This window comes from Tyto alba, unplaced genomic scaffold (assembly GCF_018691265.1).
Source record: "Tyto alba isolate M040663 unplaced genomic scaffold, T.alba_DEE_v4.0 Super-Scaffold_17, whole genome shotgun sequence".
Classification (NCBI taxonomy): Eukaryota; Metazoa; Chordata; class Aves; order Strigiformes; family Tytonidae; genus Tyto; species Tyto alba.
This window is the reverse complement of record NW_024881279.1, coordinates 12979815-13040762: the sequence shown is the minus strand read 5'-3', so window position 1 is coordinate 13040762 and position 60948 is coordinate 12979815. Positions and strand designations below refer to the sequence as shown.

At 47.3% G+C, this 60948-nt stretch overlaps 1 protein-coding gene across 2 annotated transcripts; it reads right to left on the bottom strand.

The window, feature by feature from the left end:
• Positions 1-830: 830 nt before the first annotated feature.
• Positions 831-36522, bottom strand: NEURL1B (neuralized E3 ubiquitin protein ligase 1B). Of its 2 annotated transcripts, XM_042790439.1 has the most exons (5): positions 36407-36522; positions 10068-10628; positions 6571-7278; positions 5499-5624; positions 831-4677 (listed from the first exon to the last, which is right to left on the bottom strand). In XM_042790439.1, the coding sequence occupies exons 1-5, from the start codon at positions 36435-36437 to the stop codon at positions 4433-4435; spliced, it is 1671 nt and encodes a 556-aa protein (XP_042646373.1). In that variant the 5' UTR covers positions 36438-36522; the 3' UTR covers positions 831-4432. The 2 variants fall into 2 exon arrangements, with proteins under 2 accessions (XP_042646373.1, XP_009968032.2); XM_009969730.3 differs by lacking the exon at positions 36407-36522 and having other exon boundaries at positions 10068-10731.
• Between the last annotated feature and the right edge of the window lie 24426 nt (positions 36523-60948).

The following is a 60948-nucleotide window of genomic DNA, read 5'->3' as shown; positions in this document are numbered from 1 at the left end:
TTCACCACCTGCGGCTCACAAGGGTTTAACTATGGCTGTGCTCTTGCCAGGGCAGAGTTATAAATGAATTCTTCCACTCTCCTTTAAACCACATCTGAGGCTGCTTGACTGGTATCTGGCTTCAGTGGGCCACATTTTGGGGTATAAACAGTTTACAGAGCAGCCTTCTGTTGGCTTCTGCGTGTGAAATAATGAGCCAGGCATTGCTACAAAACAAAAAATAATTTAAAAAAAAAAAAAAAAAAAGGAAAAGGATAAAATAAAAAAAAGAAAAAAAAAAAAGAAAAAGCAGCCCTCCTTCCTGGGTCTACATCACCACCTCCCTGGGCCAGCCAGCATGGTCCCCAGGCTGCCCCAGCCCCAGCGCAGGCACAGGAGCGGGACCAGGCTGTCAGCTGCCTTGCTTGATACAATGCAGGTTGGATGAAAAATCTGGGGCGCTTGGAGAGGGCATCTGCCACAGAACACCTCCCCACACCTCTGTAGCCCTAAAATACACCCCACTTCTACTGCAGTGGCCAGCCAAAGTTACAGGGGTTTCCAAGGTTAAATGAGCCAGGAATTCCCCCCTACCCTGCCTTGCTCATCAGGGGACTGAGCAGCCACAAGTGACATCCCAGGAATAAAGCAAAGCTCATGCAAGGTATTTAAGGTGCCTAAGTGTTTTGTTTTGTTTTGTTTTGTTTTGTTTTGTTTTGTTTTGTTTTGAATCAGAGGCGCCTGAGCGGAACAGAGGTGCCCTGCCTCTATGTTTTAGTATTGCCACATCTTGGAAATAAAGGATTTGCTCAGCCTACAGGTCAAACGCTTTTAAACCTCCGGGAGCACTCTTTACAAGCCAAAGTTTTATTTGTTTAATAAACAAGTAAAATTATATTAATGTAAAACAGGTAAATGGACAAAAGTAAAACACACAGCACTGAACACAACGCTATAGAGCACTGACATGTAGAAGTGCAGTTCCCTCCCTCGTGCGATGCCCACCCCCCCCACCCCAGTCCCCCATAAGATTTGCTTGAAAAGCCTAATACAGAGGTCCAAAATCTGATTCAGCTTGAACATGATGTACAGGTCACAGTATTGAATCATAAAGGTAACGATAAGAGAATTAACTGTCTCAGAAAGGGGAGAAGGTAAAAGAGTTCCCCTATCTCTTCTTTTTCTTTCTTTCTTCCTTTTTTTAAATTTCAAAACAAACAGGTTAGGAGGAGAGGGGGGAAAATCCATTGAAATAAACACTTTTCCACTCCAATATATATATATATAAAAAAAGCAGGATTCTCAGTGAACACAAAAAATCTATAAAACTACCATTGATCTGTGTCGTTTTCTCCCCCATTTTTTTTTCTTTTTAAAAGTTGCTTTAAAAAGGATAAAAAGTGCACAGACACCCTTATAAGGCACAAACAGATCTTCTGTACAAATCATAGATCATTGGACTGTTTAAAAAAAATAGCAATACGAGTACTAACAATTATCTGTAAGAGGCTACCTTTTCCTGGAAATCTTTTTTTTTTTTTTAAGAGGCCTATTTTGGAAAATTCCTGTTGCTCTAGGATAAGCAGGGTGACACGTCCACTGCTCTCACGTCCCGCTCCCTGCACAGCTGCACTCTGGCCCCTAACTGAGCTGGCTCCCTTGCTGGCCCTGCTGGATGCTGCCCTGCTGGAAACAGATCTCAGCTGCTACAGCAAAAATTCAACCTGTGCAATGGGTGCTGAACAGCTCGGACACAGCCTGGGGTGGACTTGGTATTTCTCCTTGCTGGCTTAAAAAAAAAAAAAAAGAAGAGAGCTACACAGAAAAAAAAAAAAAAAAAAAAAAACAAACCACCCCAGGCATCCAATTAGCCCTGCTCACTGAGGTCCTGAAGTGTCAGCCAAGCAAATGGGCTCTGCTCGTGCACATGGCTGTGCGCAGTCACCAAAAGGGACCAGACACCCCTGAAACCAGGACAGCAGCCCCAGGGATGGCTGCTGGCATTTGCTAGCCTGGTCCTGATCCAACCTAGTGTCGCTCACTGTGGATTCAGACAACTTTCCTTGAACTCCTCATCACGCAAAGGCTTCCCGCTGCAGCCCATACACCAGGCAGGCACTAACCCACCTGGCCTTTCATCCTGCGCTCACACACTTTGCTGTCACCGTGCTCTTAGTGCTGTGCCCTCCGACCGCAGCCGGACACTGACCTGCAAACGCAGGACCGGGGAGGTCTCCGTGAAGGCAATGCCCACGGTCCCTGGGCGGAGGGCAGCCTGGAGGCCTGGGCAAGGCTCCCTGCTGGAAAGCTGCCCTTGCTGCCTCCTTTTGCAAAGGTGTAAGCGAACTCGTGCCGCAGTGGCAGTGCCGGTGGCTCTGCTGAGGGCTGAGCACGCTCGGCAGTGGCACAGCCGGAGGCATGAGCCAAGTTTCCAAAAAGGGCTCTGCAAAGCCGGCAGGCTCTCCTGACGATGCAGCAGGGCAGTGGGTGAGAGATCTCACTCTACAGCAGTCTCTCGTCTATACACTTAATTAAAATGTTAATTTGCTCGTCAAGAAAAAAAAAAAAGTTTTGTCCATGCCCTGTGAGCAGCGGCACCGCGAGAGGTGGCAGCACACCCGCCGCTACCCCGCACCTCGGAGCAGAGTGAATGGCGAGGCAAAGCGACAGACACCAGCAACGTCAGGCTGCCCCTCTGTGCCCAGAAGCCCTGAAACAGGGGTTGCTATTAGTTTTTTGGACAGAAATGTGGTAATTGCACCTTTCTGAAAAGAGAGAGACATTCTTACCCACTTGGTGGCACATGGTCTCCAAGATAGAATGACATCAGCCCCTCTCTCACCCTCCTATCCGCATCCTCTCTCTCCCTCTCTTTGCAAACCTGGACCAGCTGGAAACCAGCCAGGCTCAGGCTGAAGGCCTGGACAGGAGCCATGCAAGTGGGCAGAGGACGGAGAATAGAGGGAAGCTCCTGCAGGAGCAGCAGGGAGGAGGACACTGAGCTCCTCGCACCAGCCCCAGTGCTGCATGCTCAGATGCTGCCCAGCTCATCCAGGTTGCTGCTGCTTGCAGCTGTCTATTATCACAGCTGAAACCCATTTACATTTTAAAGCCCAACATCTAATAACAGCCTCAGAGCCTCTTTCTTTCCTCCTCCATTGTAAAGCCAAGTAAGATAGATCCCTGTTTACTTCAACAAGTTCTCATCTACTGTTGGGACCCAGTGTCCAGACAGCTGGGAGCTGTGCTGGGAAACCTGGAAAGGCAGGAGAAAGAGCAGGTAAAATCAGCACATATACAGTCCCCAGAAAAAAGGTGAGCCTGCTGGGACTGGATCAGAAATAAGTTTCTCACCACAGGCTCCAAAAAGTCCCTGTGCTGGGGTGGGAGGAGGGCTGAGCGCTGGCGCGGCGCTGGCTGCAGGGGAAGGGCTCGGGGAGGCGAGCCAGGCAGGACGGGATGAGGCGGCAGCTGTGCCGCCCGCGAAGAGGAGCGGAGCAGAGCAGAATGCAGGCGTCTGTGCCTGGAGGTGACAAACACCACCCTTGCAGACAGTGGCAGCCCCGTGCTTTTTCTAAGCCAGGACTGCAGCGTGCCCACCTAAACGCCCCTCTCATCCACAGGCTGCAATTTATGGCTTCAGCAGCCAGACACAGGGGCAGTGCCTGAACAGCCCACTGCTGCTGCCTGCAGCTCCATCGCTGCTGCTGCAGCACTTGGGGTTGGATGGGGCTCTCAGCAGGCTTGTGCTCCTCACTGCTACCCCATGGCTGCTCCCTGGGCCTCAGCCTCCCCGGCCAAAAGTCCCTGCTCTGCCACAGAAAGCAAAAGCTGCTTTATGTAAGTCCAGACCAGCTTCTCCATGTGCCCCAGAAGCCTGTTCAGGGGAGCAAAACCCTAATAAGTGAGAATCTGGCTGTGCTACTACTTTGGCCTTAGCTAGTTCCCCTTACATGGATGCACGTGACATTTCTAGTTCAGTTTTGTCTACTTTGAATCCTCCCGCTGGGCCTTGTCCTAATTTTGTTCCACCACAGCACAAGCACCCGGCAGCAGCCCAGAGCTGTTGGGGTTTTGGGGCTGGGGAGACTAGTGGCACCCGGCACTGACCAAGTGGCAACCTCCCCTACCTGACCCGCACCACAGCAAGCCTCCTCCAGAGAAGGAGGAGGAAAAAAAGAGCCTTTGCACGGGAAATTTCTCATTTGCAACTGGGTCGGGTCCAGACCACGATTCCCTGGATTTGCCCATGGGCACACGGAAGCCGTGCCTTTGGGCCCTACATGATCCTCAGCTCAATTTTATCCCTGAATTGTGCCCTACCAGTCAAATAAGGAAACACAGATAACGAGCCACTTGATAACGACTGACCAGCACGATAACCCATAAGCAGGGACGGAAAGGCATGGTTACTGCTAGCGGCGTTCCCCCTTCCTACAGCCCGAGCCGGGCGCTAAGGGCGGTATATTTTAATAACATCTTTGATGACCCGTCGGCAGATTGGGCAGCAGGCGTTGAGCTGCTTCTTCAGCTTAAGACCGCAGGTGTTGCAGAGGCACATGTGTCCGCAGGTGTAGATCACCGTGTCCACCTCGTTGTCAAAGCAGACGGTGCATTCCCCATTCTTGCTGCTTGATGGCTCCGGCGGGGGGAAGACAGGAGAGATGGGGGGGCTCAGGGGGGAGCTGGGAGCAGTCACTGCAAAGGAGGAGGAAGGAACAAGGTCATTTAGTCACCTGGAGGGTGCAGACCTGACAATGTACAACACGCACACCCTCGAGTCAAATTTTTTTAAGGCTCTTCCTTAGTCATTGCCTGGTTCGTTTGGCCAAATAAACACCAGTGTATTCTAACTGGTAGCACTGATACAGCTTCGGGCAGAGCCTGCCACCCCTCTTCTACAGACAGGGCAAAGCACGGCTTGCCTGGGCTTCCCCAAGCAGGGCTGTGATTTTGCACACCCCTTTCATGGTGTGGGTGTGCAGAGCCCCGCGCTCCCCGAAGCAGCTGTGCGCCACGCAGGGTGCTCCTGCGTCTCACCAGCCGTGCTGGGCAGCTGTGGGACAGTGCAACGGCAGTGCGTGCCAGGGATGGTACGGGGCAGAGCACCCAGGGCGGTCTGCCTGAGCCCCAAGCACCAGCGCGTGAGCGTTTACACAGACATCCCTCCAGCAGGAGAGCCTCGGCAGTGCGGAACGCAGCAGTCTGGGTGGGCAGTGTAAGACCCCCAGACATGATACCGCACCCGCTCTGTTGCAGCACTGCTGCTGCAGCAAGGGCAGCCCCGCACGGACCACTTTCACCAGACAGACTGACAAACTGAAGCGACACGGCCCTTCTTCAGGCTGTGAAAAGCTCCCCACTGCTTTGTGTTTTCTTCCAGTTACTTCTGTTGGCCTCTCAGGAGATGTAGCTTCTCCCCCCGAACCCTGCCCTGCTGTCTTGCATCATCTACCAGCCCCGACTCCTGTCTCGGCGATGCCGGCACAGCCGGGTGCCGAGGGCCAGGCTCTCCTTACCAAGCGATGACTCTGAAGCAGATGACGACCTGTTGACGCTGAAGGCCATGTCCGAGTCGCTGTCGTACTGCGAACCGCCGGGGGATCCTGAGGGAGAGACGGTCACTGGGCTGGACTGCACAGTGCCTGCAAACAGAGGAGAGAGCTGAGCCTGCCACGGGGCTGACAGACACCCGAGCCCCAGCTAAACGCCCCCCACCCCACGTGAGCAGGGTGCTTTAGGAGAAAGTCCAGGTGCTGAGTTAATAGCTGCCCCTTAGTAACAATACAGGTGCATGATTTTGGATGTGATGTCCAGGGCCTGGACCTTGCCCTGCCACTGCAAAATTTCTGTTCAGTGCTTCAGTGAAACAAGCACCAGATATCCGACAGCCATCCTCCGGGGTTCAAAGTCACATCCCCACGGTCCCAATCTCTCCAGCAGCAACAGCCTCATGCTATCACTGTCTCACTGTCGGGTCGGGGCAACTGGGAAAGGGCATTGCTTTAAATGAGAAAAACCTGCTTTACGAAGTCATTAACATCTGCTTTTCTGACGGAATCCTAAATGAGAGGAAAGGAAAAGCACTGTAACTGGTCACCAGCAATAGATCAAATATGACATCTGATACCTGAGCTGTGGCAGTGCTTGGGGAGTGACTGCTGTCCATCAGCAACACATGTGCTTAAACCAGAGCTGTGCTCACAAAACTCATTGCCCTTACCAAGGCAGGAGTTTCATACCTGTTGGCTGGAATAGTGGGCTTATAAAGAATCCCTTTGCAAAACAAACCATCCGAAACCCAGCTGTCCCCGCCACAGACATGCCTGCCTCCCTACCTGCTGCTTATTTTATCTCTCAAGTCTCATAATTTTCTGGGGGACTTATAAAGGCTGCATGCATCTATGTGACAACTACCATGCCTCACTCACTCTTGTTTGCAAACCTAGGTGAGATCAGGAGCTGCTTACTCACATCAGTGACCACCTGCTAAAGGCAACACTGTGAATGCAAATTCATAGCTCCCGTTCTGACCCAGGAAAAGTCACCAGTCAGGTGCTCCCCATTATCATTTCTTTTGGCTGCACTTACCCAATATTTTGAGCTGGTTGATTACACCGTGGATTGTAAAAAACACCCAGAGAGACTGTGAGGTGTCCACGCACATTAGCATTCCTCGGCTGGCTCCGTTCACCCCGTGGTGCACTTCTCCATTCGGCAAGACCATGAAACTGAGAATGTCGCCGCTGTTGAGGACTGGGAATGCTCGGTAGACCACCCAGTACTCCTTGCGATCCAAGAGAAAGTCTGGATCTGCTGGGAGCTCATTTGTCCGTAAAGTACTTGGATCACAAGAAGTGATGCCAAATGAAAGGGCCCCATAGTATGGCAACCCAAGATGTCCTACTTCCACAAAGAGGCTTTCACCGATGTGCAAAGGCCGGTCAGAAAACACCAAAGTCCTATTGCTTTCTTGCCAGTTGGTGCACGCAACCATACGGTCCTGAGAAAAGGTGATGTCAGGTCCACGGGTGGGGTGGAATCGCAGGTCTGTGTCCAGGAAGGCTGGGACGCCCTGGGCACGCTGCCGCCGATTTGGGCAACAGGGGATGATGTGGTTGTCTGTCGCAAGTCCTGGTACCCGACTTAGGTTTAGGTTTGCAATTTTGGCCACCACTTGGTTATTCTCCAGTTCGTTGTTATTGAAGTTGGCTGAATCATGGTTGCTCTGCGGAAGGCAAGTGCTGAGACGGGCAGTGCTGAGACGAGCTGTGGTCATGGTCTCTGCAAACATGCTATCTGTGAGATAAACCCAGTGATAAGGGACATTAGAGTCAAGATACAATTGCCTACTTTGATGCTTAAAATTGTTATTTTTTCAACCTACGGATTATCTGAATTCTGTTCCCCTGAATGGAAAAACAATGGAAAAATTAGCCAGAGGTCAATCACTAATAAACAGCTAGTAGTGGAGAGTCGCATGTGGAGCAGGCAGCAGGCAGAGAAATAGCTGCTTGTTGGCACTAGCTGAGGAAAAACAAGTGTTATGAGGTACCCATGTAATCTGGAAGCTCCTTGCACTGGTGAAATGGGAAAGGCCGTAAACCAGCATGGTCCTACAGCTTTCTCAGTAGAAGGGTCTAATAGCTTTGAGGTTGCTCTCTAGAAGAAGGAAACTTCTCAGTATCTTGTTGTCCAAAGGTCTTGTGCAAGCCAAATCCACAACACAGTGATGGACAAAAGAGCACAAGCATGAATATTCTTTTCACACTCCTTGCAATAGCTTTACAACTGTGAGGTGTCGAGGCATAGGCGTGTCCAAGAGAGGTATTTTACAAGAAGATTTCAAGACTTATATCTTGGGAGTGTTCACACCACTGCAGAGATTTTTAATCAAGAGCTTGTCACAAAAGCTACTTGCTGCAGGTGTTACAAAGAAGATTTTTACAGTACAGAGTTATTTTCCCTTTTCACAGCAAAGGGATTCTGATTCTTAATCTACTTCCCAGATTTTCACCTCAGCCATGCCAGGCGGGGGGGCAGTTCAGGAGTGCTCTCCCTTCTACCTCCAGCATTGCCCATGGTGGCTTGGACACTTCACTCTGAAGGTAAGGTATTAACCAGCTGAGCAAAGTCAAAGCACATGGAAGTTAAGAGTGTGCATGAATGAAGCAGGCTTCTGGTCTTCCCAAAGATGGAGAGGAGAGAAGCATCCCAGCACCAACACTGCCTGCTCCTTGGAGGAGAAAATCACCAGGCTTTTCCCAAAGAAGGAAAGACACCCAAATCCATCCAGCAGCAGCAAAGCAGAGGCTGCCTTTGCTCAGAAGCCCATGCAGGAGAGGCCACTGGTGTAGGCTGAAGGATGGACCAGCTGCTTCTCACAAGCACAGGGTAGCTGGTGAGAAATGCTCCCACAGAGGAGTAAGACACATCCAAGCTTCGTGATGCTGACGCATGCATTTTGTGCATCTGTATTTGAGCTATATTTCATAGCTTTCTTGAGTTGCAAAACATTGGGAGGAAGAGATAGGGAGACAAATGTGTCCGCTATGACACCACCACATCTGGGTGGGTCCCCTGGTGCCCCAGCTGGCTGAGCATCACCCTGATTCCTGGGACAGTTTGTGCAGCTTGGTACTTTGATCAAAAAAAGAAAATCAGAGTACACGTGCCCTCCGGCCAAGTCTTTCACTCTACACACTTGGATGCTGCAGGCAGGACTGAGGTGTGGGGGGCAGATATAAGCTTCATTTTATTTTTATAACTATAATCTGATGAGGAAGAAGGACTGCTCTGGTGAAGCAGCTGCACTGGCCAATACAGAAAACGCTCCTTCACCTCTGCGATGGGCACCAGAGGCTGGAGTGCGTCGTAACTGCAATTACGGAACAAGCTACTGGTAAGGTTTAATTACGTATTTGAGGCAGAGCAGGCAGGGCAAAGTGTTATTTATGTGTAGCCTTCTCGCCTGTAAAATAATTGGTATCATTTGGAAGAATATGAGATGAAGCTGCCTACCCAATGGACTAACCATTTCACAGCTTATCACTGTGTCTGCTTGGTGTGAGGATGAAGGCACCATACCCTCGAGCAGGTGCAGCTTAGTTTGGCAGTAAAAACTAAATCAGCTCCTAGGAGCCTCTGTGAAAGGGCAACACTCTTGTATTTTAAAAAGATTCCCTGTGGTGTAGACCAGTTCAAAACACTCCATCTAACACTGAATTCATTTGAAATTTCAATGCCGTAAAAGTCACGAAAGGAAAGTCCTTCCATGGCAATCGGCTCGGTTTGCTAATGGGAACAAATTCATCCCCTCTTGCAGCCCTCCCCAAGGATGATGCTTGTAAATCAGCCAGGCACCACCTGCATGCAGCGATCTGCTTAGGGGTGAGGGGAGATGTGGCACACGGTGGCAGGGAGCCCGAAGCACACAGGAGCTCGCACTACATTTTCTCATCGCTCTTCAGCTGGCTGGCTGCATCCCGTGCTGCAGCCAGTGCTTTGCAGACATACAGTGATGCCCATGTGTAAGGGAAGGATGGATAAATCGGGTTACGTCTGCAAACACTGCCTGCTAAACTGCCAGCCTAGGTGGGGACCAAGGCCAAGAGTTGAGAGAAAGGCTGGGGAAGGGCGCCAGGAAACTCTTGGGGAATGGGTGGTAGTTTTCCAGTGAACTGGTAGTAACTGGAAGCTGGGAAAGAACATGAGAATCCAGAACTGGTCATCTTTGTCTCCTCAGTCCCTGGGACCTTATGTAAAGCAGCACCATATTTTTCCATGCCATAGGAGCACATGTAGCTCAGAAAAAGCTGGATAAAATTACATGCGAAGATTTCAATTTATTCTTTCACATGGCTGCTATAATGTACAGCCTTAGGACTTTCCATCACTGACATCTCTGAAATATATTGCTTTCTGGATCCCCACTGCTGACAAAAGAAGAATGGTTAATTATTTCAGGTACAAAGCCAACAGTAAATTAGTTTTCTTAAGTGTTCCATAGAAATGACCAGCCAGATAGATCATGGCTCTATGGAAAGATCAATCAGAAGAGCAAGCCACAGGCCAAAACACACACCTACCTAGTATTTGCACTTCATGGGTAATTCCATAGACGTCTATGAGTGCCCAGAGAGGACCGGAAACTTTAATACCACAGTGAAACAATATCGGCTCCTCATCATTAATACTGTAGAAGACTCTCCCATGACGGTCAACCCAGAAGGCCAAGATATTGTCTCTCACAGCAAACCTCTCTGGCAAAGCTTTGGCCCAGTATCCAGGTCGGGTCACTAGGTCCGGACAGGCGTACTTTGGTATCTCGTCAGAGCTCATCTGCGATGGGTCATGAATGGTGAAGCCGAAGCGCAGGGCCCCGCTCCAGCCATGGTGCACAGCCACCAGCTTCAGCCTGACCTTCTCATAGAGGTGGATGGGCCGGTTGGTGAAGGTGACCCCATTGCAGAAACTGTTCCTCCGAGTGGCCCTGCGGGAGTGAGCATCCAGACGCACGTTCTTGCCTTTGGCTTGGGAGTGGAAACGTGGCGGCTCCGTGATAGTGAGGACCGAGCGTCTCTCATGGCTGCTGTTGGGCAAACTGTAGTAGGGGCGGCTGGAGACGGAGCGGGTCTGGTGGCTTGTGTCTGCAAAAGGAGAAACCAGCGGCTCTGTCAGAGGTGCTTGACCTGAGCCACGTGTTAGCTCAGCCTGGGCAACTGCAACTGACTTGCCACATGTGCTTTGCATTCCTTGCTGACAACCACACTATTTAATCTTAAAATGTTGTGCATGGCCACAATCTGCTCTTTGTTACACCAATTTAGCCCTCAGCTTTATGCAAATATAAGGCAAATGTGGCTCATGGGGCAAAGGTTAAGCAACTTCCCTTCTACGCCCTGCAAAGCTGGATGAAAACTAACATCCTTTTGTTCCCATCAGATGCATCCTATTGCACTCGGAAAGGCCCAACACTTGTGACTGTGGCTCCAAGTTTCCTATTTACATATCATGTGCTGTTACATCACCAGCTGGTGGCCAGAGTCACACCATCTCCGAGAATCGTGGCTGTTAAGATCAGAAGTGCCCAAGATGAACGCGGATGTAGGATATTGATTTTTGTGGGACATGCAGCCACTGACTTCTCTGTCCCTTAATTTTGTAATGATGAACGGAAGCTTTTGAATAACACGAACAAACCCAAGACATTTAGCAGCTGGAGCACTACCTCTGCATCACTGTACTGTTCTTCCAAAAATTCCAACCCAGCCCCTGGTTCACCTGTCAGATGCAACTGGCACACTAAGGAACATTACATCCCACAAAGCCTTGCCTTTACACAGAACCTCCCATTTGAGCTGAAAGGACTTTATAAATGATGATTGTTTTCAGCTTCACAGCACCACAGATGGCACAGAAATCCTGCCATCCTCATTTTACAGATGGGAGAAGGAGAATTTATGGGTGAGATCTTGCAGAATTTAAAGTCAATAGCAATTTCAAGACCAATTTAAAGAAAAGCAGATTTGAGGCCTAAAGTGAAGTTTATACAAGCGTGAAGCAGAAATGAAAAAAGCTCAACTTTTAATCTTAAATCTTAGCTATAAGTCCCCTGAGGCAGAGACAATCTCTTTTGCATATCCCTCAACACACGGGATCTTGCTCCAGGACCAGGGCTCCCATGACCACCACCACAGTGTTCCAGGCGCTTTGATCTCCCCATTTCCCACCCACTCCACCTCTTCTCCTCTTTGCACCTGCCTTTGTAGATTTTTAAAGCAAAAACGGAAAGCATCCTTGGTGCTCAAAGTCCTCCTGTTAAATATAAACTGCATCAGACACACACATTTATTTTGAAATATTTTGCCAAGTTTGAAGCTTTAGAAGCTGCCTGCCTGGCCCTTCCTTCAAACTGCTTCCTCCCTGTGTGCAACCCCTGGCTTTTCTTTGTGACAAGGGAAGGATTTTTTGACTCTTTCCTCTCTTTGAAAGAAACGCCAGAAGGTGCTGGGAGCTCAGCTGGGAAAGACGGCAGGAGAGCTGCAGTTGTGACACCTCTTTTTGCAAGCAAAACCATACCAGGTAGGGCAGCGAGATGCTGGGACTTGCATTTGTGTCTGCAGTAATAAAGGCTCTAAGGAACTGCTGCCTTTGCAAATGAGAGAAGAGGGGTTGCTGGCAAGATCTGAACACAGGATTATCCCTTGAAATCAGGCATCTGCAACAAGAGTCAAAGGCAAAAAGCTCCTGTTTGCATCAAGACAAAAAGGTCAGTCCTAAATTATGATAGGCAAATGCAGTGGCTAAACAAAAGATCTTTTGCATCTCTTCATTTGTACTGCACATGACAATTGCTGCGTAGCACAAGGTAATGGCTAATCCCTTTGTACACTAATGTAAATAAAAGCATCCTTGCTCGTACACCAGTGGGGAGGGGATTTGCCATTTCCATGCCAAGGCCATGAAGGCAGAGTCCTGGGGGAGATAGGGAGCAAAAAAGCCCCCCCTGGGTATTAAATCTCCTTGGGGAACCTCCACTCGCAGCAGAGTCATGGGCCAGGCTTCCCCCGGGGTTTTCCCAGTGCAGGAGGGGCTTTCCTGGATCTGAGGGGTCAGCCTCGGTCATGCTTGCAAGAGGTATGGGTATTTTTCTTCAGTTTTCCCAGGAGAAATCTCATTTCCTGCCTCCTGAAGAGCTAAAATGCAGAAGATGGCTGCTCTCGGCACAGACCCATCGGTGGCTCATGTGGGTGCTGCTCCATGTGTCTGCCTGCAAATGTTCCCAACAAATGATGCTGCTGCAGAGGAAATATGGTTTGGGGTTTCCTTTAGCAGAGAGAGGCATGGTGGCATGAACCCAGCCACCACGTAGAGCTGGGTGAGTGACCCCAAGCAGAGAGGGGTGAATCCTCCCCCTGGCCACGTTTTCCCACAGCAGCTCCCCATTTTTCATCTGGATTCACAGTCTTTGTGCTGTTCAACTGGGGCATGGTTTAAGCAAAGCCATGGATGGGTGCTGCCAGGACAGTCTCCGAGGGGCTCCTGCAGGGACCTGGTGGGCTCAGCGCTGCTCTTTCATTTCACACCCCACCCTGCTGGGCAACAGCCTCCCCGTATAGAGAAGTCGTCATTTTATAATCAATTGAGCTGCAATTTATTCTAAAATAGATAAAAACAACTCCCCTGTGAAAACAAGTGCCCTGGACTCAATGTCCCTGTGTTAGCCAGGAGGAGGAAGGAGGGAAGAGGGCTTTTGTTCTTCTTTCTGCTATCACAAGAATCCCCTTCTTTCCACCCCCTGTGCAGCACCAGCCTTCCTCCCACATTGACCTGCTGGAAAAAAGACACACGTAAAGACAGAGCATGGCAGGACACGCTCCCTGCATGCTCCCAGGCAGGTACTTCTCACACTGCTTTTGGAAAGCGTGGAGCACCAAGGCAGGAGTGACACTGACAGCAGCAAGACTGATGGAAGAATGATGACATGGGCACCGACTTCAAAAGCAGCTTTGGGTCCACCCCGCCTGAGAGGAACTTGGGGCCAGGGTTTGGCGCTTTTTTGTTTTGTTTTTTTAAAAACAGGAAAGCATATTGTGGCTAAACAATAGGAAAATCTTCAGAAGGAAATGAACGGATAATTTATTTATAACGCCGTTCCCCCCTTGCATGAACACCTGCCGGTTGCCACCAAGAATAAAGCCTGACATAACCCAAGGCAGGGGAGGCAGAGCTTTCCCACTGAAATACGTCTGAAGCTGAGTTTGGGCATGTGCTTTACCCATTATGTACTGACGGGGACTAAGTGAGCTCAACAGGATGTTTGTGCCTTTGAATTAACTGTACTAATTTGTGGCTCAGCTTCCATAGTTTGGATCACATTTCAGTCCGTCTGCTATGTCTCCAAACCCTCCTCTCTCCTGTCTGTGCTTTCCTCCCAAAAAGACCATCAGTGGGATAATGACAGCCAAGCTCGTGGCAGAAATGCCACCCTACCCAAGGGTGCCTGATGCCGTGACAGGCAGCTAAGAGCTACGCCAACTCCTTTTTTCATCTATGAGATTCCTACAACGCTTTGTGCAAGTAATTTCTTCTTTTTATGCTTCACTTCCCTGCCTAAGAGAGAGTAATAGTATTACTCCACCTCGCAGGAAGCTAGAAGGATTAAAAAACATAAGGTTCTCAAATACTTGAATCTCTGAGCCCTGTAAGCATGTCAGCAGGCTGGATAGATCATCAGAGGGGACACAAACCCACTTGAGTCCCCCTGGGAGATGTCCTGAGAGCCCATCCAGCATTTTGCTTCTTTTCATTCCAGAGTTTTCCAGTTCTCATCCCTACTCTCACCAACTACAAACATGATGCTCACAGTGTAAGTCCCTCAAATGCATGAGCAGGGCTTTAGCAAATATGAAGTAAGCCAGGAAAAGGGAAGAAAAAGTTGAACTGAAGGATTAAGAATGGTGTAAGGCTCCTCACTGAAACCTGCAAAAGAAACCTTTTTGGCAAGGCAGCATTTCCATCCACATCCTTATGGTGTCACATGGGTGGCACTGAAACAGATTTGGTTTATGGGTGCCCATGCTCTCAACTGCAAGTAGCTATCGCACATCTGAAACTTCACCTGCTTTCCAAAAGGCCAGCACATTTATTTCTTAGGTTATGCTGACCTTTTAAGAGGTATTTTAACAAACATGCACTTTGCATTTCAAAAGATACAGCAGGCAGACCCTGGACAAATTCCACATATTTATCATGGTTCCAGTTCTAAAAATAAACATTTTTTTTCACCCATTTGTTCGCAGCATAGGGTTTGCTGTTGCACTGTAATCCCACTGACAGCAGCAGACAAAATTCGGAACAAGAGCCCTCTCCAAGGCTGCTGCTCTCCGGGGTGTGGGACGGAGGAGGCTGCTTAGCTGGGGAGTTGACCTTAAGCCAGATTGATCCTGTCTTCACTTGCCCTGACAAGCCAGGCAGGAATAATACCACCAAAAGCCCTAAAATGGGGGAGAAGAGAATAATGTTCGAGGAGACCAGAGCTACAGCAGAGAGCTACGGCAAGGACAGCTTGACAGTCGGAGGAGGAGAACACTGCCTTCCCGATGCGCCACGGGTAAATCCATGGTCTGTATTAACTCTACAACCGCTGTATCAAAAGACATTCCCTGGGTCCCACTGCCCTCTCCTGAGGACGCCCTCCAAGTCAATCCATGACAAAAGATGCAGAGGATCACAAGGTAGAGCAAATTACGGGGCAGCCAGGTGCCAAACAAGGATGCATACTGGATAAAGCAAGGATGTCAAGGGAACAGAAATTACTGGGACCACTACCCTGTGAGTCAACAGCTCACAGGAGGCAGAGCTCATCAGCATGCAGCTGGAGTGTGGTCTCCCCATGTTGTTCAGAGAAAAGGCTGAAAGGTAGCCGCCTGAAATCTATGAATACTCACTGCTCAGGCAAAAGGGAATCCACCCAACACACCCGTGTCTTATCTTTATGGCTGCTGCTTTATCTGTAACATTAGAACTTTTTCCTATTACAGTAGATAGATAGGTTGCTGCTGCTGCTCCAACAACCCTGTTGAACATTAAACAATGCGTCTGGAGAGAGGGGGCAGGTGGCTTTTGCTCTGAAACAGGAAAATCCCAACAGGTGGGGACAATGAGGCCAAGTTCACTGCACAATCGCAAGCTTCTAGAAACAGCTCTTGTGGACCAAAAGTCGATGGTGGTGCAGCCCAGCAAAAGCATGGTGCTCACCCCACCGCATCCTTACTGCTGGAGATGATGCAGCCACCCGCGGGCACGCGGGCTGGAGCCTTGCCGGGGGCTGGAAGAAGCAGACTAGGCTGTTACTGCAGATAACAAACGTTAACAGTAACACGAAACAGGATTCTGCTCCGACTCGATCTTATCTTCTGAGAACAAGAGATAAAAATCTGTTCGCATATAAATTTAGTGCACTGCCTAGACTTTTTTTTTTTTAATGCAGAAAATGTGTTGGGGAGCTCTGCGGGAAGCACTGGTGTCGCCTATTCCACGCTCACCAGTGTGAATTTGTAAAGTTAGGCTACCAAATCCACTATAAGGCTGCTACAAAAAAATGGCCTGATTTCCAAACACCCTGCTGGTTCAAACACTGGAAAACTCAACAACTAATAAATATCCCCCATCTAAATTCCTGTGGTTTACATGACCAGTCCAGAGCCCTGCTTTGATGTAACGGTCTCCCTGCCCAGTCCTCTAACCCGAGACAAATTTCCAGGGAGTGAAAAACCCCACATGGTTCACTTGCCACAGAGTGATAATAAAATTGAGGCATTAAGGGGAGACTGAAGAGCATGTAGTGAATTGCAGGAAATGTGACATTTCTGAAGAGACTAATTTGGGAAGGAGGAGAGGAGGAAAGACAGAAGTTGTTTTCTCTTTAAAAGAAGGTGTGTTATGGCACTGAGGTAACTCTCGATGCAAATATCTAATGGACATATAACATTTTCCATTGCAAAACAGGCCAGAAAAATCCCTGGCAGAGAACAGGGATTGACTTTAGCTCACAAAATCAAATTGTGCCTGTCTCCATGAGGATTTTCAAGCAAGAAAACCCTCTTGCTTCTGTGGCTAATGCTTGAAACCAAACATTTTATGGGGGATTAAAAAAAAAAATGCTAAAATCCATGTTTTTCTAGGCAGAGGTTAATGACACATTTATTCTGGTCTTCTAGGCGTTCCTCCATGAAAGCAGAGAGGTATTTGCCAACAGCATTAGGCAAAATCCTTTTGTTCTGATCCTTTTTCTCAAACCAGGAAACAACAGCAATTCCAGCAGGACCTTGCAGTACTCTCCAGGCTGCTCCATCCCCTGTCTCCCACCATGTCCTCAGGAAACAAGCTCCTGCATCGCTGCTCTTTCAAATTAAGCCATTTCCTTGCATTGGGGAGCTCATGCGAATGCAAAGTTCAACCACATAATTTAAAAGAATGGTTGCCTTGACAGGAAAGCCAACACCAGGCCTTAGCTCTCCTGGTTAACCAAACATCACATCATGACACCAGTATCAGAGCCAAAAGACGGCAAGTGCAGCTGAAACACCAATGTCTCTCTCCAAGATCCACCAGCTGGCTTGAAGCAGAAAATAAACCATGACAGAAGGCCTGTTCCAAGCATGAAAAGTGCTGAGAGCAAATCTTCCATGATCTAGAAGTGATCACAGAGCCCCAAAGACTGGGGAGAGCTAGTGCTCTCCCAGATCAGACAGGAGTACTCTCCCAACCTGCTTCCAGACCTTCTGCTTGACTTTGCTTATTTGGTGGTAAAGGAAATCAAACTTGACACAGTCAGTGCATGACTTTGAGGGTGTGGAATTTTCAGAACAAAGTGGGGAGTCATGAGCTAAACCAACATGGTCTTGTGGATCAGGGTGTAGAAGCAGGGTCTGCTATCAAAAAGCCTACTGCTGGGTCCGCAAGTATAGGTAAATCCACCTACACTCACCTCTGTCTTCCTGTTCCCCCGTCTCTCTCCTGTTGTGCCTCTCACTGCATGCATACATGAATTTTGCTGCAAAGTTGGCCCTATCTTTATTACAGGCTTTTAGTTCTCCTGCATATAAATAGCACTAAGAATACACAGAAGCCAGCGATTAAGCATAGAAAAAAAATCTCCTCTCCCCCGTATTATTAGCGAATCTGGGTCAATGAGTCTGCAACTCTAGTCACAAATTCTTAGACTTGGTTAATGAGAGACAGAGCAAGAGCAAGCAAGACAGGGATAGAGTAAAGGCAGGGTTCATGCAATAATCCCTGCTTAAGTCTTTCGGTGCGAGCAATGAAAGCAGCTGCATGATAGATGAGGAGCCTTGGAAATGGCACAGCTTATTGTAATCTGTTATATGGCCTCAACACCCAAGTCCACTAGCTCGTGTCAGTCAGAAGGCTGCACTCACGAGCCAAAGAGCTTTGAAAGATGTCAGGGATTTGAAAATCATAAAATATGGGATGCAAAACTAGATGAAACTTTTGGCTACTGGCTAAAGAGAAAAACCTCTTGTCAAAAATAATCAGTCAGCTGCTCTCACTATAGCTCTTACTGGGAATTTTTGGACTATATTCTCACTAATGTGCTGCATATGCAATGCACATGATTTCATACACCAGGAGAGCATACCTGTGCATCTTACTTGATGTATTACGTTTTTGCAAAATTGTTACCTTATTTAAAAAGTTAAGTTTAACTTGGGGAGAGCAGAGTGCTGCTCAGCTCACTTTATCTTCTAGTCCTAAACTTAGAGTCCACAGCACAGTTTTGGGAGGTGATCAAAAGCAATGAGAAGTAAGCAGTTGACAACAGTTTAAGCAACTTCAGAAATGTTTTCTGAGGACTGCTATGTTGGGAGACTAAATATTTTCCAAATCTAAATGCTCATCTTGTCAGTCAGTGATTAAAATGTGTATTTTTGTGGTTTAGTATTTTCATTGTTTTCTAGAAACAGACAATAAAGTGCATCATAAAGCAGAGAGCTCTAGAAGCACACTTCAGGCTGAAAAGACTGATCTGGAAGAATGAACTCAGCTGGAGATCCAAAGATGGGAGGAGAGGAGCAGAGCTGTGGATGAAAACTCTCATATTCTCTGGGGCAGTTGGGTTCTGACTTGATTTGATAAATTCATACAGAAATGGGTCCAATTTCTGTGGATTTACAATGCTAAATGTTTGTGTGGGGTTTTTTGTTTGTTTGTTTGTTTTTTTTTCAATGATTGTTACTTTCGGCAGGTCTGAAGCCCACTACCATCTTCTGATGCATTGATTGTGTTAAATCAAGTGTAAGTGTGTTGTGCTCACTGCAAGCTAAACCCAGCTTAGAAGGCCAACATGCAAGGATCCCATTTTAACAGTGGCTTTGCTGTTATGTCAAGCACCAATTTCTTAGTGTACTGTCTACTTCCACAGCCTGACTCAAGGACATTCCCATAGTACATGTGTCAGGGTGCCTTTAATGACTGCTCCTATGGTCATTGGAGAAGGACTTTGTCTTCAGTGCCATCAGTGCTCTACAGCATGGCTCAAATATGGATTTTCATGGTATAAAGACAAAGAGATATTCCTAATTTTACAGGATATTGTGCCACTGGAGTCTGTCTCAGAGATCTCTTCCCCTTCCTCCCTGCTCCAGGCCAGCAGTGTTCACTGCAGCAACAGAGACCCCAGACACAGCCTAAGAGCAAGCCAAGAGACCCCAAAACCCTGCTGTATTAGTGAATGCTGTGGGTCCCTCGAGGCCGACACGTGGCTCTCACTTTGAGGCGGGCAGTGACCCTGTTGTGTCTGCAGCAGACCCATCGTATGTTCCTGATTAATCACACTGCACAGAAAAGATCCTACTTACGAGTATTTTTCACATATTAAAAAATGAATCTGGGCTTGTCTCCTCAACCCCAATTCCTCTTCATTCATTAATTCTTCACTTCCAAGACAACTTTTCCCCTACAGATAGTATAAACAGCTCAGAACTGTTTTTCAGAGCAATGCTTTATATTTAAAAAGCATTGTTCTGAACCCATGTTTTCCTTTTCCAGTCATGACTGTGATTTGTTGAAGAGTTACAAGAACATGTGAGTGCTGCAATCACTGACATTGAAACGGTCCATGCCCTCACCCTCTCCCCTCGCTGCCAGAGCACGTAACGACCATTCATGCAAATAGACTCCCTGTTTCCATTGAACCACTTTTCTTCTGACCAGCTGTACCAAGTCATCTGCACTGGGGATTTATAAATAGTGACCATGTCATTCTAATGTTAACGGCTTTTAATGAAATTGGAGAATGAAATGCATTCCCTTTTAATATCCTCATAGCAGCAACTTTATTCCATCCCATGGTTTCAATACAGGGCTTGTGGAAAGAGTGCTGGAGCTTGGCACATCCTCTCCACAGCCCATCAACATGTCGCTTCCAGCACAGACAGGAACAAAAAGAGGGAAAGAATTTTGTTGTCTCCCTGATGCAGGAAACCCACCCATCCCCTACTGACAGGCAGCATCACGGCACTGCACCAGGAGGGCTGCTTGTGGAACAGGGGAAAAAAAAAGAATTGAAGAGTAATAGTGGTAATTCAGCTTCACTTTTGATGCACTGTTCTCTGAAAATGCCCTAAAAGCCAGTGTTTATGTTATCTTCATCCCTCTGAATTCAATCTGTATGTAGTTTATAGTTATGCCCTTCCCACCTCCAAAAAAGCATGTTTGGAGAAAGGCCAGTACATAAGATGTGCTGTCAGAGCCCTCCCTGGGCCAGCGTGTGGACCACCCTGCCTTGCCACGCCCCACAACACCCAAGCTGTACCACGGGCAACGCAGATGGGGTGCGTGATGCTCAAGCTGAGAAGTGTCATGAGCTGAGCATGTTTCCCCCACTCACTAAAAACACAAGAAAACTTTCCCATCAGCACAGGAATTGTCCAGGGCCAGGACTGCAGAGGACAAAAAGCTGCAGATGAAGCACTCAGAGCGATGCTACAGGCACAGAGAGGAAAGCCTGGCCATTCATTTCTGCCTTCAACTTTTTCCAAGAAAACCTTATGATAAAAGGAACAAACCTGCTATTTTTCTTTGCCTCAAATTTGTTGCAGAAGCCTCTTTCGTCTTTATCTCCTCTCTTCATAGTGGTTCTAAGGGTCTTTTTTTTTTTCCCCTAATTACAACTTCTCTACACTCAAAGGACAGGAAAGAATTCAGTTTAAAAGAAACAAATGGTGGAGCTATTTCAGTCCAAACAGGGATGGATAACCAGAGAGCCATTAGACTTAACAGTGGCACCCATACAGGGCTTTTGATCTGTCCTAAGGGAGCCACAAAACCACAGGAAAAGGGGAAAAAAGGCCTCTGGGAAGATGTTCTTTCCAGCAAGCCCTGCTCCCAACATGGTGCAGCATTTTCAAATGTTGTCCACAGTTCCTTTTATATTTACACACAGTTTAAACAGTGATCTGGCAGCAAGAGGGGAAAATGCTTTGGGAGGAACGCATGGCTGAGGAAGCTAAATAAAGAAGTGGCCAGGTCTTCAATCATCCTATATTTTATATATACAAAGGCTGTGATTCCACTAAGCTTTTCTGAAACAATATGTAAAGAATCCAAAACAGGGCAAAGAGATGGGAATAACTGGTTATAATTAAATGGGGGGAGGGGGACAAGGGGGGGGAGCACAACTCTTCCACTCTGCCAGGCTAGCTTCCCTGGAGGCATCACAAAGCACAAAGGGATTTGTGGTGGTGGGAACTCTAATGGGTTACAGGTAACTCCACAGGGGCTGAGTCCAGCCTGTGCTGGGTGGGCTGGTGCCCGAGGCCAACACTCTCCCAGCAGGGAGATTTTAAACAAGTTTAATACTGGCCAAACTCTCTTTCCAAGTGATCCGAAGGGCTGGTGTACACTCAATTTATGTACTGTCCAACAATATCACATATTTTGTTGGCAGTTTTAGTTAATGTTCAGACAGGTAAGCTATAGCTTTTTCTAAATACAATATATCTTCAGAAATAAAGCCAAAAATCTTTAAAAGAGAAAAAAAAAAATAATAGTTTTTTGCTGGTCCAGAAACAGAGGAAAACATTCCACTGAAAAAAATGCATCTTTTTTTCCCCTGGTTGAGATTTTTTTAAATGCATGGTTTTCTGCTAAACTAGGAAGCTAATCTGAAAGGCAGGTGGTTGTGCAACACTTGGCTGCTTCATGGCTGAGCTGTGAGAACCTTTTCCATGATATTTACAGGAATTAATAAGAGGAAACAAGAGCCACTTCAAGATGTTAAACTGTCCAAACAGAAGAAAATACAGCCATACCATTACTGGACACACAATGACCTCAGCCTCTCAAATGCCTTCAATTATTTCAACACAAAAAGGATTTGAGCAAGAGAGGTTTATTCTTAAGCCTCCATGTCAATCTTCTTAACGCCAGTGGGATTTGACCCCAGCACACCTAAGTCAACATCAACATTTTTCTCCCTTTCCACCCCCTTTGTGGTACCACAGCCAAGAGATGATAAAGGCAGGTGAACCAAAGAAATCTGGAAATGAGAGACAATTCCTTGCATTGTTGAAGATAAATGCCAGCTTTTTAGGCCAGAAGAAGGGCAAAGCCTTTTTTTGCTCCCTCCCCCAGAGGAAGGAATGACTCCCAAGAGATGGGGCATGTGTGTGAATTATACAGCAAACAAACAGCAGTGCAGCCTCAGCAGTGATCACCTGTGGACGCCTGCCTGCCAGGGGAGGTCCAGGCAATGTAAAGTACTGTTTTTTACCATGTTTTCCCACCTTTTTAAGATGGATCTTGGCTCATCGTTCAGCAGAGCACACTTGGTAAATACCTTCAAAACAGTTTACTGCAGAGCTGCAAGCTGTTGTTATTTTTATAGCTGTGTTGGGTGGTTTTTTGTATTCTTCATAGATCATTTACACCTATAAAACCCCTCTGTACAGTCAAACAGCACACTCCGTAGTAACTATGGATCTGGGAATTTTGGAAATCCCACATGAAACAATATAAACAGCTGTCTCAAACCTCCCATTTCCACCCAGATGGCTCTTGTTTCAATTAACCAAATCAAACTTTAATTCAGAGTCACTCACTGGCCTTGTTTGGATTTACTTGGAAAAACACACCTATAAATCACTATGGAGAAAATCTGTGGAGAGAAAGAATTTGTTTGTCTTTGGGTGGTTCTTTTGGTTCTTTCTTTTTTCTTTTAGTAGAATGAAATTTTATTACCAGACAAAAAATACACAATTACATGTTGACAGCTTAGAGCCCCTGGTGTTTCTGGCCACGATAAAACAGAGGCAGCAGCATGACTACATGCTGTCCCTCCTCTTCTTTGGAATAGATGGCACTGAGCGTCTCCCATGCTGCATGTGCCACTTGCATCATCTTCCGAGCTGGAAACATGCTGAAAAAGGGACACCAAATGTATGGAAAGCCTGAAGTCATCAAAACAGGTCCACATAGGGGCTTTCCCCTGGTCCCCAAGTCACCACACACTGGGAGTTATAGTTGCCATTGCTCTTGAAGAACTTTCTTGAAATACCAAATCTGAGCAGTTACTTGAAGAGCTGCAGGAAAGCCTTCTCCTAAGCAACTCACTCATTGCAGTGATCTGCTGCTGGCAGAAGGGGAGAGGCTCGGCTTCCCCGAAACCTCCCTGCAACCCACAGAAAGGCATGTTTCCCCTGAGTAGGCACGCTCCCGTCCACCCAACTCCCCGTCTGCCAGCACATCGAGGAATTGGCTTCAGCTGAAGCAAACTGCATTCAAGTTGTCTAAAAATAAAGCTGGAAATCATCTGAACAGCAGTGACCAATGTCCACCCTGGCACTGCTCCGTCGGCTCAGGTCCGTGGAGGTCTTGAGGCACCAATGTGCTGTGTGAGCCACAGCAAGGTGTGCAGGCACTTTGGTACATGTCTGAGCTTTTCCTGTTGGACAGGCAGACCAGAGCACCTGCCAAATACAAACGCATCACCCTTTGCTGGCAAAGCCAGACTTCTGCTGGCAAGAGCTGCTCATGGCAGATACCAGGAGGGCAAGGGGCCAGGAAGTGGCACATCTTGTCCTCAGCACCATCCTGGGATGTACACCATGCTCCAAATGCCTGCCCTGACCCAGCCCTCCTTAGCCCTTCCATTTCCCATGCTTTTGTGCATGCTAAGATATGCTGAAAACCACTGTTTCCCAATGAAAAAGCCCCCTCATTAGCACCACAGCAGTTTTTTTTTTTTGATAGAGCCTGGGACATGGGACCAGCAAGCCTTCTACCCATCGACATCCCCAGGGCGGAGCAGGTGCCTGCCTGACTGCAGCAAATTGGAAACTTGATGGAAAATGAAAAGCTGATGCTTTCCAGCTCAGCCTCCTGTGCATGCAGAGCTTGGTGAGACAGAAGCATGTCCTCCTGTGCCCCTTTAGTTTTTTCTAGGCCACCCTGGTCAAATAGGATCAATAGCAGAAATGTTTCATGCCGTTGCTAAACCACCAGGAGCCCTCACCTGCACACAAGCAGTGGCGTTTGGTCATGTATTAAGGACATATAAAATCTCTCTGACTGCAATGCTTCCTTTGCTTGGAGAACACAACACACTGCAAAAGAGCGTCTTACTAGCTTGAGATGGTACCTAATAAGGAGGAGCAACTGGTGGGGCAGTATCAGCAGACCCTCCCCAGAGCAGACCCAGCCAAGCCGTGAACCTCCCCAAGGCAGAGGCAGCACTGGCAGCCTCCCGGGCACGGGAACGGGGTTCCTCGAGTGCTGCACAAGGCACAGGCCTGTGCCCAAAGGCCCTGCCCTTTGCTCCCGGTTTTCCCGTCTGCCTCACATTAATGCCTCATTTCTCATAGCAGTAACTGCTGAATTTTAATTTTTTCTGCAGCTCCCTTTCCTGTGACAGCAGGGTAGGCCCATGGCATTTTGGATGGGGAGATTTCTTCCTTCTTTTTCTCAGACCTACATGTCCACATCAGGCAAAGGCCCAGTACAGCATGTGCACTCGGGGTTGCTTGGGGCCACCAGAAGGATGGAGCTCAGCTGGCATGTCTGCCTCGATCATTCCCCACCACCACAGTCCCGGGGTTGCTCCCCACCGTGGATTGCCACCAGTGCTGTGCCTACACCCCAAACACCCCCTCTGCCACCAACAACACCTTGCCCAAACACCTCTTTGGGGAGACAGTCACTTCCTTGGAGAAAGAGCATTTCAGGTCCCAAACTCCACAACCCTCCTAGGCAACAGCGTGGTCATCTATAAAACAGCATCACTCCCTTCAGCTACTCTTTCATTGCCACGGAGAGAGATGAGTCACAGCTTGTGCTCCCAGCACTGCTGTTAGCCCTGGGGAAAAAAAGATTATGAAAAAGACAAGGAGAGCTTTGGAAGAACATTGACTTGGTTGGCCAGAGACCCAAGGTGATGTGTCTGCAGTGATGAATGATGGCTGGAGATGCACAACAGCAACCACAAGTGCTGCCCTGGCTCAGTACAGGAATATAGGCAAAGAAAGGGAAAATACAGGAATATAAGCACAGAACAGTCCTCGGCACTGACCTACCTAACATTTCTGCTCACCACCTTTAGTCTGCTGGAAAGGAGGAAACAAGGACTGCCTAATGCAGGGCTGTGTTCAAGATACAAGAGGCAGGGAGCAAATCAGGAAAGGGGAAAATATGGTAAAGATCCAGAGGCACACAAGGAAAACTTCTCCCTCCTTCTGGGACTGTCTCATGAGGTTGTACCATTAATCTCATCCCAAAGGAAAATCTGAGTGACTAGCTAAGGGCTGCTTGACATAGTTTGGTGATTGATTCTACTGGCGTGCCCATAGATTTCAGTATTTACAGGAGGGCAGTTGTTTTGCATGAGCATATAAACATTTACTAAATAGGAATGCATACAAAAAGATGGTTTGAAAATAGCTTGTTTTAAAATGAGAAGTGGTTTTGACCTCTCTGGGAGGAATGTACCTCTGCCCTCTGCTTAGAGATGGTCAGCTGAATGCTTGAAGAGGGTGGGAGAAATAGTAAACATGTTCAGGGAGTTGGGAAACAAATTTTTGTTTTTGTTTTGCTTCTAAAACTAGTTTTTAATATTTCTAAGAGTAATAGGCATTTAAAGAAACACTATCCCTCTAAACTCAATTTTGAAAAGGGGCTAATTTTTAATCAAAATAAATTATAAAGCAGAAAAATACAAACACTTCTATTAAGTGATAAACTCTGGCTGTTCCACGTGGGGCCAGAATTTCAGGAAGAAGGGGCTACGCAAAGCATTTAGTAACTAAGCCTCACGGTGTCCTTGCGAGGCAGATGAGCCAGCAGCAGAGCTGGGAACCCTGAGCCACAGGGGACCCTCACCCTGGGCTCCCCATGCTGATACCCATAGAAGGGAAGTAACTTCCACTGCTGTTAGGAAGCACTGGAAACCATCACATTGCTTGTTTGAGGGAGGAAAGGACTGTTTTAACCAATTCATTAATTATGAATATTAAGCATATCAAGTTTTGAAGTTTAGTTTGTAATGACTCAAACTTCCACTATTGTTCTGCTCGGTAAAAGCAGACTCTCCAGACAGCATCTGTCATTCTGATTATTAGGTAGTTAAATGAGGGAGAAAAAAAAATTGTTCTCTCTCACCTGCAAAAAGCTATCTGTGCCTTGTAATTATTTGCCTTGATAAATTTAATTTACTTGAGTCTTCCCTTCTAGATTTGGCTGGTCAAGTTAAACTGTAAAGATTATTCATGGAAAAGCAACCACAGTTGGTTACTAGGATACAAAAAATCAGTACGTTCCTCCAATGAATAATCCCTGCAGAACACACACAAATTCAATAAATTATGAATTTCTCTTTCTCTCTTACATAAACATTGGGGTTGCAGAGGCATTTCTTGGAACGCTTTAAAATAAATTCATAATTACTATGCAATAGCAAAACAAACAGAGGGGATAGCCAAGCCTTGCCGGTGAGCTGCATCCTTTGTCTAGACCTGAAAGTTATTTTGGAACAAGGCAGGGTGCAAATGGACAGCAGATTCATTATTGCCAGTATCTATGTGCAGACACTGGTATTTGGCAAGCTCACATGCCTTTTCAAAGTGGATAACGTAAGCAGTAGACTAAGCTAATTTGGAAGAAGGCATTCTTATTTCAAAAAAATATCTCTTCCTGCACAATTCCATGTATACAAAAGGTCTTACATAAAAGCACTTGTTGCCAGATCTCTGAACCTACAAGGTGAAGCGAGAGATAAGTTTTCCTACATTGGGTGGCGGCTGCCAAGCCAGTCCATACGAGGCCAGCACCCACAGCGCCGCACAGCTGATGCTGCTGATGGGCAAAACAAACTGTAGTCAGACTAAGGCTGCCCCGAGCCACTCATACATCATTGGAAACAACACCCAGACTCAGAAGATTGATTTTGGATACTTAACAGAATTTAGTCTTTTTGTGCATGTGTGCATGTGGTTGTATCTTGCTCTGTCTTTTCCTAGCCTTCGTAACATCCCCTGATAACAGCAATCCCCAGGCACGACTCAGTACTGATTGCTGTTCAAGACTGTGGTATTTAAAGACACGCTATAGGGTCTGTTGGCCAAGATCAGTTTTTATAAACTTTAACCGAGATGGATTTCCTTGAAATTCTGACTTGTGAAGCATCTGTCCTTCTCACTCTCTCCCTTTGATCACATCAGCAGCACAGGCAGTGCTGTTCTGCTGCTGGCAAATCACCCAGTAATTACTATTTAAGACTCACAAATCAGATGCCAGTGTGAAGATCTGCCTCGTAGCCTTCAGAGGACATCTCCTTTCCAGGAGATATCAACCAAAATGCCTGACATACTGAAATATCTGCAAGCCTTCTTCCACGCAAGTGCAGGGAAGCTCCACCGGCATCAAGCTTTCCCTTCCTGCACACATGGTTTCAATGTTCAGCTTTTATTTCTGAGCACTCTCTTCTGACAAGGCTCTCATGCAGACCCTGTGCCATGGCCCTGTGTCCCCGCAAGCTCATCCCCAGCCCGCCCTGCACAGGGCTACGTTCATCAGCCAGCCAGAGTCCCAAGGGGCACCGTGCTCCAGAGCAAATCCAATGCTGATCATCAGATAAAAGTCAAGCCACTTAAACACTCTTTCCATTGTGTAGTTTGTCCCCATGAACCATCATACGAAAGTTATCTCTGTTTTATAAGCCAGAACAATGGCCACCACACAATATACCAGCCAATGCTCCTTATCACTAACAGTGAAGCGACAGCCAGTTAGTAAATTATTTCAGTTTTCATACTTAGAAACCATTTCACATTGCAGGCCAAAGTAATCAAGAATTTTTGATGGTGTTCTGAGGAAAGGACTGCCAAAGAACAGCCCCTTAAAGAGGAGTTTCTTGGGGGCATACCTCTTTGTCAGGAGCCTGAAGGATTATCTAGCCCACCTTTACCCTCTGATGGGCCCAGCTCTACTAATGTTATTCCTAGCTGATGAATAACAAACTTGTTCTTTAAGACCTCCAGTGATATAGGTATTCCAAATTACTGTACTCCACCAAGGCTTTGCATCAGTGTTAACCTGTCCAGCTGCCTTCTTGAAGAGCACATGCTCAGACATCCTAGTCCTGTCTCCTCCCAAAAAACCCAGCTCACTGCAGCCTCTTAGCTGCTCCTGTTAGCACCGATTTTGGCCACCATTGGGGCACTAGACCAAACAGATCTCAAGCGCCAAGTGTTTTCTTGTAACAAAAAAACCCCTCTATCCAACCATGTCAAGTTCAAGACCCTGAGAAACAGCAATTTCCCCTCATTAGGAATTATGCTTTCAACCTCAGCATCACACCGAGGAGATAACTTTTGAACTCCACTCCATAAATTACAGAACATGTTAAGCTGAGAAGCCGGTGCCCCAATGAGACCAAAACAGATAACAGGCTGAGAAAAGCTGTTGCCACAGCTAACGCTAGTTATCACTGAAGAAAGAAAGATAAACCTGAATGAAATTATTTAATTTCTGTTGCCAAATGGGATATTCTATCTTTTATCTTTGGCCTGTCAAGGCAGGGCTTGGCAGATTTAACATTCAACTTAAGGAAAAGGGCAAAAATCAAACAACTTTTTTCCCTGGCATTTGTAAATCAAATGGAAAAATTTCACTCAGGGAAATTCTCTCTTGACTGACTGTCTTCCCTGTGTCGCTACACGGGCAATGAAAAACAGCTTTGCTTTTATGTGGTCTATTTATTTCTCCCACATAACCATAAGACATTATGCCATCAAGAGTGCAATCACAAGAAACCTGGAGTCACAGACAAATGGATGGTTAAAATAGGAGAATTCCTAAAGTACAAAAGTCTCATTATTATGTAAATATCCACAGTGAAACAAGAAAACTGAGAAAACAAAATCTGTTATATGCAACTATCTAGCCAACAACTCCACAAACACAACTCCATCCATTTTTCTCCCTTCAAAGCACCAGTGGCTCTTAAAAAAAAAACCCTAAATGTGATTTCCCTGCTGCACTGAAAAGCTTTGAAATGCAGTTAAATGGTTTTTCTTTAAAGAATCTTCCTGTGTAATTCCAGCAGCAAGAGAGAAGTCATTTCTTATCTTCTGATCCAGTTCCTTTACACCAGTCCCGCTGGTTTAGAAAGGAAAAAAAATACATGATTTTTCTAGAGCAGGGAAAGGGATGAGGTCTGATCTTCTCAGTAGGAAATCTCTGAGCTGCTCCACTGCCAGAGGTCTGAAAGAACGGAGGGGAAAAACTGGGTAGAAAACAAGCCCTGCTTACACAGAACAGAGGAAGATACTGCCCTGGACACAGAGGGAAAAACAAATTAACATGCAAGAAATTGCCTTCCCCTCCCTCACTCCTCCCCAAAGCCCCACTTCAACTCTTCAGACACCAGGAATTTAATGTTCCAGCACTCAGTAATTGAGACAACAGGGCATCCAGGTCTGAAGGGAAAACCTGGCACATGTATGCTGAGATAAAGCTTTCAACTAGACATCTTGGTGCCAGTGATTCATGCTGTTTAACATATAAAGGGGAAAAAAATACAGCCATCATTAAGATTATAAAACAATGCAGAGTAAACGGCATCTCCTGCCCACCAAACATGTCCTCCCATGGGCACACATCTTATCTAAGGGACCATCAGGAAGGGACTGCCCCAGCTAATGCCTCTGGGCAGTCCTGCTGTATTTGCAGATGCAAAGAGGTGGGATGAGGAGGTCTTCAGAGAAGTGGTAGGACCTCCCAGCCTAAGGGCACTGTGGCCATCAAATACACATATGGACCACTGATGCAGGGTCAGTCTCCTCCAGGGCACAGCAGATTAGTGACACCAAGGGCAAGGGTGGAGAAGCTGCCCAAATGAGAAGACAGAACAAAGTATGGAAATGGTCTGGTAGCAAAGCTTCCTCCAGCTGCTGCAGACAGAAAAGCCTCCCCAGGATGTGACATGGATCCAGGTCCCCTCCAACAGCCCTTCAGGCTCTCACCTCTTTCTGCGCTTGCTGGTAAGTGAGTACACATCTGCCCTCTGGGTAAAGTCTGGAGAATGGTTTGCCAGCCAAGCTATATTTTGATGCCAGGAAGCCCCAAATGAGCGTGTGGCCGAAAAGCTCATTAGGAGAAGGGAAGGTGCAGGTCGTGAGTCAGCCGTGCGGTTTGGCTGTCATGGCAAGAAGCAGCAGCAGGCACGGGATGCCAGACTGCTCCGGGCACAAGAAAGGAAACAAACAAAGGAGGTAAGACAGATGGAAATAAAAAGAGAAGGAGTAGATTGCACACACCTTCCCCGTAAGGAAACTCAGACGGGATCTGATGTGTTTCAGGGGATCACACCTGGCCTCATCACATCTTGCAACTCCTGAAGCCACCCCAGCAAGCCAGCCCCTGCTCCTGGGTTCTCACTAACTCTACCCCTGCCTGGTTCAGCAGATTTCCTTCCCTGATTCTTTGCCTGAACCCACCACATCCATCATGGTGACATGCACACTCCACCTTAGGAAAGCCCGCTCTTATTTTAGCTACCAACCCGCACGGATAGGCTCTGTAAACAGTGAGATGCTGATGAGAAAGACAATGTTTCCTTTCAAGGCAAACCATGCAGCAGGACACTGACTGTCCAAAAGTGCAACTCCAAAATTCAAAAGGCTTGAATGCTAAATCCAGTGGAGCTAAGAAGGACCAAGGTGCTTATTTGCATTCCTAATTGAAAAGCCATTGAATGTGATACATGAGGAGGATCCTTACTAGAATGGGAAGAGAAGCACAGCATAAGCTTCAAGGTGACTCATCCTTTTCATGTCAAATAAACATTAATGCCCGCACATTCAAACTTGACTGCCTAAAGTTAAACACCTTAAACACACTTAAGCACCTCTATAGGTTGTCAAATTATGATGTGTCAGGAAGCAGCAATTTCCTTTGCCTGCGGTGAGGGCTCTCTGTGAGTTTTGCCTACACACACAGACTTAGGGGTGTGATTTTAAGCATTTACAGTAGGGACAGATGGTGGCACACCAGTCCTTCTGACCTGCAGCAATTATCTAGAGAAATAAAAGGGAAAAAGTGCAGTTTGCCAGATATCCTACCTCTTAGTAAAGCAATTCCCCTCTAGAGCGTAAACAATACAATAGAAGAGAGGGCACCTGCCCAGCACTATCCAGCCTGTGAGTGGAGAGCAACAAAAAGCTCTTGCTTTAATGACACACTTGGCAATGTGCTGCATGTGTCTGACAGCACACCGGCCATGGGGCATGACACACAGCTCCACTTAGCACCGTCTTGATAGGTGATGCCTTCCTGGATTCGAGTACAGTTGTTTCTCCAGTCTCAACAACCAAGATGCCAATGGTAGCGCTGAATTAATCATGCCAGTTGGCTGCAGCACATTTTTGGGTATGTACTGTGCGAGGCTGGTTAAAGATAGTCCTCAGTATACGATCAACCTGTTCCAGCTCTAAAACACTGCAAAGGCTGAGCAGTTTCACAGGTTTCCTTTTGAAGAGTGGAAAAGCAGAAAGCTACAAAAGAAGCAGCAAATTAATCTATATTTTGCACTTCTATAACCTTCTTCCTGAAGATACTTCATCCCTGCATGTTAATTAATTAACTCTTGTATACCTGTGTGAGGGAAACTGTGTTTCCTACCTCCCTTACATACAAAGCAAGACTACGCTAAAGCCACTTGCTCAAAGGTCATGCGGGGAGTCAGCAGCAAAATCAGTGAGAGACCCTAGAAACCTCAACCCTTAGACTAAAAGAGGTAGGAAAACCAGGCGAAATAGGGCTGTTATTGAGGCAAGATTAACACCTGTAATCGGTGTTGATCAGAGTTGAACCAAACCCAAATCAAAAACTGGTCTGAACAGGTACCTTTTTCACTCAAACCAGAACAACCTGAAGTGTTATTTTGTAGTTTTGTTGAAAGTCAGACTGGAACCAAACCAAACAATTTACTGAACTGATCCCCTACTGACAATACCGAGAACTCCTCCTACAGCGTATCACTAACAACTAAGGGGGAAGGAGGGACCACAGAAAAAAATCTAAACCAAAAATGCTCCTTGAAACTGAGATTTTAGCACCTGGAAAAGACTACGTGGTCTTTGCTACTCGTTTCTTGCAAAAGAAGCATGTATATTAAGATAATAGGCATCAGTATTTTTAAAAGGATACACAGAAACATCATCTTCTACCCACAAGCTATAAATTCCTGCTGCTCTAGGGACCCTACGACCATCACTGTTGTGCAAAAGACTGGCAGATGGGAGCATCAGCCTAGTGAAGGTCTAAACTTGGGATTTCTGACTTGCAGAGAGAGGGTTAATTATTAAAAGCATTTTTCTTAAGAACACAAAATAAATTTCTTGAAAATAAGAAATTGAAGTCGCTTCTGCCAGAAGAAGCCCCATTCTCCCTTGTATTTACCAGACACAAATGCCACTCATACTTGGTATTCCTCACAGTTGTGAGGAAGGCTGTGGGAGAAGCACTGCAATCAGATCCCAGACAGATTCTTAAAAGGGAATTTGACTCCTTTGTTAAATACCAATGACCCTATTTGGGCCAGGATCAACAACTGGATCCCAACTGGAAAGTCCTTTACTCGTGCTGGGGGCAGTGAGTGCCTCCTGCCCGCCTGCGGCAGCAGTTGTCCAGGCTCACCCTGCCACGACGAGCTGCCGTGCATGCAAGGACACTTGCTGCCTGCCCAGCTCTCCTAGATGTTGTTCCTCGCTTTTTCCTGCACCTTGCAGCTCCATGTAAGGACTTCGCTGGGCCAGGGGAATTTTCACCTCTCCTAGCCTACGAGTCCTCAAGTACCACGGGCCTCCTTCACCTTCAGGGGAGGCTTCGTGCCCCCCATCTGGCTACTAACCATTTTATGAGCCCTGTTCAAAGTGTCTGCCAAGGAAAGCAATTACCATGGAGAAATTAGCACCATCCACAACGTTGGGGTGCGGATGTGTGCTACTTGCTGCCTCTCTCACTAGTAAGTTAATGCAAGAGAGCAACTCCTGCGGAGCAGCGCAGGTAAGAACAACCACAAAGCCCAATGTCGGTATGCAACCCATCCACCACAAACATCCACGCGGCCTCCCAGCCCACTCTGCAGGTCAGGACAAGTTCCGCCCATCAGCTGCAATGCTGCACACCTAGTTTATCACCTGTAGGAGACAGAAAAACGGCGTGCCTTAATTATAAAGAATTCACTCTTGCCTAACCACCTGCCCGCACATCGTCTCAAACAATGGGCAGTGGTAAGGGGAGGGAGGCAAGAAAATATCGACATCCAAGCATAAAATCCCACATTGCACACTGGAGGTGCAGTGGGAGATTCTCCCACTGGAGATGCAGGAAGGGTTGGCAACGGGCTAGCGCCGAGCGGTGGTGGCCGCACTGTGGAGGAGCCCGAAGGCGAGGAGGTCCTGCTCACCCCGCAGGGCCAGGCAGGAGGCAACCCTCCTGCTGGAGGAATGTGTCATGTATCATTTAGCTGTCATCTAGATAAGAGTGATTTCCACCACCACCTCAGGACCATTGTTAAGCATATCTGACACATCTCAGCTCCTTTCCATTCAAATGCCTCCTCAACCAGTTCAAATATAGAAGCTGCTTTTCATTAGCCCCAGCCTATTACTCATTTCAGTACCACTCTGGTTAGAAACCTCGCTGTTAATTTGACAAAGCCTTCATCCATTGTGCGTTAACCATCAGATACTTGGCAAACACACGTTTCCCAAGCTCCCAATACAAATTTCTCCGGCACCGATAGCATGTGCTCTTGTATCATTACATGGAAGTGTGGAGAGAAAGGCATAGGCTGTACAAGGATTTAAAGATGCAACAAGCACAGAAAACACATTTGAACAAATTTAGGTATAAAAATTAGTTAAACTGCATTTAATAGGATTTGAAATTGAATTTCACTATTTGAGAATAGTGTTTCCATTTCTACATAAAACCTGAATGATTGATTGTTTGACTTTTTCAGGAGCCAAATGATGAAGGTCCCTCCACGTTTCCTCTGCATTTGATCAGAATGGAAAGACATTTTCCAACCTGAGCTATTTATGGTGAACAAGACGACAAAAGGGAAACAACATCTGTAGGCTTCTACAGTTAATCAATTTAACACAACAAGTAGGCAAATTTTAGTTTGGGGGTGTTCTGTTTGTTTTTTTCTTTAAATAAATTACTGCAGCCCATGGGACAGGGGAGAGCAATTCCTCTGCTAGCTAAAATGAGAGCGAAAGTGTGCTGCTCAGTCTGCAGGATTGAAGAAAGGTGCATTTTGAACAAAAAAGAGGGAAGACTTAATTCTGATTGATTATCTTCGAGTAATTCTAAACAGCCATAGCATTTATAAATAGGATTTCATCCAACAATTCAGTCTTTCAGAAAAACTTTATCATTTTCAAAAGGACTTTTCCAAGAAGTTCTAAACCTGCTTCCCTCCATAATGCCATTTGGATAATGAAAGACAAACAATGCATCCGAGCACACCAGTATGAAAAACTGCTGAATTTTGTCCAACTTGACAGAATACATTTTAAACTTCCAGATTGCAAACATCCAAAATCTCTTCTACAGCCACAGGTTCTTTTGACTGTTATTACTATGTAAAAACTGAACACAGCTGAATTTGGGGGAAAAGACACACCTTCAGCATCTTCCAGCACATTAGCAAATGGTGTTCAAGCGTCCTGCATGTTTTTGCCTTGCGCAATTTGACAAATGTTTGCAAATGGACTCTCCCCAGCAAAGCAATCCTTACAGACAGTCTCCACCTGGCAGGACAGGACGGAGATTTCCTAGGCCACCAGAACAACATCTGAGTTGGGAGGTCTACATAAATCAAGTCTCCAGTTTTTTCCATCGAACTTTTCCTCTTTCTTAACAACTTCTTTTGAAAGCACCGCTAGGAACTCTAATCACACAACTGCAGTACAACTGATGTCATCCCCTTTTTTAAATTCACGTGTGTAAGGCTGTGCATATAAAGGCTGCTCAGGAGAGACTGTTCTAGCAATAGGCAGAACGTCTGATACAACTCAGCCTTCTGGAACAGAGCTCACAGCTAGATCCCACGTCCCAGCAGGTACAGATATTTTTTCTCTGGGAAGTTCCAGCCTTACCAAGCCAACCTCCCCTGACCTGAGGATATTTCCCTGGCTCTCCCAGGTTTTTTGCATGTGCCTCTTGATGTTGCCTCTAGCTGAAAAGCCAACCCACAAAATGAATTTTCTCCAAGGTCATATACTCCTTACAATGCCTTTATTTGCCAGTTGGGGAGGTATTTAAAAAAAGGAAAACTTCCTTATTGTGAAAGGAGCTAATTTCCCACTTAAATGTAATAGAGAATGAGAGGAGATGCAACTAGAAATCTAATCACAGGTTCATAGCTAAACCACGAGCCTAGCAGCTTTCTTTTGTGCCTTGAAGGTCCCAAGCACCCTCTCTTTGCAAAGACAATATATGGCACATCCAAATGCAAATCTATTCCTCTCTTTATTTCTATATTCAGCTCCCTGGCTGATTACAGGGAGGCATGTGCGTGTGTTCAATAGGTCCTCCTGCTTCTTTAAATAAGTTTAATAAGACCCTTTTTATTTACGGGAGCCTAAAGTACAAAGGATGCAATGCAGGAGCTCTGCAAGGGCAGAAAAGAAAAGAAAACTAGCTGAAGATACAGACTGGCAAGGGCTCAGTAATTCAATACTGTTGATTCTATAGAGACCAACTGCTTTTATTATGCACTGATTCTCTGAGGAGGAAAAAGCCCCACAATTATGAACTTGCAAAGGAAAAGAATCTGTACATCTCTTGTGTAAGAGCAGAATTCGCTAAAAAGGCAGTTTAAAACCAGGGCAGTCTTGCAAACATTTCAGACCTGCTTTCAAGCAGTTTTCTTCTGGTGACTCTGAACAACTAATGTCTCTCCACATTCAGAAGTTGCCTTTTTTTTTTTTTTTTTTTAAAAAAATGAAAGCCCCTGAAAGGACTCGACTGAAAGTCGGGAGATCACCACTTCAGCTGCGGGAACAGCTCCACTTCACCCGCTTTTGTCGCTCTCACAGGGGCGAAGCTGTGCCCCGCCGCTCAAGCATCACCGCCCCGGTGCCCGTCGCGGCGGGGACCATCGAAAATAGCCATAATAATAGGAGTATTTTCGAAATACTCAGCTTCTCTCGGGCCGCTCCTCAGGGGCGCGGGGGCTCGGCCCCACGGGCGGCAGAGCCCGGGTGGGTCCCTCCGCCGCGCCCCGCTCCCCCCCCCAATCCCCCCCCTCCAGCATCACCCGGGACAGGGACGCGCCCACCGCCCCGCAGCCCTCCGCGGGGCCGCGCAGCCCCCCGCGCCCCCCCGCCGTTACCTGCCAGGGTCTTGTGCACCGTGTTGCCCATCGCTGCGCTCGGCGGCGCGGCGGAGCGCGGGGCGGCCCGGCGCTCCGCAGGGCCATGGACAGCGCCCGCCTCCCGCCGCCGCGCTCCGCGCCCCGCCCCGCCCACGGCCCCGCCCACGGGGCGCCGCTGCCCCGCCCCCATCCCGGGGCTGCGGGGCCGCCGAGCCCGCCCCGCCCCGGCCCCGCCCCGGCCCCGCCCCGGCCCCGCCCCGGCCCCGCCCCGGCCCCGCCCCGGCCCCGCCCCGCCCGGGGTCGCCGCGGGGGCGAGGAACAGCGGCGGAAAAAGCCACGGCTTTGGGTAAACGCGGGCCCGGCTCGTTCCCAGAGGGTCCACCGACCCCGGGAAAATGCTTGTTGCCTCTCTCCCTTAGGGGAAAAATAAATAAATAATTCTTTCTCCCTCGGGGGGGAAAAAAAAAAAAAAAAAAAAAGGTTTGGAGAACGGGAGGGCACGGCTGGCCATTCCAGCTTTATCCTCAGCACAGCCCTTTCTATCAGCAAAACCTACCCAGAGAGTACAAGGTGCACTGGGAAACACTGGGAATCCATCAACCCGAGCTCTTTTCCCCCTACAAGGTGCATTGGGAAGCACTGGGAGTCGATCAACCTGAGCTCTTCCCCTCCGTGCCATTTACTTACGGGGTGACCTTGGATAAGCCACTTTGCATCTCAGTGACACGGCTTCCCCGTCTGGGAATTGAGGGTATTAGCAGGAGTATTGTGTTGGCAAATTCATTACTAGTTCGGAGCACACTGATGCCATGGTGACGAAGGACACCTCAGCCTGAAGTGCAACATTGACTAGATTTGCCTCACCATTTCTCTCTCTTCTGATCTCAGACGTAAAAGCATGTTTATAGCCCCATCAGAGAAGAGCAAGGGCTTCCTTCTTCTTCCTGGTCACACCTGTGCTGCTGAGGGATGATGCTGCAGAGCCTTTATTCTTTGAGGCAGTTTTCGTAGTTTTAAGAATGGAGAAACGGGAGCACAGGAAGCTACAAAACATGCTGCAACCAACCATGGGGCTGGTGCTGCAGTGCACAGTATTTGGGAAAATCCACCATGTCCCTTAGCAGAAGTCACATCTGTGGACTATCTCACGTCCTGGGACACAAAAAAAGTGGAAAGAGAAGGAGAGCCAAGCACCAGTAGCTCAATGGCCTGGCAGAGATCAGGCTCTGATCTATTGTAAGGAAGCTAAAATAACAAGCCTTTAATCCCTAGATCATGTTCAACGGGTCAAGTATGGCTCAGGAGATGAGAGAGGACAGAAAAACCTAATTTCCAGTATTTTTTGCCATCATATGGATTTGTTAAAAATGAGATTATCGAATGAGACACCAGCAGCTGTTCTTAAAAATGCCTGCACCCATCTGCTGTCTCCTTAGGTTAGCACATGTCTCCCACTGTCTTTGGTGCCCTGAGCTGTAAAACCACACACAGGAGCTGTCAGAGGGCAGGAGCAAGTGCGCTGAAGCCCAGTGCTGCCCTTCAGGGAGAAGGGGAGGGGAGCAATGTCATCCTATTTGCACAGAGGGGAAAGTCCTTGTCTCATGAGACAGCGGGGAATAGGAGGCTTCGACTAATCCCAGCCGGTTTCCCTCAGCAGGGAGTGGTAGTTGTTATTTTAGGGCTTAAATGAGCCTTAAAAAGCCAGAGGTGACAGGGGGGTTCTCCGCAGCTGGGTCCCTGCAGCGGCCCGGGGGCTGCCAGGGCAGCTCATGTGCCTGCCATGTGTGGGCTGTGTGCCACCTCCCCGGGGGCTGCCCGGGGGCCGTGCCGCGTCCCTCCTTCCACAGCCCGACCACACCAGCCCAGAGACGGCCGCTGCCTGTCCCAAGGGTGTTCCAGCCCTTCCTCCTCCCCAAAAACGAGGTAAAAATAGAAGACAATAAAATGGAAATGCACATCCTTAGGACACGGAGGCAGCCTACAGGAACGTAATCAACGCTCCTACTTCTTGGCATTGTAAAAATGTAGAGTTTGTTAAAATAACCCGCTTTGCACAATGCAAAGCAATAGCATGAGAAATAGTTCAGCGAGGATGACTTCACCCTCCCCAGAAACCACACTGGGAAAGTACAGGAGAATCAGAAACCAACACTGAGCAGGGACTGAAAGGCAGTGCAGAGTCACTGCTCAGCCTGCAGAAATGCAGAAAGGAAACCAACTGTCCCAAGCAAGGAACTACAGATGAAAGCTCATTAGCATGTTAAAATCCTTTCCGCTCCAGCAAGTTTTGATAACTATTGATAACACACTTCAGTAATTTCTTCTGTAAGCCTGGCAGATGGCTGTTCCTCTTAAGAAATCTCCTTCCCTCCCTCGCCCTCATTTTGATCAAGGGACGGGATGACCTGCACGCATGTGTCATTTACTTTGGTATCTGAATTCTCATAGATATAAAATAGTAATATCACCTAAGCTCCCTCCTAGCACTTTTTATTACTAGATCTTAAACCATTTTGCAGGCAAGGTGAGTGAAACTATCCTTATTTTATAAGTGATGAAACCGAGGCACGAAGAACCGGGGAGATGCGTACAAGGTCACCCCATTGGCAGACTCGGGAGCAGAGGAGCCACAAAACACTTACCGTGTTGGATCCAGCTCGCAGGACTGGACACACTGTACTGCCACTTCTCCCTTTCCATTTTCTATTGACACCCGCCCCCCCGCCCAATGAACTCATCTTAGTGGGATCAGTGGAGCAAGATCAGGCTATTACCATGCAAGCGGTAAAGCCTCTGGAAGGAGTTCTGTATTACACTGATGTCAGACATCTGCTTCCCAGCTCACTTTAATCACCTCTAAATCTTGCTATGTGTGGATGTGTACCCAGGCCTTTAAAATTTGGAATAAAAAAAGAAAAGAGACAAATTTATTTCTGAATCAAAAATGTGATTAATTCCACCTGAGGTTAGTCACAGACAGGGATATTATGCAAACCCTCCTATAACCATGTACACAGGCCAGACAGCTCATGAGAGGGCATGGGCTGTACTGTTAGCAGTCACATAAACATGCTCGTATTAAATGCAATGTTTCCAGAGATGCAAATAGCTTACAAAGAACAGCTAAATTTCCACTGATTGATACCAGCCTGAGGCGTAACTCTTCTTAAGGCATCAGACTGGTTGCATTGTCTTTGTAAATCCCTCGGGGGCTCGAGTTTTGGAGGATGAAAGACGTTATGAGACGTAAGGTATCACTGTTAGCAGCTGCCATTCTTGTCTATCTAACAGATGGCAGTAAATAATGACAGACTCATCTCTTTCAGCAACAGTGAGATAAAACACTGAAAAATCTGTCTGTCTGTCCCCTTCAGGGCAGCAAACCCTCCCGCGGTTGAGCAGAGCCATCTCCTCCCGTCCCTGACTACAGCTGCACCGCGGGGTGCCCCTTCCCCAGCCCGCAGAGCCCCCGCTGCTGGCTGCCTCCCAGCAAGCACCAGTTTTACTCCTCCACTCTCAAACTGGCCAGTTCTGTCTTGTTCACAGCTGAGCTCCATTGAAAACCCGTGGACCTCCCCAAATCTCTGTTTTACGAGCTTGCTGCTTGCAGGCATTTCCCTCCAGAGCTGTGTATAACACTGCTCTACAGCCTGGGGGCTGTCAGCTCTCACTCCGTTTTCACACCCCTGCACATTCAGTTTTTCTTTATGTCTTTTCTCTGTGGCTCTAAATCTGAGTAGATGCTTGGAGTGTCCATTGCTCTCCCAGCCCCACTGGTCTGGAGCTCTGAGACCATCTGAACAACTTCCACTTCCATCACATCTCACCTTGAAACCTCCCTTACCCTCCCTTACTTAGCAGGAGCTCCCTGGGAAATCTCAGAGACTGCAAATGAAAGATACCCTGGAAAAATGCGTGAGTTGACTGCACGAGCCCACAATGCTCTTCCAGCATGCAAATACCACCATGTCTGAAAGAGTACAGTTACTCTGACATGCTCATTTGTGACACACAATACATCTTCTTCAACAAGTACATATTCAGCATGGATGCACCAAGCAGTGTCACGGAAATAATTCCTCCCTACTGACACATGCACAGAAAAAAGCTCACTTGTGTAGCTGTGCTGAATGGTGTTACATGCTTCCCCCTATAGAAGTCACGCTCCTGCCAGCACCTTGTGTTTCCTTTCCTCATCCTACTGGCTGAAGTGACTGTCCAGGAGAGAGCAGATTTGACTGTTAAAAGCAAATGTTACTCGTCTCACAACTTCCCAGCCTCCGCACCTCGCCTATGGAAGGAGAGCACTAATAAGCCTTGCTGCTACTTGGAGAGAAAAAAAAAAAAAAAAAAAAAAAAAGCTGTTCCCTGAATTCCCATAATACACATTTGAAGAGGTATTTGTTTAGGAGGGATGCGTGGACGGAGCGTCCTCCAGCACCACACAAAGCCATCCTGCCACCCACGCCTTCCAACTGCTGAAAGCAATTACTTTCCTCCCCTGCTCTCAGCACTTGCACAGGATGCACAGGGTCTCCACAGGTCATGCACAGAAACTAGTTTTTACTTTTTTTTTCCCCTCTAAGAAATCAAGGGAAGCAGGAGCTTCCAGCACAACAGTAGGAAAATCTTCCAAAGAGCTTCTTGAACTGGCCTTGACTATGCAGCGATTTAAGCTGTTTCCTGATCCAAGTCCTGAGTGTCTGCTGGAGATTTGGCTGCCACAAGGCTTATTTACCCAAAAATGGGGAGATTAAACCACATTTTCTGGGAGATAGGGTGGAATGGCATTGGGCCAGAGGTGACCCATGGGATCTGACGCAGATAGGGAGATGCAGCCCACAGAGTTGGACTAGTCCCATGGTCAAACAAGCCCTTCATGGCTTCAAAAGAAGCAGTGACCATCTGCACTGACCACACTTCTATAATCAAAGTGCAGTAAGTGTCTATGATATGCTCCAGCCATGCAGTATATGGAAAAATAATCTCTGACGAGATGCCAGAGCAACTCTCAGCCAGAGAATGTGGGGCCATTTGTGGCAAAAAGGACTCCACGATGGATTCCTCAGACATGGGAATTACAGCCCAGGCAGAAAGAGGAAAAGGAAACGGTGAAACCACAGTGCAGCGAAACATGGTTCAATGTCACTTGCACAAACCACATCCCAAACGGATTTGGTAAGTACAACAATGCAGTCCCCAAATGGCAGCAGAGGCAGTCGTGAAGGGCAGAAGCCGGGGTTGTAGAGCGGACGATGAGGCTGTGGGGAGGAGCAAGGAGAGTGGAGCCAGCGGGGGAGGCATCATTTGGGAGATTTAGTGAAGGCATTTTTTTCTGGGAAGAGTATAGCTGGGCTGATTGTTCTGCCATGTTATTAACTGCTTTACAGAAACGGCGCTTTCTCTCCAGAGAACCCAAAAGCACCACCTTGGGTCGTTCCCCACCCTTTCCACAGGGCACTGGGAGAGGAGGGGTTTCTGGCAATGAACAAACGCAGATCCAACCCTGCGGCCCCAGAGGCACCAGCACTGCTGGGAGATGCTCCATCTGCAAGTCCCAGACGAATGCCCTTTCCTTCAACGGGGGTGGAGGGTGGGTTGGGCCCATGTAAGGAAGAATTTCCAATTTAGAAACAAACAGAGGCAGTTCCTATTACTGTTAGTGGAGTGTCAGCATCTCGGGTCCCAAGCACCACTGTCAACAAACAGGCTCACAAATGCTCCTTCAGCATCAGCCAAAATAAAATCCATGAAAGCATCTGTAACTCAGCATTCACTACACACATAACAAGCTCTCCTTTTTCTTTTTAAATCCAGTCTTGTCCACGTAATTTTTAACATAAAGGAACTGGTTGTGGGCTGTGTTATCAAATGAGTCATCATTTTATCTGACAGTGTAATATGATTTAGAGAATTCTTGGCACAGCAGTATGGATTATGCATTATAATCTCTTAATTTGGACTGTTAGCACTGTGCAGCAGTGACTGGAGCGGGAGGGAAAGAGCAGGTTATCTGAATTAGAGTCCTAGCTCTGCTCCTGATTTACTGTGTGACCTTTGCAAATTAGTTACCCTCCTTCCTCCTTACTTTCTTCATCCGCAGATCAGAAACATGCCTGTGTCTTATAGCAGGGTTAGCTAATGTTCACACAGGAGATCTGAAGAACATTACATAAGTGCAAATTATTGTTTTAATAAGGGAAGAAAAACAGAAGGACATTGTTTTGGATGCAACAGGCTGATCTTGGGAAGTACTATCAGGACTACCAGGACACAGTCTCTGAGTGCTGTATACCAGTCACAAGCTAACTGGAGATAACAAATAATTTTCAGAAACACGAGGAATAGGAAGTGCTAGCAGGAAACCTAGAGATTTGCAAAGTGGGACTCTTCAGAGAACAAGCATAATTTCTGATAAACATTGATATGCAGAAGTTAAATAAGAATGCTTGGGGAAACTCCTCTCCCATCCCCCAGAAACTACATGGTAATGTAGTCTTCACAAGCAGTGCTGGCTCAGCAGCCCTGGAAGTGCTATCAGCTATCATTTGCTGATGGGGAAGCCCAGGCTGGGGCAGCTGAAGGAGGACCTGCTGCCTCCAGAGGCAGTGGCTGCCCTTGGCAGGTAGGGTGACGAGCAGCCACCCTGGAGGAAACAGAAGGACGTGTGAATCAGGAGCTGTGGATGCTTGTCCACTTCAGGCTGGACTAAAAGTACCAGAGTCTGTTCACCCAGTCCCACTCGTCAGAGCGGAAAAGTTTGGGATCAGAGTGTGCTCAGCAGATACAAACAAACAAACAAACCCAAGAGCCTAACATCTGCAACTGTTACTCCTGAACCCCCTTAAGCTTTCCATTACCTCCGCTTTTGGTAAATATAAACTGGCCCATATTTAGCAGAAAGTCACTAGGCAGGGAGGAGACTGGGTACCCCTTTCCAAAGCTATCCTGTTCCCTAGCTGCCTTCTGAGTCTGTGAAGTCTGGCTTTGTCTGCAGTGTTCACGCAGTCCCTGGTCTGGTATTAGCAGGGAGCCCAAATACCACATGAAGAATTTTGGGAGACTGAGAAATCCTCCCCAGAGAGAAAAAGAAAACCACCCAGAAGAAATTAAAAAACCACTATCTACATTTTCTGGCAGGAGGGTTTCTTCTGAGCTCTTTGAAAAGCAGCATGATGCTGCCAAGGCGGATCTGTCAGAACTGGGACGCATCTGGGGTAGATAACTGGCCTTTTCTGAGGCTGACTACAGATCAACTTTTTCTCGATAAAGGAAGAGAGGTCACTGTGACAGATGCAGCAGGCATGCAGCAATGGGTGGCCTCTGGGAGCTCTCTGGAGAGGGGATGACAAGTGAGAAGCAGAACCATAGGACATCTGCCTGTGCTTTGGGCTCTCTCACCTGTTGCTCATTTCCCCAGGCAGGGCAATGACTGAAAGGCCACTTTTAAATGAAGTAGCTGATAATATTTTACGTCTTAGGAGCTCATGGGAAAAAAATCCAAAACAAAACCAAACCCGTGTATACTATCTCTAACACCTAACTATAGGGCCAACTTCTAAAGTCTCTGATTGGGAGTTACTGTCTTGAAATTAAATAGGAAAAGGGGGCAAAGAGATACTGGATAGTGCAAAAAACTATTAAGGAAAAAATGATCTTTCACCTCTTGCTTGACCATCCCAATCTTTTTGCTTGTACTGTGGCAACAGGGAACTGAGCCTTGATGGCTTGTAGTTAGTTCATAAGCTGGAAGCTCTATGCCCAGGGGATGCCTGTGCTGCTGTGCCAGCTGCTCAGGCACAAAGCTGTTGCCCGATGGGCTGCGAGAGAGCTCTGCACTGGCCAGAGGCAGAGCACGGCCCACCCGAACCCCGCACCTCTGCTTGGCGGGACCTGCCGTGCCAGGGCCGCGTAGGGGACAGCGCGCAGCCGTCCGCCAGCACGTCATCTCAGAGGATAAACGCGCGCAGGGGCCAGCGAGGTGGATGGAGCATCCACGTAGAAACGAGCAAGGCCTTTTGTTCTGCGCACCTCCAGCGCTTCACTCAGCGCACCCAGCACAAGCGAGGCGAGAGATGGGTCAAAGCTCTCAGCTCTCACGCCAGCTGCGGCTCTCCCAGCGCTCAGCCGCGGTGCTCCCCGTTACGGTGAGCTCAGCGCCTGCCTCGCCGCCACAGCTCTGCGCCGGCCGTGCCGCCCGCTCGCCCCCGCTGCCTGCGCACCCCGCTCGGCAGAGGAGCCCACCTCCCGTTGCCCCGAGCTGCCAGGGAGATGGAGTCACTGCGATGTTTGCCTGGGACCGCAGAGCCGCCCATCAGGATTTATGGAGAGACCCCAAACGGGCGCGAGAGCAGGCTCAGGATGTCCCACGGCCACCGCGCTGCTCTTGGCCTGGGGCTCACGTTCGCTCGCACAAGCACCGTAGGGATTGCTGTGTGGTCTAACAGCTCTTCTCTGGGGGCTTTCCTAGAAGAGATGACTCCCAGGCACAGCCTCAGCTAGCAGAAAACATGTCTTTGGTTGAGGGATCCAGGTTTTCCCCTCCCACGGGCTCTTCCTCTAGCTCGCCCCAAAGAGGGGGCCACTAAGAGCCTCACTTCTGCTGGTACCCCAGAGCTGTGCGAAAGCCACTGGCTTGGGAAGCAGGAGGGCTCACTGGGGGACAAACATTGTAGGTCCTCAGGACAGCTGGCTACAGAACCCTCCCCTCCCTGCTCCAAGCATCTCCCAGAGGACCCCTGGTCACAGCAAAGGTGCTTGCAGGGTCCTTCTGCAGTGCCTGTCTCAGCTCAGAGGTTGGTGCCAACTACCACCATCCACACCCCTCCTCTAAAATCCACCAGTGCCACAGTGGGGCAAAACCTGTCAAAAAGTCCAGCCAAATCAGCACAAACACAGCAGAGTATCTCTGAGCGGAAGGGCAGGAAGAGGCAGCAATGGGCACGGTGGAGCAAGGACCAGGATGGACAGCAGTAGCGTACAGCAGCATTGCCACCAAACACCCCATGGTTTCAAACCAGAACCCATGCACCACTTATATAAAAAAGCCCATTGGGATAGAGGAGAACCCAAATGAGAGAAACTCACCAGACTTTCCCTTAACTGTGAACGCATCAGAGCAGCGTGAATGTTGTTGTTCCCTTTGCGAGCTCTAGCTCTAGCACTTACAATAAATGTTATCTCCTGTTTTCTACAGATTGTCCTTCTGGAGCTGCAGCATCAAATCCTGACCTCATGTGCGAAACACTGCTGCCTTTATCCTTAGCCTCAAGAACATGAAATCAAATGACAAAGAATCCAATCTTAGCTGTCCTCTTCGGGGCAGAACAAGACATGATTTATAGGTTTATATACACACATGCCCATCTATTCATCCTCTTAGCAAACAGTTCATGAAGTGTGCCTTAAGCCTTTCTGAATTGGGCAATTCTCTGCTTAGACAATCAATCCCTAACTGAGAGTCTGCAGGGAAAGACATCATGTTGCAGGAATGCTGCAGAAGCTGTTGCATATACTGTTCCCTTTGTTGAGAATAGCATCTTTGCCTTGGATATATTTTTTTTTTCCCTCCTTAGCCATTTAATTTCATGAAATGGGGCCCAGTTCCAGCAGGCAAGAATAACATAGCTAGATTTTGCTTCTCCTTTCCTGAAAGGCTGAGAAACCAGATTTAAAAAATGTGCTTAGTGGGCGTTTGGTGGGACGAATTCTCTCCCATAGTTTGGCATTTTTGAGATAGAGAGAGCGAGCGATATTACGTTGCATATGGTGCCTGGTTTTTCTTCTATAGCAGGTAGCCTAGAGAGTTGCCGCTTCCTCTGCCATGAAAAAAAAAATCATAGTATCTGTTTTAATTCAAAAAAATTCTGCAGGAGGCTTCAGGTTAGACCTTTTGCAAAGAGGCTCATTGCAAAAATTTGTAGAAACTTATCCAGTGCTTGTGTACAATGAAAAGCAAATTATACCTTGACAACAACCTAAAGAGCAGGTAGCTCTTTGGGGCATGGCCTGTCTTATTCTCTTCAGTCCAGCACCAAACACAAGAGGGTTTCCCAGTACATGTCTGGGGCTATTGCGCATTTGCCTATAGCCATAGTAACAATAATTACCTTTCCGAGAAACATCCAATTCATCTCTCATAAGGACTTTAAAACCAGATATAGCTCCCTTGCATGTAACATGGATGACAGCAGGATCAAAGTTTCTACACCCATTCGAGTCTAAGGGCATCATTCAGCACTACTGTCCTTGCAGATCTGGCAGAAAAGACAAACGGGCAACAGGGCAAGTTTCAATCCTTCCCTGTCCTCTGATGTCACCCATGGCAATGATGGCCCCAGCAACTGCCCCACCAAGCCTTTCCTCTGCACCCCCATTACAGGGAAAAGGTGTTGGGGCTTGTGTGGAGGCACCATAAAAACCAAGGTGATTCCACTGTAACCAGTGATCTTAAACCACTGCAGAAGGACCGGTGTGAAAACCTGGCTGACACACCACACTGAGCATTTGCACACTGGTTTGGCAGGAACACAGACAGGTAGAGATTTCCATATGCTGTTGGGAGAGGGTTAGGAGACCGTGTCAGGAACAGGCAAAGGGAACAAAGCAGAAGGATTCTTAATGAATGATGTTCCTGTTTCTGTGCATTCTTATCAGCAAAATAAAAAGGTGAGAAAACAATTGCCAAGATGTGCTACATCTGCAGAATTGTCTCCAAATTAAATGCACATCTATGGTTTATAAAGCATCAGTAATTCTTAAAATCTACTGGGGTTTTTTTTAGCTGCCAATTTTAGAGACTTCCCAGGAGATACTGGTCTAAACCTGCTATCTCAGCTATTAAATAGAGACAGGATATTTTTATTAAAAAATCCAAAACACCCCCATGAGACTCAACAACTCGGACTGAAGATAACAGCCCTGCAGCCATGAAACGTGGTTTTAAAGAGACTCCAATAAAAAGCTTCAGTTACTAAATCTTGCCTCTGTGTTGCATATACTAGGCAAACTCTTCCTTTCCAGTTCACAGGGAAGCCCCTTTCCACCAGTTGGCTGCAGAAATCCATCCTTTTAACCAACACACACATATCTGCATCACCCAGCTTTCTGCTCTGCTTCCACGTGGGTCACGGCAGCTCCTAGCACAGGGCACCTGACAAGACGGGCAGTGAGCCTGTCAGCCCAGCTCAGCTCATAGCACAGACATCAGTCAAGAGCAGTGACAGCCCTCCCAAAGATCAGCACTGATGCCAAGGTAGCTGTACAATAAGCCTGGCAATTGTTTTATTCCTGAACTCAGTGACCTGATTTATGGCTATTTACCTACATTTTAATTTTTAATGATTTCTAGTAAGGAATCCCAAGCCTGAGACTAACTGCGAGAGCAGGAGGTTCCCCAGAGCCAGTTTTTGATGGCACTGCATGCATCCACATCTGTGTGGGTGCATGCAGAAAGGGACCCACCTGCCTTTTAAGCTTCCTCTTGGGTACTGTCGGGAAGACTGTCCGCTCAGGCTGCACTTCAGAGGGCTACAACCCCACAGGCACTCAAGACAGGGAACTTGCACCAGTCAAGACCCTACACCTGCATCTGGTCAGTTTTTCTCCCATATACAAGGCTGAGATCTGAATCTTGATGCCTTTTCCTCTGTGACTTGGAGCAGGATACAAGATTTCTCTCTTCCTTTGAGATAGGCAGCTGAAAGAGAACTACTACAGCGCCACGTGGATTTGGGGATGTTTACAAAACTGGAGAATTCAGAGCTGTCTAATAGAGGGAGAATGCTGAATTCATTACGCCCCCATCTTGGGTTTGGGCTCAAAGACATTTCAGGTGACAAGGATGTTACAAAACTTAATAGGACATTAAAGCCTTTCTTTTGTGGTGCCAGAGAACCAGACTTTTCGCTTGACATTCAACCCTTCCTTTTGAAAACTCTGAGCACCATCCCAGGCTTTGCACATTCACAAATGAGGCCCACAGTGGCACGTCACATCACATCCACGCTTTGCAGGGCACACACCAAAGCCAGCACGAGGGCGAGAGGTAAGGCAGGAGCCTGGCTTTTCCAAAGCAGCCAGCACCAACGCATGCCTGAACTGACGTGCACTCCTGGCAGCTGACTTTCCCAGGAGAAGGGCTCAGCAACATCAGGAAAACAGCTCATTTCCAAAGTATCTCACATAGACTTATGAGAAAAATTAGGCCTTGCCAAGCAGCAGCATCTACAAAACATTTCTATAAGTTTTATTCTAGGTTTTTCCATTTCAGTGCCCAGTCAGCACATCAGAGCAGTCAGGTGAGCCACAGCTCCCTGAGGAGTCTGTCAATATTGGCCAGGGAGGGACACGGACTCAGGGCACGGCTTCCTGGGCTGACCCGTGAGGCGATTCTGGGATGCCTCAGCTGTGTGTACATGCACCAGGAGGGATCCAGGAGAGCTGCTGCTGCCCCTGGATGTGCTACGGGATGGGGATGTGCAGGCAAGTGAATTGAACAACACACTGGCACAGGGCTGTGCGGGGCTGTCTGGACCATCTCAGCCAGCTCAGAGATCTCAGAGGTTGTGGCTGCAGCTCTGCAGTTATCAACTTCAGCAGCTTCTTGAAGGAAAGCTGTGTTGATGGGAATAGCATGGGAGAGATGTTCAATCTCTCTGTCTTCCAGCTAGTTCAGCTCTTCTCATTTCCCCTTGGACCAGCTTCACACTGGCAAGCAGATATTTGTCTCTAAGTCCCTTGGTTGTGGCAGACTGTTCTTCATCATGGACCTATTCTACCTCATCTTACTGGTGGATCCTTTGGCCTGGATGAAGTTTGCTCAGGGTAAGAACTGCACTGAGTTTTTAGATTAAATCAATAGAAAATCTGTCATTGATTTTCTTATGGCCATTACTTAATTCTGTGCATTTTAAAACCACATCTATTCTGAACAGAAGGACCCATTCTTGCAGTGCACTTTGTTAACGAAGACTGTTATTTAAAGAAAAGAGGAAGCAGCATCTTTTATATATAAGCAGCATCTATTATATATCTCTGTGCAGTGAAAAGGAGGCAATGTCTCACAATACTTGTGTTACCTCTAGGTATTAAAGACAACGGTTTGCAAGACATCATCTCCACTGCCTGGCAAGGACTGAGCCTTTTGCCTTCACTGTGCTCTTGGCTTACCCTGGCCCATCCATCACCTGCCTTTTTAACTGGCAATGATGAGGAAATTATGCATGCGAGCAGCCATGTGCACCACAGGGTGTAATTTCTAACATCCCATAGCAAACATTTTTCCTGGTGCTAGCAGGTGTTTCAATCCTTCATCTGGACTTTTATGAACAGTGCTGCTGGGTATCTCCTTCCAGCTGCTTTCACTATCTAGCTGTCAGCTGTGTGCCAGCCGAAAAAAAAAAAAAAAAAAAAAAAAAACAAAACCAAACCAAAAACCAGGGAAGATTTCTGGGGCATCTGGAGCTGCTTGGTGGGCACTGCCATCACCCTGCAGCTTGGTCTTAAAGGCTGGTAGAGGAAGAAGGCATGAGGGTGGTAACTAGGCCAGCTGCTGGCTCCTCATATTCCCTCAGACTTGGTGGGTTGTGTTTGCGCTGCGGCAGCCAGCACAGCACGGAGCAGCTCATCATGGCCAGGTCTGGGCCACGAAGCCGCAGGGAGGGGTGGAGGAGGAACGGACAAGTGGGTCACTCAGCTACTGTCACTTCAAATTCATATTGGTCTAAGCTCTACCCAAATAGCAAGAGAGTGCTCCCCGCTTCTTCCTGCTTCCAAGCAAGGCTGCCCACCTGCAAGTAACATCATACACAAGGCTTGTCCCTGCAGCTCAAAGAAACAGCAGTCACAAGTGCCCAGTCTCTGCCATCTCAGGAGGGGTTTTCATGACACAGTTTTCCCACGCATCTCAGCGCTTCATAAAATACAAACAAGCCTCAGAGCACTCCAAGGAGGTGGTGGCTGTTGCATTACATTTCTACACTGAGAAACCAAGGCACAGAGATGGCACGAGGCTGGTCACAGCTCACTGAAGTCACTGGGAAAGTCTCCTACTGCTTAAATGGGAATATGGGTTGGGGCCTCCAGCCTTCTCTAGGCAGGGAAGCTCCTGGCACAGATGAGCAAAGTTTGCTGTTGCACAACCAGGGGGAATGGCACCCCATTGAGCAGCTCTCCCAGGGTGAGAGAAGACTCCACATTAGGAAGGAATAGGACTGGAGCTGACTCCCCACAGCAGCACCACTTCACACGTGCGTTCTACATCCCGGCAGGAGAGGGCTGGCCAAGTCCCTTTCCATTCATCATCTTCACCCAGCCTGGTAAAAGATACTTATTCCTAGAATCAGTGGGACTTTGTCAGCAGACTTTGACCTACAGCATCTCCCTGCGTATTTCTGGGCCACACACAGCCCTGCTCAGCCTGGAGCTGCAGCACTCTCCTACCGCAGTCCTGGGAAGGACTCAGGGTTGCACTGCGTATGGAAAGGGCTGTGGGCTGCCGGCAAGCTTCATACCGGGCTCCAAAACGACGTTCATCTCTGAGCCATGTCAGTCCCAGAAGCCAGCTCTCCAAAAACCAAAAGGTCAGACCACATAGTGCATTCAGCAACACTCTCATCACAGCAGGCTGTAGTCATGGTATTTCTGGGTCTGCAGCCATTTAAAGTCCCCAGCAATTAGAGAGGCAGAGTCCTGAGTCTCTCTGAAACAAGGCAAATAGCTGATTAACAAGAAATGGAATAACTAAAAACAGGACATGGGTTTACTTTCCTTATTTCTTTTGCTGTAATTGGTCCAGATCTGTCCAAGGAAAGCATCCCTCAGGGCTTATCAGAGCAGCCACCACAAGGGAGAACAAAGGAAACACCAATCATTTCCAGTAAATCAAATAATGACAAGCTTTAACCTTCAGAAGAGAGCAGATTCCTGCAAAGGGTTTGGCTGCTCTGTCTTTGAGTTTCCTTTTCCCCAGTCCCAGTTTCCTAGCAAAAGTTTCCTCAAACAATAGAGATTGGCATCAAAAGAAGAAAGAAAAAAAAATTAAAACAGCCCTCCTTTCACAAATAGGCTTAAAATGGAAAGACAGGGCTTGTCACTTGGGAGTAATTGGTTACTGTTATCAGAGTGGCAGCACTGAGGGCTCCGGTCAAGCACCGCAGCCCTGTTGCGTGGGTGCTGTACTGTCACACAGGGCAAAAAGATGCTTCTTGGCTCCCTCTCCCTCCCTTTCTAGGAGTAGGAGAGATGTTAGGGGACTGGGTAGTGGCTAGTCACGTCACAGAGCTGTTGCAGAGAATGACTGCACACGGCAGCAGCCCACCGCGAGGCTGGTGGGCCACCAGCAGAGTCTGGGAAGGAAAAATGGAGCCCAGGCATCACGTTCCAGGCGCTCGAAGGAGGACACAGCCTTCCTCAGACACATATTGCAGCCAGGCACACGCTCAGAGAGGACAGGGTGGTCTGTGCATGGCTCTGGGATCAGGACACAACCGTAACCCTGCTGCTCTCTGGCACTAATTCCCTCTGCAGCTTTGCCCAGCTCACATGCGTTAGTGTTCTCGGATGTAAAACAGACTTAGACAGGTCTTCAGAGACAAAAACAGCTAAATATGGGTATTCCGGCAATGAGGGATTGGCCCAGACACCATTCTGATCCTCCTCTCCTTTCAAAAAAACACATGAAGCTGAGCAGGGCATGCTTCTTATCCAGCAGGAATAAATGGGAATTCAATCCAACCTGAGGATGAACTGGTTTAGAAGACAGTTTCACCTAAATCAGGAGGAGTAAATAAACCACACACACATGCACACACACCTGTGACTGTCAGAGAAGACAACATGTGAGGTTAAGGAACCAAGAGATTCCTTGAGAGCTGCAGATTGTTAGATACAGCTGTATAATTGCTTGGGCTGCTGTAAATCTAAAATCAAGGGCCTCTTTTTCATGGAGGATGCTTTTCAAAACCCCACAGGTAACAAAGAAATCCTTCCTATTTAACCCACACTTCTTCCCTCACCTAGGAAGATGACAGGTATCTCAAAACCTTATTTTCTGGGGAATGAGACACCACCATAGAGTTACATCCACGGAGAACACAGGTGTGTGACGGGTTGGTGTTGTGGACTGGCTGCCGTGGATGACCATGCCTCCCGGCACATTCAGCCCTGGCTAAGACACAAGGGGCTGCAGCACGGCCCCTTCCACCCCTGTGTAGTGAATCAGCTCCGACCAACCAGTCGAGAAACAAGCTTAGCCCTGGAGGACACGGCAAACATCCATGGGAGCTGATGAAGAGTGTGTATGATGGTCTGTGATGCTGGTGTCGGCGTGTGTTCACCCAGACCTGTTCCAGTGCAGCAACTGCCCATACCCGTGGCTGCTGCCACTGGAGCTCGTCTGCTGTCCCCAGCAGTCACCGTTCCTGGGCCGTGAAGTGGGTCACCAAGGTTGGGGCAAGCTCTCGACAGGCTCATACTATGCATGCAGCTCTACCTTCCTCTTGTCCAAAGTCAGACCCCATTGTTTCACCATCATTTTAATCTAACTGAGCAGTTGACTGATCGGAAAGATTTGTTCTTGAGACTCTCTGGGGAAAATGCTGTTGTAGTAGACCGAAGCTGAAGCAAGAGCTACAAAAGGGTAAGTCACTGCTCCCAGGAATGTGCACCAACCTGAATAACGGGCTGTGCAGAAGACTGCTTAGACCTTCGCTGGAGCCAGAATTTGAGCAGCAATGATAGCTTGGGCACTGCACAGGCAGACTCTTGGCAGGACATATGAACAACTGCCCCAGGCCAGTGCAAAAAAACATGTGCCTCAGACAGGGGACAATTGCTCACTCTTAAAAAGATAAAATCAAGGTGATTATAATAAAGTGGAACTTCTGGTATTTTCACAGTTACCAGAAATATTCATTCAAGTGTTTATATAGCAGAGAAGTGGTTTGCTGAAGTGGAAGCAGGTCATTAAAAGGTAAGAGAAAATCACCAAGAGAACACCTCAACCACAAATGGTCCTGCTGAACTGAATTGCTACCAGGGTGAACAAAGCAAGGACATCAAAGGCTTATCTTTGCTTCCCAGGTGAGGCCATGGCCATGTCCCAACAGCAGCCATGGGTTTCCCTGGGAGAATACAACTGCACTAATGTTGCCTTAGAAATAATCATGCATTTGCCCTCCTTCAGAGAGCTAAGCCATCGTAATTATGATATCCTGAGCACCGCTGAGGCTTCGTGCAGCCTGTTTTGCCAGGTTCTGTGTTTGAGAAGTGACTCATGAGGACACCATCAGCTTACTGTATCATGGCCACTGCAGCCACCACGCCTGCCAAACACCGGGGGAGAAAACCTCTGCTGCTCTGGCACAGACCCTTCCAGTGTACGTGGAGATGTTTTCAGAACACTTTTTCTTTAGAGAGGAAAAAATTATGTTTTTTACGGCTGTGCCATGCTCATTGCAGCCATGGGATAGATTGGGAGAATGAGGACAAAGCACTGGTTGGGGTCACACTCCATTGGTTATGTAGGAGCACCTCCTTTTCCCCCCACATCTCCAGGAGGAAAGGATTCAAGGACAGGCTACATCTACCCAGCATCATGCTTTGAGGGATGGTTTCTGGAGACATCTGAGCTTCCCTAACCCATTTGCCACCTGTGTTGACAGTTGACTGCCAGGGTCAAACTGCTAGAAGGTCATTTCTGTGCTGTGGAAATTGGCCATTATCAGAGTGATCTACCCCACTGACTTCCCCATAGACGGAGGACAGTGACCCCTTCATTAATGCCAGTTTTCCAGGGTCTGACAGCTCCAGACAAAAGCTGTTCTCAGTGTTACAGACTCTGCAGCAGGTCACAGGTTATCTGCAGGAGGGTAGGAAAGACCAGGAAAGGAACTTGGACTTCCTTTGGGTGATTGACCCGAAAACAGCACCCATATCTCTGGAGTCTGCTCTGATAACAACCTCCCAGATCCTGACCCCCCTGAAACTCAGCTGCAGGAAGAAAATGTCACGCAAATGAACAAAGCTGGCATCCTTTGCTTTGCAGATTTTCACAGTACCAAATTTAAACTGCCCATCCTTCAAATTCCATCATGCCCAAAATCTCACACACACACAATATCTGCTGCTCAGACACTCTGGGTCCACAACCCTTCACCCTTAAAGTCTCACTGGAATGACATTACTTGCACAAATCAGTGGTACTCACTGAGCAAGGACTGCAACAGCGAGCTGCCAGATCTGCTCTACACTCATCTCCTTATTCAGGCAAGGTCCTCAGTGGAGTTCTCACTGGGGTCAGTGTGGAATTAAACTAACAGAAATGAAATAAAATCTCCGGAATAACTCAGGCTTACATAGATAATTTGTTAAAGCACTAAACCAAAGAGGCACTTGCTCACTACACACTTTGTTTTTTCTCAATTATACTGGAGTTAGCCACGCTCCTTTACCTAGCCCTGTTTCTCTGCTTCAGTGAATTCTCACTGAGAAAATGTTGATTTTTTTTCCCCTGCCAAAAAATTAATGCAAATGAGGTGAATTCTCTGTCAAAATGTTCAACTACAAGAAAAAAATATCTCACAACAATAACAAAGCTTTTGTTCAGAAACTCTGAACCATTGCAGAAAGGAAAGGCTTTTCTTCAGCATTTCATGTGCTCTGATATCAACTTCGCTGTTATGAAATTGCTTCTGCTTTGAAAATGGTCAACTTGCTGATGTTTCAGTTGACTCAGAGCAGAGTTAATTATGCTAATGAGACACCAGGGTACACGATGAAGCCTTTTAATCAGGTCCACACTGAATCTGTGCAGATTTGAGTTTTTGTACTGTGTGCTTGCCCTGCCATTCCATCAGCTGTTTAATTAATTAGGATGACTTCAAAAAAAAAACACAGAGAGAGAGAACAACACGAACCCCTTTTTATGAAGCCTCCAGGCACATGCATCACTCGGCGAACACCCCACGAGCCCCGCTGTGAACACCACCACTGACCCAAGGTCCCGCAGGCTGCGGCTCTCGTGAACGTTCATAGCCAGCCTAACCCAACAACACTGGTGAAATGAATTCATTGTTCCTTCAATCTTACCTTTCTTTCTCTCCAGGTTAGCTGTAGCCCAGGTTACTTATCTAATCAGTTTATGCACTTACACACATAGGAGGAGCCAGCATGAGGGCAGGATGGTCGGTGAGATTGCATTTTTCATGGAAATAGTGGCTTTTGCCCCTCAAAGGGTAGGTAAAATCCTGCCCTTAGGTGTTCTCTGTGCCAGCTAAGGCATCTAGTGCAAGCAGTGAGGGTGAAAAGTAACCACTTCCATCACTACTGCTTCTCTGTGTGGATCACACCCTCCACAGGTTAGAATGGTGTTAAAATAAATAGTAATTTTTAAAATTAACCATTTTTTTTTTCCCTCTCCAAACAGGACTACTTCCCAGTGAGTGTGCTCAGGTAGATCCAAAGTGATGCCCCTAGAAGTGACTGCACCACATTTTCCTTTGCCTCTGGCCCCTGAGTGTGGGGCATGTGGCCAGGTTCAAGGCCATGGCTACACACTTTCCCCGGGTTTCCAGTGGCATAAGTTGGAGCAGGACACAGCCTGCACCTACACCCAGCCCACCCTGCCCACTGCGCTTCAAAATCTGCCTTGCAGCCACCATTGCCAGCAAAGAGCATGAGGGGCTGAGGCTCCAGTGGAGGTTCCCAGTGGGAGCTCACACAGCCACACTCTTGACAGTGCCTGGGGTACTGGGGACCAGCCTGCCACCCTGCCAGGGATTTGACACACCCTGCACAGCTAAAACTACTAATATACCCCCCCATTTAACTTAGTTTCCTTCAAGGCCCAAGAGGAACTTTTGGACACCAGCCTGCCTGTGTGTGAGCCGTCACCCAAGGCTTTGGTCCATGTCCTCGACTCTCTTGCTTCTGCTCATTTGCATCTGGATGCAGAAGACCAGACCAGACCTTGAGGTGAGTCACTCCTCTAGCAGCCATTGTCTCATTCTCAATCTTTAAAAGGGCTGGTATGGAGAAAGGATCCCTATTAAGGAAATTCTAATGGGGGTGAAGCAAAAAAAATCTTCTTAAAATTATAAATAAAAAAATAGAAAGAGAGAGCATGCAGCTGTCATTTTATATAGCTGGAACTCTGGGCAGCAGGAGTCTTTGAAATCCCACCCATAGAACTATTATTTCTACAACCTCATTTCTCCTATCCATATTATTCACATGCTAATGTTATTCCCTGTGATTTATCCTAGCCTGATTTTAATTTTCAAATATTCTCTTTTAAAGATGCAAGGCTTTTGGCAGCTCCCACATTATGGGGATGCAGTAAAAAGTGACTAAGCAACAAGAGCAGAAGTTGCAAGAAACTCAGTGCGTGAGGACAGGACACTTGTGTCCTCTGTAGAGAGCGGGCCCTTTGGGACCATGTGTTGGCTCCCTTAATGTGCCATGAGCATTTCAGATAGGGTTGCGTCCAAGAAGAGAGGGCTAGGGTAGCTGCCAGGTTTATGATTTCTAGGATGAGGATAGTCTCCAAGAATAGTGCCCTTGGTTCACCAAAGATCATCAGACGAAGACACAAAACGGGAGGGGGAAGGGGAGAAACAAAACAATACAGAAAATATTTATATGTATTTAAAGGCCCCGAAAGATGTGCTCAATCCTCTGTTCATGACTCCAGGGAAGGGCAGAAATTTTGACATCTAGTTAGTTGTTTTGTGGCTGCCACACACTTCAGCCTGAAAACTGCCTGGACTTAGTGGACTGAGAATCACCTATCAGAGACATCAAAGGGCTCTCCTAATGGGGAAGGAGAAAGCTGCAGACTGACTTGTTCCCCCTCTCCCTGCCAAGGGCTTTCTGTTATTAGCTCACCTTACCACCAAGAAGGAAAACTAAGATGGCATTTAACCCACACAGCTACTAATTAGGAATGATTGTCTTAGATGCTCCTCATCTCTGATGTCCTTAATTATGAGGTGGGGCCCTTAGCTCTGCTTGTCTCCTCCCAGGATAAGGAAAAGTTGGAGAGAGTTAAAACATCTTGCCTGGGACGTTTCCCATTTTCCCCAAGTCATACTTTGTGTGACCCAGTACAAATCTGCCTCTCCGTGCCTGACAATTATGGTGTGTGCATTGGTGTGTCTGCACACGTGCTTTTCCCTGCATACCAGGCCTGGGTTAACTTTGCTCCAGTTTGCCCATTTCGAGACAACGATGCGGCTGGTATGCAAGGACTGGAGACAAACAGCAGCACTGGTATGTGGCATCATCCAGCCTCTGCTTCCCTCTCCAGCTCTTTGCTCTTGCCCCTTCATCTGGGCTTCTGGGCACAGAACACAAAGCACTCAGCAGCAGTGCAAGATTCAGATGCCTGCAGACCTTAATGCTTGTTCCCACCCTTGTGCCCTGCCAAAACATGCCTATATCTCCTTCCCCAGTTGTTTCAATAAGACTGCCCTGGGAGTCCTGTGAACCGGAGAAAGAAAACTGATCCAACTTGCAGAAAAGAAGCCTCTACTCCAATTCATAGTGCAGGTGCAGCCAAGTAAGCTTTGACATAGGACTAGCAATAATATGCTGCTTCCAGCAAACAGTTTGTGATATGAATCTATTGCTTTAAATACAATCTGCAGGGCAGCTCATAGTGGCTGAGCATGATTTGATTAGGGACTAAAGAAAATGCTCTCAGGGCCAGAGAGACACTGTGCCCAGGCTGTCCTAGCCTGGCATCACCAGCCCTTGAAATAAAAATCCCTAACCAGAGCACCTGCACAACAGTCCCTGGGCAGTTCCAGAAGACTTTTCCAACCAAAAACCTAAATATAGAAAGGACACACTTGGAAAAGGGAGCCTTAAACATATCCTTCTGTGGTAGGCAGGATGTGGACATAACCCACAACTGCCAATCCTTGTTCTTCTTAACCCAAGGCATCTGTGCAGCTCTCATTCACAGACCCAGGAGCAGGCATGTGCTTCCTCCATGCTTCTTTTCTGTCCAACTCCTAGCAGCACTATTGGGGTCTAGGAGAGGATTTACTGCTACATCCTACAAAGTTCAGTGGGAAAGCTGAGGGTGAGGACAAGTTCTCACCTTTGAATTAGGCCTAGAAAGGGCCACTGTCATAGGGTAAGGTCTGTGCCTACCCCTGGGGTTCAGGAGAGCTGGAGGTGAAAGAGGAGGATGTACTGCCTCACCCAAAAGGGGTCTGTGTTCATGGCACATGATTCCAGAGCTCCATTACCTTCTACAGGTAAGATGAGAACGGGTCCTTGGTATTAAAATTAAGTCTGTGCATATTATTAGGGTTAAGACAAGATCAGCAACAATACCTTTATATCTTTATTTTATCATATTGATAACAATATCTTTAACAATATTAACAATGTTAAAGATATCTTTAACAATATCTTTATTTTATCATATTGATAACTAAACACATGTAATTATCGTATTCTTAACCAGGTACTAAACTGAGCAGACTGGCTGCTCTCATTCTGAGCACTAAGCATGGATGTAACCCTAACTCAAAGACAGGTTAATATGGGCAGCAGGCAGCAGAAGCTGGTTTTTCTAGGGGGTCAGATATCTTCCAGAAAACAGAATTGCCCTCATTTGCTTGAGATTTAAGCTGGATAACAGAGATAATTTTATATACCTATCTATTGCATATTTCTCAGGTTACAAATATGAATTCATATGAAGCAGCAGTGACACGACTCCTGCAACAAAGGGCTTTTCCTTTCCCCCAAAGCATCCCATTTTTAGTGAAATCCAGAAAACCAGGTCCTCAGCCAGTTGAACCCATCCGCAGCCAGTTAAACCCATCCCAGCCTGGGAAGGCCAACAGTGAGTAGCAGAGTGTTGAATATTGGCTATTCCTCAGATGATCAGGCCTGTTTGTGCTGAGGGAAGCAAAGGCAGCACTGCTCTGAGTGTGGCTGGTGCCAAACAAGAGCAACCGCGTGGGGAGAAGACTTGGTGCTTCTATGCATATGGCTCATCATTTTGCAGAGCTGCTTTTCAGACTTGTTAAAGGTACAACATTAAGGTAGTCAGACATTCAAAAGATGGATGAATGGATGATGGATGGATGGATAGACGGATGAGATAAAATGTGTGGAAAAAAACAAGAGTTGCTCTTGTTTCTGAAAACAAGATGCCTCACACTTGGTGAGAATATGCATCCAGTATCTCGGACTGTTTTCCCTATGGCCATACCTGCTTACAAAAACATCCTTGCTGACTGCAGAGCTTTAGTCTTCCCTCTAGAGAAGAGCCACCAATTCACTACAAAAAAAATCCCAGACTGCACAATCTTTGTTTCATGTTGCTTTTCCTGTTCACAGACAGAGAAGTTTCTCTCTGCCACTACTAACAAACCCCAACATAATCTCTTCCAAGGCATACTAAAAGCTAAAACAACTATCTTTGGTCTTACCATTTGTATATACTATTAAAGCCCTTGCATTGATCAGCAAACAAAACTGTCTTCTGGATACCTGGACCATTTTTTCCCTTTGGGAGATCTATCAGAACCCAGAAGCAGCAGCTTAGGAGGGACTCATCTGCACATCTGTGAGACAGCAAGAGCACAGAGATCACTCGACTTCAGCCATCGGTGAGGGTCCATTGGAAGTCACGTGCATCAGGGTACAAACTCTACCAAGGTTCACAACTCTTCACATAATGGCAAGAAGTGTCTATGTGATACTGAAATAGTGTAACTATCTGGGTTTTCAACAGGAAGCCTATTTTGGGACCTAGGAGGACTCCTTAACCTTCACTCTTGGAAAGATTTGTTGATGATCTCACTGCATGGCTATCGGTGTCCTGGGCCAAATACTCCTTATGCTCTTGGACTTCTGATCATCTAACAAAGCAGATGCATGAACTAATTAAAGAAGCAGAGCCTGTGTTTTCTGCTTCTTACAGCTCTAGTATTAGCTCTATATTCAGTAGCTGGTACATGACACCTCATGAGCTGTTGCTTGTCTGTCTGATCTAAGACGAAAGAAACATTCACAGAATAATCCAGGGGGATGGGAGACTGATCACTCTTTGCTAGGACTGTTTCAACATACAGAGAAACAAAATCAATTGCAGAATCCCAGATTCATGGGCAGTAGTTCTCAGGAATGCTATCAGGAAAATAAGCCGATCTCTTCTGGCTGGAAGTATTTCATACCTGAGATGACATCACCTGGAATTTGTAATCTGATTTTGCAAGAGGACAGACTATGTGACCAAGTTCCATAGGCCTTTTCAATCTTTAATTGTGATAACGTCTTTAATCCTACAGCGTATTTAATAGGAGACAAGCAACTAAAACAAAGTTGCCTTAGCTTAACACAGAAAAAAGAGTGCAGGTGACTTCAATGCCACTAGCCTGTTGCAGTTTGACTTACACTCTCAAGAAATTTTATAAGGCACACATAAGGAACATCATTAAAAATAAAGCAAACTAACCTGTAATTTAGAAAATAAACCCTCTCTTCCCTGAGTTATTTATTAACAAGTTAAGAATTTGTCAAGGCTTTCTTAACTA

Coding starts and splice junctions, on each gene's coding strand:
- NEURL1B (XM_009969730.3), bottom strand. CDS start 10,731: ATGCAAAGCACATGTGGCAAGTCAGTTGCAGTTGCCCAGGCTGAGCTA. Junction 7,279..10,067: donor CCATGAAGTGCAAATACTAG/GTAGGTGTGTGT, acceptor TTTATCTCACAG/ATAGCATGTTTGCAGAGACC. Junction 5,625..6,570: donor CAACCAGCTCAAAATATTGG/GTAAGTGCAGCC, acceptor CTCTGTTTGCAG/GCACTGTGCAGTCCAGCCCA.